Here is a 65527-nt window from a genome sequence, read left to right on the forward strand (position 1 = left end):
AGTTCACTACATCATTCTAGACCAAGAAATACTTATACTATCTGCAAGTAAAATTGCACTAATACTAGGTGGTGGAGAATCCATAATATGTAATCTTAAGAGAAGATTCTCATGGTGAGTGGCCATCCAATCCGCACATTGATTTGCTTCACGATGGATGTGAGTTAAGGTACAGTCCCAATACCGTTGAAATAGCTCCTTGATACACTTGAGTAGACCTGCATTCTGCTCCGGTTGCGAACTTTGTTTAGAAATTTTTTGGACAGCAAGCAGATAATCTGACTCCACTTGAACCTTTCTAAATCCTCTGTCCCAACATAAAGTTAATCCCCAGTATAAAGCCCATAACTCTGCCTGCAAGGAACAAGAAATACCAATTTTATAGTTGAACCCCAGGAGCCAGTTGCCAACTTCATCTCTGATAACTCCCCCTGCTGCCGCCATTCGGGGTTGACCTCTAGCACTTCCATCAACATTAAGCTTAACATATGAATGTTTAGGAAGTTCCCAAGATATTAATATGTCCTTCTTCACCGCGTCATGCTCTCTCTTCAAAAAATCCCAAGCTTCTTTAGATTTGGTCCATATTTGCTGCCAAGCATCACGTGGCCAGTTAAAAGAGTCATAAAAAACAAAAAGGTTCCTCCAATACCAGATTAACCATAAAGAATACATAAAAATAATGCTCCATGGTATTCCAGCAAGGATATCTACACTTCTCACATTGTCCATTATCCAACTTTTTAAGTCAAGGGAAAAAAAACTTCCATTTATTAATGTGGGGTCAATCTGTAGCCAAAGATTCCTACAAGGCCCACAATCCCTCAAAGCATGAAGCAGGGTCCCCATTTGACTGCAACACCGAAAACAAAAAGGGGAAACACTCACATTTCTATGCGATAGCCACACCAAAGTAGGTAGTGATTCATGGAGGATTCTCCATATGAAGACTTTAACCTTCCTGGTGCAAACAGTTTTCCATATGTAGCTCCAGTGAGTTTCTGCATCGAAAGAATCAACCCTTTGCAGATCATAAGTTGATTTAATTGAAAACCTTCCATCACTGGACAGAATCCAACAACTAGTATCTCCCTCTTCACTAGTAGGATCTAACTTTACTGCTAAAATCATCAGTATAATATTACGGGGAAGTTCTTGCTCCTATATTTGCATATCCCAGTTTCCTACTTCATCACAGAAGTTGGCTACAGGTAATTCGAGATCCATCTCTGATAATGGATTAATAGCATAACTGCAAAGAGGTCCACACCTTAGCCAGTTATCTGTCCAGAACTTTGCTTTTTGTCCATTAGTAATATTCATTCTTAATCCTTTCTCAAGAACTACTCTGCTTTTTAGTATACTTTTCCACAAATGCGAGTTAGTTGATTTGGCTGTTACTGACATGAAATCTTTAGTCCTTAGATATTTCTCTTTCAAGAGCTGCACCCAAAAACTTTCTTGCTGCTGCCATATACACCATGCCAATTTAGCCAATAATGCTAAGTTAAATTTTTTGGACTCACAGATCTGTAATCCACCTTCTTCTTTTCTTGCACAGAGCTTTTCCCAGCTCAAAGAATGGATTTTCCTAGAGCTGCTTCCATGTCCCCAGATGAAATTTCTATTAACTTATCAATTTCCTTAATAGTAGACTCAGGGAGAAAAGGTGTTTGCATTAAATATGAAGCCATCGTACTAGTTACTGCTTACACTAGTGAAATTCTTCCTTCCATTGAAAGATTTTTATTATTCTAGCTCTCTAGCCGAGCCTTGATCTTAGATACTAATTTTGAATATGTATCCCTCGAGATCCTTCTATGCAACATTGGCGTCCCAAGGTATTTTCCAAAATCCTTAGTCAAAGACATCCCAGCCACATTACTTAACAAAGTAGCTCTTGTGCTGCTAATGTTAGCAGAAACCAGCATTCGTGATTTTGAGAGGTTAACTTTTTGTCTTGATGCCTTACAAAATTGGTCAAAAGTCTTTTTCATTACTCGCACTTGCTTGATTGAGGCAACCCCAAACAGCATCAAGTCATCCGCAAAGTAAATATGTGAAATAGCAGAACCTCCTCTTGTCAATCGTAATGATTTTCAGTCTCCTATGTTCACAACGTTGTCGATTAGTTGTGATAATTTCTCCAAGCATAGTACAAAAAGATAAGGTGAGAGAGGGTCTCCTTGTCGAATTCCTCTAGTAGGTGAGAAGATATCAGAGATCCTTCCATTCCAAATAATGGAAAAAGATGGCGTTCTCACAACAAACATTATAAGATTTACCCATGAAGATGGCAGACCAATCTCTTCTAGAATTTCTTGTAAGTAGTCCCATTTTAGTCTTTCATAGGCTTTCTCAAGATCTATTTTTAGTGCAATTACTCCCTCTTTTCTTCTCATCGATCGCATTGTATGTATTGCTTCTTGAGCAATTATGATATTATCAGTGGCTTGTATCCCCGGGATAAAGCTGCTTTGAGTCTTACTTATGATATCACTTAGTAACGGCCTCAAGCGTTCAGCTAGAACCTTACTAATAGTTTTCATCATGACTGTGCATAGGCTTATTGGAAGGAGCTGCGTTATTTTTTCTGGGCTCTCCACCTTAGGAATGAGGGTTATCAACATGTAGTTCAGTTCAGTTGGGAAACAACCAGAATTATATGCAGACTGAACCATCTTATAAATATCTGACCCCAAGGTAGTCCAATTTTTTTGAAAGAAAGCTAGTGGGTAGCCATCAAATCCTGGACTCTTGTTTGGATTCATTTTAAACACAGCTCTTTGCACTTCTTCATAAGAGATGGGTTTAGAGATAGCTATTATTTCTTCTTCTTTTAACTTCCACTGTGTATTTCTGGGGAGAGAAAAATGCTCACCGTCATCCTTGTACAGATCACGATAGAACTCCATAGCCAATTTTTCCATTTCAGCTTGATCATAACACCATGTATCATCATCCTTTTTTAATGTCGAAATTTTATTCCTTCTATGTCTACTTTTTACCATGGTGTGATAAAATTTAGTGTTTGCATCTCCATGTTTCACCCAATCTAGTCTAGCCTTTTGCTTCCACATAGCTTCTTCTTGATATAAGATTAAATTGTACTCCTTCACTAGTGAAACTTCTAAATTCTGAAGAAAATCATTTAACTTATTATCTAGTCGGGACTGAATTCCCTTAAGTCTTGCAAGCACCCCTCTTTTTCTTTTATGGATGTTTCCAAATTCTTCATATTTCCACTTCTCTAGAGAAACTAACAAATCTTTAAGAGCTGCATAAATGTTTGTCCCTTCTGATTTCTAGTTTTCTCTAATAAAATCCTTAAACCCTGGGTGAGTCATCCATGATTGTTCAAAACGAAACCTTTTATGTGGCTGATTCTCTTGCAAGCTGTTATTACACTATACCATAATAGGGTGATGATCCGAATGGGTTCTTGGCAGAGACAATACTTGAGCACAAGGAAATAAATCACACCAAGCCTCATTTGCTATTGCTCTGTCCAGTCGAACTCTAGTATAATTGATCCCATCCCTTTTGTTGCACCAAGTAAATTTCGGTCCTGAAGCTCCCAAGTCTCTTAATTTGCAGTAAAACATGCAGTCACTCATTTGATTACAAAGGCTAAAGTTCACACTGTGTCTCCCTCGTTTCTCATCTGGTGATAAAACCTGATTGAAATCTCCCAAAACCATCCACGGCAAACCATGTGCTTTACTTGCCATACATAGTGATCTCCATAGTCATTTTCTTTCCTCCACAATAGGACTACCATATACTGCTGTTAACAACCATGTAGCTTCTTGTGACTTTACTAGAGCATGTATTAATTGAGATGAGAAAGCCAATATTTCAATATCAATTCTAATATCATCCCATAGGATCCAAATGCCCCTTAAAAATCCATTAGCTTCAACCCTGAAAAATTTTTTCATTCCGATTCTACGACAAATTCTATCAGCCTTGCCACCCAAAATCTTTGGCTCCAATAAAATGAGAACATGAAGCTTGTGCAGCTTAACTAGATTCTTGACATTCCGGATACATCTCTGAGAGGCAGCTCCCCTCACATTCCAACTCACTATGTTCTAACTCATAAAATAAAATTATCTACTTTCAAACCAACCTAACATACAAAGCAAAAAAGAAAGCTTGTAACATTAGCAAGATTAAACTTGCATAATGTCCTCTTCTCCTATCTCCAAGTCCATATCTACCGACGAGGAGAGATCCTCTGTTCTGATATGATTGCCTTCATCCTTCTTTAGGCATTCTCGTTCCCTGGCAACGCCATTTATACCAACTCCAATTTTTCCAACATTAGCTTTCTGTTGTGGTATTGGGAAAGATGCAGTAATTGGAATGGTTTCCATCCGAGTCTGACTAGCTAATGCTATCTCCACTAGTGCTTGAGAGTTTCTCAGTATAGCCATTCCACTTGACCCCATCAATGCAACATTATTCTCCCTTGCTTGTATCTTCTCATTGCTCCTAATATCTGTCTCTGATGAAACAATCTTAGGAACCAGTGATGTCACAAGTGTACCTTTTGATGCTAAAAGAGTAAGATTCCTGTTAGATACATTCGCTGCTTCGTGTAGAGATTCCTTCAAATTCTGCTTCTTCTGCACAGCCGTAACAATTTTTTCAGGCTTATTAAGTACTTTTTTCGTGTCCCCCCTTAGCATGGTCTCGGGAACAAATTCCTCATCATCTAGAGTATTTCCTTCCTCTACTAATATATAGAATCTTGAGCCCGGTTTAGCCACTTCTTTAGACGTCCCTATCTGTGGCAACATCCTTAGTTTAGATTTGGTCCCTCCCTCAGTCCTATTTCCACTGTTCCATCTATAGGTTTTCTTAGCCACCATCCACGGCCCATAGGGTGTAGATTCATGTTCCCTTACAAGATTTTTCTTTTCTGAAGCTAATTTGGTTGCTTGTTCCTCCGAAAAGCCCTCTGTTTCCTTTTGACGGACTGGACAAAGATCTGAACCATGCCCGAATTTCCCACAATGGAAGCATAACATGCGTAATCCTTCATACTCTACCCTTGCCATCGTCCTCCTATATAGATTTTGGGAACTAATGGTTTGGTTAGATCCAGTTCAACACACATCCTCGCAAACTTTCCCCCTATTGCATAGGAAGTGGTTCGATCTATCTTCAATGTTTTCCCAAATAGATTCCCAATTTTGGACATCACTTCTTTATCATAAAACTCCAATGGCATGCCTGGTAGTCTGATCCATGCTGCTACAGAATCAATGGAAGTTTCATCCGATCGAAATCTTGGAGACCATCTTCGAATAGTAAGATAATGATCCGCAATAATCCAAGGGCCTTCTGACAGAACATGCCTATAATCAGATTTATTAGAGAATTTGAAACAGTAATAACCATTGTCTAGATCCACTCTCCTTTTAAGGACCATAACTGTTTCACTCGGTTGCATAGGTAAGTATAGCTTATATCTCCCCCTAACAATTTTACAATTAGGGTTTTCCTCCACGGTTTCCTGATCCTTTCTTTATCTGCTCTAGTCAGACTAATATATGGACTTTCTATGTCAGATCTAAACTCGTCTTCATCAGACTCAAAATCTTCCAAAAGACGATCCTCGTCCTCCGAATCTTCTGAAACCGGCATTGCCTCTGTATCGTCCGGCAGTAAGACATTCCTGTATGATGATCTTGGTTTTCCATCCTGCAATGATGCCTGTTGATCGATCAAGACCATTGAATCTGCGCCCTCCTCATTGCTTTCCAGCCTTACTCTTCCTCGTTTCGATCCCACTCTAACAGCTTCTCTCCCTTGGTTCCCGTCAGCATCCGTTGGTGGGGCTCCCGATGAGTCCGCCTCCATACAGGCGGTACTGGGTTTTCTGTTTTTCCCTCCCCTGCTTTCAGTCGCCGTCCGTACAAGAAAAGAAAAGTTCTTTCTCTCTCCTTACGGTTAACAATGTTAAACTAATAAAAAGAGACTTAAATGATTTTGTCTATTATGATCTCTAAGTTGATTAATTATTTTAATATTAACTAAGCTAAGCTCAGAATTTCCCTGCAAGGCAAAAAACATCCATGAGCTACTAGTAGGCCCGTTAGCCGTGTCTGCCTGCGAATGAAACATGTTTATGCACAAGATGCCTTATTTTCTGCAAACAATTACCCACCATTAATGCAATGGTGGAATCAATATTTCATATTTTGAAGATGAAAATAATATTTATAAAATATTTATATTAGAAATTTAATTTTATAGAAGTAAATTTATCAAATTTTGTAAATATAGTTTTGGTTTTTTTTTTAAGTTTCAACGTTGATCTTAATTATTTTAAATATTTGACTAAATAGAATTTTAATAATTATGTATTTGACAATTATTTTATTCATAGTTTTGAAAAGAATATATTTAATATTAATTAATAGTGATTCATAAACAAAAAGTAGTCAAATTTAGACATTAATTATGAAAGGAAAGATTGTTACTGTATTAAAAAAGATACTACTGGAGAAAAAAAATGAAAATCTTAGTCCGCCTCAGCCCACGAAAGAAATTCAACCCCCCATCATCAGGACAGCTCATTTCCATGCTAGCTATACAAAGCTCCTATGCCATCAATATCATCTTGGCCTAGATTCCTTTTGATGGTTCCGGGCATGTATAATGCAAACATAATCGCATTCGGATCCCGACTATGTCCAAGGCCTAGAAGATGTCCTATTTCATGCACTGCTACGGATTCCACATCAATTTGGTTCACTGTGGTGGGATTAGTGCTCCAATTCTCATCTGCATCGTAATGAAACCTGCCGTCTTGCGGCGCAAAAGCATGAGCCAAAACGTTTCCTGGGCCATCGAAAGGATAGTTATCCCAATGAAAGCGGCGGTGAAACCCGATCACGATATCGGCTTGGGTGAATGTCGGTGCCTGCCGGAAAGTGAATTGGGAAACAGCTGCCCATTTCTCGAATGCCCTAGCGATGATAGGCCTCAATTGTTGAACACTGATCACTATTGCACTGGAACGGAAAGTGTAGGTGAGTTGACGCTTGCTCCATTTAGGCATCCCATCGAAAAAGGTATAGTTAGCTACCATGTCAAGCTTGTCATACTCAAAATTTGACTCGTTAAAAATGTCAGCAACACCACATCTAGGGATCAACATTTCTTTGATGGTATCAGGATCGATTCTACCCGTTACCTTGAGACGATAGTTTTCTTGATATTTTTTTAGGGCGGATTCCAACGAGTCGTCATAATCATCAGTGAGATTGATGTGATTGGGGTAATAGCCAAAGGCCTTGAAGTATTGCTTGACGTGATTAAGCCCTTTAACTTTGTATCCTTTTTGAGCTCCCTGTAGAAATTGGAGGGAGTTGGAAAATTGGATTTCAGACTGAACCACCAAAGCTTGAACTACAAGGAAGAGAAAGAAAGCTCCGGAAATTAGATGATGAGAAAGCTTGGCAGCCATTGCTTTTGATAGAGGTAGTGGAAGATAATTCAATTATTTATACTCAAAAAGTTAAGTGCTTGCATGAGTTCTGCTACAACAACTCTCTTTGATAATTGTTTGGGCTACGTTCGGCGCAAAGTCTTCCTTCCTATTTATTTACCTACTTTATTCTACACAAATTGACCATAGAAGTAATTAAGTTAGGATTGCCTTCAATTTTAGATTTTCATGCAAGATAAACAAAAGAAAATTTAATGTCAAGTTCGGTAAGCACTAAAAGAGCTATGACCAGATATTAAATTCCAAAAAATACTGATGGTTCTAAATTTATATCTGAAATAATTTCTTTTTACTAGCAAAATAAACATGTGATCATAAAAACAAATATTTTCACTTAAAAATCTAACCCCATATTTCATTGTTCTTGTACCTTTATAATCTTGAAAAGAATTTTCTATTTACTTTTCTTCTTCACTCCTTTTCGTTTTGCGAAAATTTTCTAATTAATTTTTAACCATTCAATTTTTAGATTGACTTTATCTTCTCACTCACTTTTTAAATAGATTTTTAATAGACGGTGAAAATGGAAAAAAAAAAAAGGGGGTAATTTAGGGGAGTGAAGGCTACAAAAGTAACACTTTACTATGAATTAATGTCTTCAAAGCAGCTAGCCTGGCTACTCTCTTTTCAAAGGTTGGGAAACTAGCCATAAAAAACTTTACAAAATTGGTCCCATTTTGTTCTGTTTCTCCAAACGAGATGATGATGTTTTCTTTAACTAGGCTTTTATTACCAATTGATATCTCTCTTTAAGCAGATTGTGATTTAAGAGTACTATTGGAAAGATTTTTATCCCTTCACTATTAGGATTTTAAATTTCAAAGAGTTTGATCTTATCAATGGGAGCTGAACTAATCAATTGGTGTATAGTATTAAGAACTCATTACTTCTACTCTTATAATCTTTTATTGCTTTTAAAGATCTTACCTAGCCTGCTGATCCATTGAACTTTGAAACCTTCAAACTTTTGCTCCATTATTGCCTCGATGCCATTTACAAAAGGCCTAAGTCTCCAGTTCCCTTTAGTCCTATCCTGTTGGATATCTTCATGCACCAATACAGAATCAATTTTCAACAATAGATTTCTTCAGATTCAGAATGGAGCTAATTGAATTCCTTCCTTAAAAGCCACGGCCTCAGCTTCAAAGCTGGAGCTTACCAGAACCTTCATACCAATTCCTCCTATCAGCCGGACAGCCTTCCTCATTTCTTATTGGCACCCCCAATCCCTGCCTCTTGTGTATTATGACAAAAAGCACCATCGTACATCGCAGTTTACCTTGTTCCAGTCTTGATCAGGATTTTCCCAAGCATCAGAGTTTCTCTGCCTATGACCATGACTCTCTACCTTATTATCCTTTTCAAGTAAATGCGTTTGTTCTGAAATGGCACCATTTATATTCCTTAATTATAACTGCAACAGGAATCCGTATCACATTCTGCATAACTGCTGTTACGCTGTATATCTCTCTTTCCAAATATGCCAGTAAGCATAAGCAATAGAAATAAGTATACTTTTTTTAGGCTCTGGCTCTACGTTGCACCCATCAACAACTTTCCCAAACCACTCATCGAATGAAGTGATCTGATCTCTATTCACTTTATGACCAATATCCAAACCAAACCATACTGCCATATCCCAATGACAGAGCAACAAGTTATATATGTTCAATGGATTCTTCCTTTTTGCATATGGGGCAAAGGGGATTTTCTTTTTACCTTCTTTTTCACAAGTTCAAACGGTAGAAAAGTTAAGAATATAGTAAGTTAAGAGGAGGAGAAGAAGAAATTAAAGAAGAGACAGAGAGAAGCTTTATATGTAACTTATTAATTTCTCATTCGAATGTATCGATACAAGTACATCATTGCGGTATATATAGGCTGTTTTACAAGACAGAAAGTGTAAGGAAACTCTCCAACGGTCATATACTTATAAGGTGATATGTGTTCTTGACAAAATCTAACTGACTTCTGTGCTGAGATTTTCCGCACATAGTAAAATTTGTTTGACTGTTGTTGTCTTCACATGCTGACTTGATTCATTTGACTGCTTCTGTCGCATTGATTCTGTATTCTGCTTCCTTATTGATGGCTGATGATCATTGGTCATTGTCTTGTTCGTACAGGTCAGTTGGGTAACATTGCTGTTGCTACTGAAGTTTATCTGCTGCTGCTGCTGCTGCTGTCTATCCTTCTGCTGAGGTTTTTGCTCAAGCTTTTGAAACACTCAAAAACAAGTATAAAACAATTATTTGTTCGTAAAAATAAAAATAACTCAAAATAAGTAGTAGGGTTCATAAATTACCTTTATATTTGAGATGTTTTAGAAATTTTAACTTGATGACTCAGATATGGAGATAATTAAGAAAATTTTCCTCTTAACTTTTTCTTGAAGTACATGTATTTTACCTTTTTTTTTTTTCTTAAGAATACACATAGCACACTATTAAGTGTCATTATTCTATTACCCAAAACTTATCACCATTACTCAACTACATCACCATTTTCTTAATATCCTATAAACTGTTCTTAATGTTTTTCCATGGTAAGCATTTCTCTCAACTACTTTTAATAAGGTGCTTCTAATTAGTATAAATATGAGAGCCTTGAAGGTTGAGAAATAATAAAAAATTATTAAAAATCCGACAGAGATTATTCTAAAAGTTCCCTCGAGACTCCTTCAATATTCTTTTTATCCAATCTTTCCCATTCGTCGTAATCTGTCACTTCCTCCACCTTTTCTTATGCCTCATCATTTGCCATCAAAACACTTATATTTCAAAGACTGTTGTAATCATCCTCTTTGTCGCCTTTAGCATATTCTAATTCACTTATTCCTTCCTCTCTCTTTACTAAACGAACCCTTTACACAAACAAAATGTGAAGTGAAAGTTAAAGGTTGCATAATTTAGGTTCGAGCCGTTTAAGTCCAAAAGATTATTAAGTCAGTGATTCAAGTCATTATAGGCATCTTTTATATGAATTTGGAAACTGAATCCTCTATAATGTGAGAGGAAAAAGGGTTACTTTCAGGGGCGGAGCCTCCTTATGTGAAGGGGGGGCCATGACTTTTAAAATTCATTTCATATTATATAAATTTTTTTTAATATTTTTAATATTTTATTATTAATTCTTTCAAAATAATATTTTATTTAATAATTAATATAAATAAAAAATAATAAAATGATTTCTCTTATCTCACTCAACTTTATATTTTTTTAATTTATATTATTATTTTTGTTTATATTTATTTATTTTTTTATTTCTATTCTATTTGTTCATATATTAAAGTTTCTATAAATATTCTTTTCTAAATTTCTACAAACCATTAATCATATTTTTTTTCTTTTTTGTTATGTAATATGTGGTATCTACTTTCTACTTGTCATATTCTCCTCTTTTATGTTACATAAATTTTATTTTTTATAATTTTAATTTTTAAAATTAATAAATTATTATACAGTTCTCAAATATAAGTTGTAATGTTATATTGTTGCTTAAAATTTCATCAACGTATCATTTTTTTATTAATCCTTATTATGTAAAAAGAAATTAACTTGAGTATATTTTTTTTATATGTTTTACGTTTTATGTTTAGTTAAAATGAAATTATCTTGAATATATAATATTTAAATAATTCTGATTTTATAAGAAAAATTATTAATTTTATATATTATTTTTAACTATTTATATTTTACAAATTATAATTTTATATTTAATTTCATATTTCTATTACCAATATTTTTATTGTTAATTGAATTTCATAAATTAATTTTTTAAAATTTTTAATTTTATTTAACTTTATTTGACTCTCTCAATAAAATTGGGCTAGCTCAGCCCTGGTTACTTTGCCAACAACCTCTTTCGTCTAGGTCCTTAGTAATCGTTAGATGACACATACGCAGAACCTCCATATTTAAATCCCCTAACTTTGGCTCCTTGACTGATGACTTGTACCGATTTATGGCATGAGTGCGGCACACCTTAGAATGTTTGTTGTTAACTGGTTTCAAAAAGCACGTAGTAAGTCCACACATCCAACGACATTTAAGTGAGGCCATCAGATCCAACGGATCATATTAGTGGAGCTTAATTTGAGCGCACTCTAATAAAGCCTTTTGAAGTCTACGACCTTTTAATATGGGGCAGGCAAAATATCCAGCATTGATTCTGAGACAGTGAGGCAATCTTTGTTTCTCAGTTGACAAATTATTACCTGACAAGAAAACGAGTAGACTCACAACTCAAAAAGCAAGAAAAGACCTTTGCGAAAGAGAAAGGCAAAAGACTATCACGTGAAAACCACAGACAACAACTGAGAACGAGACCAACTAAACAATTGCCACGCTGTCCTTTCCCGTAGCCAATCTCAACTCTCTCTTTTTTTTTTCGTTGCTTTTTTTTTTTAAATTGGAACACCGAAAATAAGCATGGTTTCTCCAATAGACAACGCCCGTAATGTCCAAAAATATTTATTAAATATACTTATTTCAACAACAATAAAACTATTAAACTTTTTTTTGCTAAAACTACTCCTGCTTATCACAAAGACATGGATATTCAAGAAATTAAAAAAGAAAAATGCAAAATGAGTCGACTCAGTGAGCCAGCAACGACGGGAAGTCTAAGATGAGGTGCAGCCATGACGAGAAAAACCGAGCCGCGACTTGTCCCTATCGAACTCAAACAAAAACCCTTGTTGCATCAGATTCCCTATCACCGAAAACCCCATTCCGTTGCCAAACGGTTGGACGGCAAAGCACTTGATGTCTTCCTCCGTCTCGATGAAATAATTCCTCGGCGGCGGCTCTAACACCGACCCACCGGCTAGTTCGAAACTCAGCCTTGGTAGCTTCTGCCTTGACTCCCCTGTCACATTGAAACACAAGTCGAAACCCGGAGTTAACTCTGCCGGACTCGGCAGCCTTACTCTTCGTTTAATCGCTGTTAAAATCTTAACGTAGGCCGGCTCAGGTAAAAAAGTTAAAGTGGTTCCAGAGTCCATGATAGTGCCGCCATTGCCAAGTTCGTCGAGGGACCAAACAGAAGGATCAATCCGTAATTTGACGTTGTTAACTTTCACACTCTTGATCCCTATGTAGTAAAATGTGGGAGATAAAGGGTTGATAAGTAATGGGGTGTAGCTCATTTTGGGGTTTCTTGAAATGGCGTTTTGTTTGTCTCCGTCGTCGCCACCTTCGCCGATGATGAGATAACTGGTTGGAGGTGGCGACAAGGTGTAATCCATGAGGCAATAGGAGAATTTGTTGCCGAAATGGCGGCCAAGCTGAGAGGCAAAGGAAATAGGGCCACGACCTAAGCCCATTACCCCTTGAGCACCATTGAAGCTGGCACCGGAGACGCTTGGACCCAAGATCTGAAACCCGCACCCGAAAGAGAGTTTCTCAAGCTTGGCTTCCCTCCCGGAGCTAATGTTCAATGTAGTTGTGTCTTTGGAGAAGAAACCTCTGGTTGTGGAGCCATCGGAGTACAGATATTGGTAACGGCAAGGACTGTGGAGTCGGGTTCTGTTGCAAGGGTTCGGGTCGGGATGGGGGACGAGGCGACATGTTGGGTCGAAGCAGTGGTGGGGGGCAAAGGAAGAGGACTGGCGAGCTAAGAATGTGGAGCCTGGAGAGTGGAAGAAGGAGCAATTGTGACGGCATGCGGAGCACGTGACCCAGAGCAGGTCACTGCCGGTGTCAACGACGAGGAGAAGGGGTTGAGGAGGGGAGCCTAGGCGGAGCTCCACGAAGTACTGGCTGGACCCTGATGGAGCTCCGGATACAACGGGTGACTTAATGCTACCCTTTGGGTTTTTGTGGTGTTGGTGGCGGTGGAGATAAGAGATGCGGTGAATGTCGAAGAGAATGGTTTGGGTCGGGGATGGAAATGGGGTTTTGTGGAGTAGTGGGAGCTTCAGGTACTCTTTTGAGGAGGTCGCGGTGGCTGCTGGGGTATTGCTGAGATCTGAGGGGAGAAGCAGAAGAAAAATGATTAAAGAGATGGGAGAGCGTGCCACCATTTTCAGAGGCATTGGAGAGAAAGAGAGACGTTGTTTGGCATTCAGGTTGAATAGGGCTATTGGGTTTCAAAAGTTAGCTTTGAATGCCAAACAGTAATAGCCATTCACATTAAACGCAACCACTCTTTTTTACGGTGATTTCAGCTACCTGTCTCCGCCGGTTCCTCGCGGTTTCAATTCAAAAAAGACAAAGTACCCCGAATGTATTTTCTTAAATGATAAAAGTTTGACCTTTTTAAGTTATTATTATTATTATGTGATATTTCTTTGAATTTATTGAAGAATTGTTTTTCCAGTTAATTTGTGATAAATATTTATAAGCACGAGTTGATCAAATTAAAATGCCAATTAAAAAAAAAAAGGTGAAAGATAAGGTATTGGTATCATTGAATGAAATGAAATCCTCTTCTATAATTCAAAAGAAATTGGGTGAGGGCAGATTGTGCACGTGGGATGTTGGCTCAAATGCCTTTTAGAAAACCACTCGTGGGAACTTCTCGGAAGTTGATTATTTGTTCAGTAGGTTAATTAATTAATCGTTTTAACTCTCATCCACCTTCTCTGTACTATTCCAAAGCTTTGCTATTTTGGTGGTGAGAAAATTGTCAGTTTGTTTGCTCTGATTTTTCTTAATGACATAATTATGAGTTACGGCCAACTTTTCGACCCTTGTCTTTGTTTTGGTTTTGGGAGATTTGTTAATGCATTGCATGTACATTCAGGGATAAAATTAGTCAAATTTTATTGAGAGGGTCAAACACAATTAAATAAAAGTTAAAAATTTTAAAAAGTAAATATATTAAATTCAATCAATAATAAAAATATTGATAATAGAAATATGAAACTAAATATAAAATTATAATTTATAAAATATAGATAGTTAAAAACGATATATAAGATTAATAATTTTTTCTTATATAATCAGAATTATTTAAATACTATATATTCAAGAGAATTTCATTTTAACTAAACATAAAATGTAAAACATATAAAAAAATATACTCAAGTTAATTTCTCCTTACATAATCAAGATTGATAAAAAAATGATACGTTGATGAAATTTTAAGTAACAATGTAATATTATAACTTATATTTGAGAACTATATAATAATTTATTAATTTTTAAATATAAAAATCATAAAAAAATAAAATTTATGTAACATAAAAAAGAATAATATGGCAAGTAGAAAGTAGTTACCACATATTATATAACAAAAAAGAAAGAAAAAAAACATGGTTAATGATTTGTAGAAATTTAAGAAAGAATGTTTATAGAAACTTATAACATATGAATAAATAAAATAAAAATAAATAAATAAACAAATATAAATAAATATAATAATATAAATTAAAAAAATTTAAAATTAAGTGAGATAAGTGAAATCATTTTATTATTTTTTATTTATATTAATCATTAAATAAAAAATTATTTTGAGGGAGCAAGTAATAGAATATATAAAAAATTTAAAAAAAATTTATATATTATGAAAAAAATTTTAAAAGTTTTGGGGGCTATAGCTCCGCCCCTATGTGCATCTTGCATGGTTTGGCGGAATTGAAGTTGTTGCTGTCTGTTTTGTTAATACTAAAAATAAAAAAAAATTAAAACTAGAGACTTGAAACAAGTTTTATAGGATTCCAATCCAACGATGTCTGAGGCCATTCTGCTGTCCAATGAGAATCCGCCACGTATGCTGTCCAGCTGGCCTTGTTGGCATACTGCAAGGTCGTTTGACTTGTTCGACCCTACCGTTTCAGACAATGAGCCGTTGTAACCTGGATTCACAAAGCATTGCTTCCCGTGAAGGGAATTGCAGTCCCCATGCCCTCATATTTGACAGTAACGCTTCTGGGATGGAGTATGCGTACAATATCAACAACTTCCAGCTCCAGAGCAGAATAATGATGTGGAAATAATGAAGATGGAGACTCTATCCGGATCCTGGAGGACATCCCTCTATGCTGGAAAACCGCAGAGAAATCACAAATTGCCATGCCCTCGGCCTCACAGCTCAAGTCCTATTAGCTGTCCAGCTTGAGAAGTGACGGAAGCACAACAACTAGGTAATAAGATTCAACAATTGAAGGCTCAGAAAAGAAAAAACATGAGAGAGCTAGTGCTTTCAATTCTGGAAAGCCATTTTTTCTACTTGTCAATGCAACCATTGACAAGTATACATACATACATTTATGTTGGTCTTAGTCATGGGTTTAGATTGGTAAGCAATCATTTGCTTCCTGGTACATGTTATCACTTTTGTTCAGTCCAATTTGAAATATTTTAACTACAATAACAAAGTAGACAGAGATCAGCACATTATAATTAATATTTTTAATTATAGACACTTCATTTTATCCTAATGATTTTATTATCATTTTTATTTTTTTTAACATTATTTTCAGTGTCTTAATGATTTGGACCATTTTGGACCCTAGTACATTTCCATTTTGAGCCTTCCTATCTTTGTCTTAATTATAGGGGATGGCTTTGTGAATTGGGTTTTGAGATCTAATTGATTTCTTTTCTTTAGATTGGACTCAGTCCCACATTTTTTTCTTAGAGCCCATGAAGCCCAATGAAAACTTATTTTTATTTTATCTTATTTTTTATGTGTTTATAAATTTCTTTTTCCATAGTATATTAAATTTTAAATATATATATATTAAAATTATTAAACTTATATAAAATCATTATCACGTAATTTTTTTTCTTTTTTTTTATTAAAGTTGATATTATTTTTAAGGAGATTATTTCATAATTCATTTATAAAAAGAAACAAAAAGATTTAATTGCCTTTATTAATATATGTAAGCCCATTAAATGCTTTAATGACAATAATTTTTCAATAAATCATCTCATTTAACGTTGTGATTTTGAGTACTTAGCATTTATAAAAAGGGAAAATTTAAGTGATAATGATTTTAATCATGATATTTATAAAAATAACTTTATAAAATATTGAAATTTTTTTATGGAAGTAGAATTCAAACTTAATTTTGAAAAATAAGATAAATTAATATACTTATTACGAAATCAAATGATTAAGAAAATATTTATATTTATCTCTTAATACCATAAATCTTTTACATTTAAACATTTGGTTTATTAATAAGTACATGTATTATCTAGTCAAAATTTTGTATTTTTTAAATATATTTTTTTGTTCAATTTAGTTCCTAAACATCTCAATTTTGTTCAATTTAATCTTTTTACTATACATTTTTATTCAATGTAGTCCCTATGATGTGGCTCAAATTTTTTAAAATTTTTTTTTCTCGATTTACCACATCAACATCATCACATCATTTTATCAATGTCATGCTAATATTGCTATATCATCGTATTAGTGCCCATGCAATTGGCACGTTATCATGTTAGTGTCACGCGACATTGAATGTTATCATGTTAGTGCCATGTGGCATGGTCACATCAACATGTCAAAGTACCGTCACACTACCACATCAGCAAAACCACCATGTTAACAGTGACGTCATCATTTTTAACTGCAAAATTGAACAGCGTAAAGGAAAGGGATTAGATTGTTCTTTACCAGATTTTGAGTATAAGACGAAATTAACGAAAACACATTAGTACAAGGACTATTTAGATACTTTAACCAAACACCTACAACCACCATTACCACAACCACCTACAAGAGAAATCATCCTCTCCTCATAAGAACCCAAGCCTTTTGCAGCTCCTAAAAGCTAAAATTCCACTTAAACTACCATCCGTTTCACAAAGTCAACCTTAATCCTTTCCATCAATCAACCAAAATTGATGAAAATTTCAAAAAAAAAAAAGCTAAAAAATTTTACAAGTAAAAGCCAAAAAATTCAATGCTAAACCACCACTAGCACCACCAACTTAACCATCACCACCACCATAAAATCCAACAAATAAACACTAAAACCTACCATTGTCTAACCTTAAACTCATCAGTGAGACATAACAATCAATCTGAAAAAAAATAACATACATACTCAAAATCACAATTACATCATAAGCCAACAACAATCACAACCAAGCCAAAAACATAAAACAAAACAAATACGGGTATGAAATTAAGTTTGGGAATTTTATATAGGGTTTAGGAAGAGAAAAGTGAGAAGAAAGGGAAAGGAACCACCATTGATGATGTCGTCAGTAGTGACGAACCTAAGTTAAGGTTTTCTAGTCTGAAGATTTTTAATGGGTTTTTAGGGATTTTCATTGATGGAAAAGAAGAAGAGGCTGAGAGAGGGAAGAAAATGGGTTTCTCGATGGAGATTGATTGCCAAATATAGTAGATCTATAATTTTAGATTTCAATATCCTTGAGTTTTTTTAAGGAAAAAAGAAAGAGATAACCTATAGTTTTAACTATAATTCACTTTTGCTCCATCAGTATTTGAAAATGTACCATCCATTCCAAAATAATATGTCGCTGGTTAATCTACTATTTAAGTTTCTGTTACGTGACGTTAATTTATGTCTATTTTACCTTTCTACATCTATTATATGTTGGTTTTTAAACTATTTTTAAAATTCCTTTTTTTCCTTCTCTTTACTTCACTATGCCTTGCTCTTTTTCCCTCTAATTCTTTCTTCTATAAACCCACACTTCTTTCTTTCTCCATTCCTCGAATTCCTTCCTTTCTTATGTCTCCTTCTTCAAACAAAACAAAAAGAAAATTCAAACAAAATTCTCTCTCACTCTTTCTAATAGAAATCCAGATGTGTTCTTCAAAGGTTCAAGTAAATGTGTAGTCACCTTACTCAAATTTTTTGCTCTCCAAAAGCTTTTTCAAGCTTTAGTACTTTCATTCGCAAATGCAAAACGACAAGTTGGGCTTGTTAAGCTTTATACAGGAATTTATGCAATGCCAAAACTTAACTTCAAGTCAAAAGTTATTTGTGTATCAACTATGGCATTGAATGTTGACCAATCTAACACCTTAGTTCTTAATGTTGACTAGATAAATGAAGCAAATGGTGATGCATTATTGTTGCTATGCCCACTAGCCTTGTCTATAGCCACGAACTAGAGAACTCAGAGCAAGACATTGATTTCACAAAGACACCAAAATTTCCTCATTTCAAGTTTTTCAAATGGAAAGCTCTTATTTAAAATGCAGAAGTTTGCTATTGAGGTTCAAATAATGATTTCGATGATTGGTTGTTGCTTTTATTCAGCTAAGCGATAGGCGCCCGTGCTTCCCTCTAGATTGTCTTAGGGAAACTACGACTTGACTTTTATAACAATGAGTTGATGAAGAAAAAGATTGATGGGTAGCAATCCATGGTTACTTTTCCTTGTAGCTTTGGGTTTTAATCTAAGTTCACGATTAAATTGATGGGCAATGATGCCTAATCGAATTGAACTTTCTATAGCATCCTTCAATGTTGACTTTAATATCCTGCTAGTTAAAGTAAACCAAATGTGGAGGAAAACCTTGCAAAATTTTCTTCATATGTTCATCTCTAATGTTCTTTTGTGATGGGTTACCTTCCAAGCTAATGGCTTGCAAGGAATTATAGTCTGCTGTAGGTTGGTTGAGACATTTGAAGTAGAGATTTTGTTAAAATGCAAATCCAACACAGTTAATTTTAACCAATAAAAACCTTTTACCTCATTTTTCTTGTTTCCAACCAAGTATAACTTTTTAAGAGAGGGAGAAAAAACACCAAATTTTATACCCATAGCTAAGCTTCATTATCGAGTATGTATACTACACCTTTACCTTTTTTTTGAAAAGTATTTATTTATTTATCCATTACTAGTTATGTCATGATAAGTCTTTGGCCTATTGGTAGAAGACTTTTGGTGGCATGAAATGACCGGTGCGGATAAAAGAACTAAACACTTACAAAAGATTTTGCTGCACTATAAGCCATTGACAGCATGCTATCATTTCCCTACCTTAGATAAAAACAAACTAGCAACAAAAACAGAGGCCTTAACTTGAAAGACTTGACATCAACAAAGTCCTTAACCAATCAACAGTCCTATAAAACACAAAAACTTACCATTATAAGTTCTCAAAATCAAGTTCACTTCAAACAACATCAGTACAACAATAAAAACATATCAACAGAGTCATTGCATTGCTCAAAATTTCAACAAAAATTAAGGCATCACATAACATTCCAAACTTGGTCGTCACAACCTCTTGCATATTAAGCAGAGCCCCACATTCCTGAAATTGCTTTACTCGACAAGCCCAGTTTGAATGAATAGAAAACCAACAGTTGAAGCATGAATTAGAAAAAATAACATCAAAGTAGCCCCTACTGTCCCTTACCATAAATCCATCTCTCATAATCAACAGAACCAAAGATCAAAAATCAAAACCACAACCAATTTAAAATAGAACAATCCCATAAAGCCCCAAGAACTACTTGCTTGAAAGAATCTCGCTACATCCACCAAACAACCTAGTTTTTCCCTTGTATAGTTCCAGCTTCACCCTTCAACAACAAAAACGATTCTCATGAAGAAACAAGTAATTTCTCATGTTCTTCGATTACTAAGATTACTGCCCATTTTCTCTTAGTGAGCCTTCTACCATTTTGTCTGCAACTTAAAGCTCCACAATTCTTTGAATTACATTTTCTTTATCTTCTAAGAAGTTCAACCTCAGCTTTCTACTTAACTCTTAAATCTCTACTATCTTTTGTCATTGAATTGCTTCTCCTAAAATCTACATCAGAAACTAACCTTTACTCCACATCTATTTTCTTGATACTATCTTGCCATTTTTGTTCTCTCCATTCTCTTATTTGTTTATAGCTTGACCTAGTCCCTAGTGTTGCAAAATTGAGTTTTCCTTTCCCACTTCCACTCTTCACACCATTTTTCCCCCTTACATTTGTTACTTTGACATTTCTTCACATTTAGAGAAATTTCTTGGTATTATTTCTCCCTTTTTTACTCTTTTTTAAATTATTCATCTTTCATTCTTTTTCAACCCTCACACCCAACTTGTTTTCTTTTTCCTCCACTTGAAAACCACTATTAATATGTTGTTTCACTTCAGTGTTATCCCCAATTTCTTCAAACATGCACCTTTTACCCACATCTTGGCCAGTTTCAATTGTTTTACCTTTTATTTTTTTTTTATTTTGAACCTCACATTTGTTCATTTGCACTTGGTTTTCCTTTCTTTTGTTGACCTTGCTTTACCCACTTTTTGATCGAAGTTCCTCTACATCACTATGAGCTTTCTCCTTTGATTTATCTTGGTCTTCATCAACTTTTCTCACTTGTTTCTTTCCTTGAAAAAGTATCCCTTATCATAACTTTTTTATGGTCCATATTCGTTTCTTTATAACCCACCTCTAGCCCACTATAATCATTCAACATATACGAGCTTAATGAGTACTTGGCTAATCCACTAAAGCCCAATGGAGAAAGGCCTTTTGTTTTGAATTGTTGGGTTATCTCCCAAGCTTTGCAAACTTTTTACTTTACACATCAGCCCATCTCTACTTACATGCTTACTACATCTTTGTTTTTTTGAGCTTTGGTCCATTCTAAATGGATTAACTTTCAACGGGTTCACTTCATCAACTTTTTCTCTATTATTTTTTCTTCTGACTCTTGAAACCTCATCTTTCTCCATTTGACTTTTAGTTTGATTTGTTCCCTATTCTTTATCCTTGGAAATCTCTTCTCTATGTTTTATCACTATCATAATTCTTCCTAATTAACGTCTCGATCTCCCTCTCTCTTTCCTCGTCATCATCGCCACATTTGCCCTTCACCATAGACTTTATCTTCATCACATGGACAACCTTTTTCCCTTTGGCATACACTTCCAAATCGCAATAGCCATCTATGCCCACAATATTGATGATAATGTTGATTTTTCGCCCTTCTGTTTCAAAATGTACCATGTTGAGAGTAATAGCTTTGCTTTTAATTATAACAAGCATAAAAGCTTGATCAAGCCATCCTTCATGAAGGTGCAATGATCAACCCCATTGAATCTCCTCAAGCATTGCCCAATGGCTTTAAAAGTACTGTTGTGCCATGCCTAAATTAGAATTTCAGTTAGTCTAAGCCATAAATTAGCTTCTTTATCCTGTTATGCATAAGTCGTTAGGGCTAATGAAGAAAATCATGTCTCCATCAACTTCATCTAGCACTATAATATGTCTGCACCATCCTCTACTCTGAAGTTTTCAATACAATCATTCCCTTTAATATTCTTATAACAACTTCTATACCTTTACTAGCCAACTCTTGTTGTATAACTCTGCATGCCAATTTTTTCTTTAGCTTACCCATTGCACTCTGCTTTACCCATTCCATTTCCTTGTTCGATATCATTGTGTTGATAGTGACTATCTTATTCTTCTGTTTATGACTCTCACCTTCATGCTTTGTTTTCCTTTTAGTCATTTTATCTTTGTTTCCTTTCACTACCATCATTTGTTTTTCCTCACCTTTCACTGTTTCTTTATCTACGATTTTCCTTCCTCGTCTTTTGTTATCTTATTGTACCTTATTCTCTCCCATCACAACTTCCTTGTATGATCGATTGCTTGTCTCATGGTTGATCAGTTTATGCTTTAGTACTTTTTCTAAGCTTAACCTCTTACTTGCACCATTTTTCTTAATTGATTCAGCTCTCCTCACAATGATTCTTTTTCCATCTATCCACTAGTAATTGCCTATTTGATCATTCTCTCCATTTTGTGTTTTTCTTTATACCTCACAAACACTAAGTTAGCAAGTTTTCCTTTATCTTGCAAGCTTTGTTTAGGGATAATCACATTAACAACTATACCATACTCCTTAAAGGCTCATTTGATTACTAATTGTGGGACTTTTCTTACTGATGTTATCTAAGAAGATTGAGTAAAGACTATCTAGGCACTTTCGATCACCAGTCCTCTTTCTATCCATTTTCACGGATCACCATTAAATTCCTACTTCCACTTGTTTACATATTAAAAAACTTTATGCACAATTAATACACAAATCCTAAAGCAAATGTGGCAATATTTTTTCAAAGAGTAGTTGATCTATAGGGAGGATGCAAGCCAAAACAAACATTGCGGAGAAAGTTTGGAGATATGTAGGTACCTTAATTGACGGTGCAAAGAAGCTTTTTCATATTTTTATTTATTTTTTAAACCTAACATGCTTTTATTGAGTAAGAATACATTGCTTGATCAGGACAGGTGACAGGAAGAAGTTATATTAAATTTGGAGAAATGGAAATACAAAAAGAATCTTTCAAAATTTAACAAACAACAAAATCACCAGATAAGTTTTTGGAAATGTTTGGCCAAAACGATGATTTCAACTTTTTACTGCACCTTTACCCTTACCCTGCACGTAATAACCATCTGTGCTTTTTAACCTATCCCCACTAACCCATGCGTCCATCACACATTCGACCTTGATGCACAACCCCGTTACCTTCCTTGCATCTGATGCCATAACCATTGCCAATCTATTTTCCCAACAACACCCAAAAAAAGCTCACTTTTTGGATTCTTTATCAATGATCGTGTCTTCCTTCGCTTCTTTTAATCTTTTAAAAAAAAGTAGATTTCTCAAACCCATAATTGGAAGAAAAAGAAGAAAGTGCACCATTTTGTTAATTGGGTAAGCCCCAAAGAAAGCTCTTGTGCTTAAAAGAGCTTTGGCAAAGAGTGTCAAGTCATTGATGAAGAAAGCTATGTCGAACAGAGGAAAGAAATGAGAGAACAAGAAAAAAAACCTAGTAAATGTAAAGGTAGTTTCATAAATTTGAGAAAAAAGAAATGATACATCAAGATATGAGCATTTTAGTCATTTAACAAAATTTTTTATCGATTTTTATTAGCATTCAGAGTCTTGGAGAGAATTGTCTATTTTCAATACTAATCGATCAAGAATGAATTATAGTCAAAACCTAGGGGTAAGGATATAATTTTTTTTGGCATAATGTTCAAAAAAAGTTCTTAAACTATTTAGGAAAATCAAATAAACTTTTATATCTCTATTGCGTTTAATTAAAACTCTATACTTTTATTTCTAGTTGAATATATAAGTCTTTATAACTAATGATTGAATAATTGTCATTAGTCAAAATATCATTTGTTATCTTTTATCTATGTGACATTGATGTAGAGAGTGAACAATTTCACATGATCATATCATCATTTCACATCAATATGTCACGTCATCATCCATTATGACATATAACGTACTACGTCATACCATGTGATGTCGAATGATAAAAGGTATTTTGACTACGTTAATAATTAGTTATAAGGATTTATTTAGTGCATGTTTAGTTTAATTTTTTTTTAATTTAACTACCTCTTAAAAGCAAAAGTTAGGCCAAACATGATCTTTTGAGAAGCTCTTAAAAAAAGTAAGTTTTTTTTTAAGAACAAAATTTAAAAAAAAAGGCTTAAAAAAAAGCTCTTTTTCTTCTCTTCTTTTAAAAACACATTAATTTTCAGGAAATACTCATCTCTCAATTAATCTTCCTCTCATCTCTTTCCTTCTACAAATTACCATTCTTCAATGTAAATCACGATTTCCCTATTCTTTATCTCTCTCTACAAAAACTAATAAAATAAACAGAAGACCCAACAACAGAATATCAAAATCTACAATTTTTTTATTCTTACAAAGATTGAGAGAAAAAAAATCTAAAATTCAAAACTGCATTCAGATAATATTTAAAGATTTTCTCTCTTTTTCACTAAAAAAGATTTTAATATTAAATACATCGTTTCCTCTTTTCTCTTCTTTTTTGAGAATTGAAACATCATGGTCTGATTACTTGTTAGATCAACAAAAATCTAATACTATTGCTACTATACAAGTTTGAAAGTTATTCTTTTTTTTATTGATTTTTTCGATTTTAACATTTGAAATTATATATAAACTTGAAGCATTACATTATAGCTTATTAGGTGATTGAAGATAGCATCGATACCCTTTATGGTAATTTTAATCGAAATTAGAGCTTACATAATTTATTTTGTTAAACAGTTTATCAAACAATTTTAGCTTAATTCTAAAAGTTATTATTTTTCATAAGAGCTTAATAATAACTTTTAAGTTAAAAAAAAGTTAGACCAAATAGGCTCTTAGTTCAAAATAAAAGTATAAAAATTTATTAGACTCAAAACAAAAATATAAAGATTTAATTGAACATAATAAAAAAATAAAAATTTATTTAAATGTTTTAAAATAATTAAAAATTTTTATAAAATGTGATATATATATTTTAAAAAAACAATCGTTAAAGGAAACATGAGGATGACATGGAGGAAAAGAGAGGAATTTTTTTAGATTTTGTTGTCAATGAGCGGAATCAATTGGAACAAAAAAATTTAAAACTGTAACAAATTAAAATGTTAGTAAGATAAAATTTTGATTTATTTAATTCAAAATTCAACAAGATATTATCTTCAAGGAAAATGACAGCCATAGGAAATCACACCAAAGAGATTTAAAGCAGCTTACACTTTCTAGCCTTGCAAGACTTTTTCTACTACATTGCCCTCTACCAAGCTCTGAATATTGTGATGGACCCCCTCCTTCAGTACCTGTTTACTGTAGTCTGCAGCCTTGTTGCCCTCTGGAGTTGTATTTACTTTTATCAGTCAAAGAATCCAAGCACTCAGAGGAACAGAACCTGCAGTGCACCTCAAGCTGGTGGTGCTTTGCCTATCATTGGTCACATGCACTACTTCGGTGGCCAGCAACTCACCCACAAAATACTAGGTGCCATGGCTGACAAATATGGACCTGTTTTCGCCTTAAGGCTAGGATCACACAAAGTCTTGGTTTTAAATAGTTGGGAAGCGGCCAAAGAGTCTTTCACTGTCCATGATAAAGTTTTCTCCAGTAGACCGAGCTTTACTGCCTCAGAGCTTCTGGGCTATAATTATGCTATGTTCGGATTGGCTCCTTATGGGTCTTATTGGCGTGAGATGCGCAAAATTGCTACAATTGAGCTTCTTTCAACCCATCGGATTGATATGCTCAAGCATATTCGAGCTTCTGAGGTAAACACCGCAGTAAGAGACTTGTACAAATCATGGCTTAGCGAAGGTAGTGCAGAAAGTGGGGTATTAGTGGATATGAAACAGTGGTTTGGAGACTTAACTGGTAATATTGCTCTGAGAATGGTGGGAGGCAAGAGGTACTTTGGGCCAAATGCTGATTGTGAGGAAGCGGAAGCTCGAAGATGTCGAAAGGTGATGAGAGAATTTTTTAATCTATTTGGGGTGTTTGTCTTGTCTGATGCAATACCATTTCTTGGGTGGCTGGATTTTCAAGGATATAAAAAAGCCATGAGAAGAACTGCAAAAGAGCTGGACTTTGTTGTAGGAGGGTGGCTTGAAGAGCATAAACAGAAGAGACAACTAGGTGGAGGGTCGAAAGAAGAGCAAGATTTCATGGATGTTCTGCTGAACATCCTGGAGAATGCCAAGATTACTGGTTTCGATGCTGACACCATCAACAAAGCGACTTGTTTGGTAAGAACCGAATCTAACTCCACAATCTGTCCTGTTAGGCTGATTCTAACTTTTTTATGGTATTTATTTGTGAAAATGAGGCCTTAAGAAAAACCTATACTAGTAAATAATGCTACTATTCTATACTGCTGTTGAAAATATCAGATCCTGGTAAACTGGAGAGGTAGGAATGTAGGGATTACAGTATCTGGATTTCTTGGTCTTTGTGATAGGAAATAGGATGTCTCATATTCGTAGCGTTAAAAGGAGTTAGGTTATTTGAAGAAGGAAAAGGATACCCAGTTTCATGTTTGTGACATAGGCCAATGAGGTTAATACAAAATTGAAAATCTCGTCAAATCAACTATATATAAAAACATGGTGGGCCTAAATTGTCTCCTTCTAATATGTCTAATCTTTTGGATAAAAATTGGCAAGTTTAGTGGGACCACAACCTTTAATTAGTCCAAATAATCATAAATAATGAAACAAGACAATAGAAGAATTTGAAAGTTTCATGGAAAATGCAAGTAAGGCCATAAAGCTTTATTAGGCTCAAAATATCTCTTTGGGATTGTCGTCGTTATAGGGCCAAGAAAATCTTCGCCTCGTTCAGTCTTGATCCCTAAAATCACCAATCTTATTCATCTCTCTCTATATATCGTATAGCTAAATAGGTGACCCTCTTAAACCAAGAAAGTGCCTCTTATGATTAGATTTTGGCAGAATCTAATCCTAGCAGGAAGTGACACGACCATGGTCACTCTCATATGGGCTCTATCTTTGCTACTTAAAAATCCTCGCGTGCTACAGAAGGCCCAATGTGAGCTAGACATGCACGTTGGCAACGATAGACGAGTGGAAGAATCTGACATTACAAAGCTGGTCTACCTTCAAGCTATTGTCAAGGAAACATTGCGCTTATACCCACCTGGTCCAATTATTTTCCGGGCTGCAATGGAAGACTGCACCCTCTCAACAGGCTACCATGTTCCAGCAGGTACACGAGTAATGATTAATGCCTGGAAGATTCAGCGTGACGAGCGTGTGTGGGCAGACCCCCATGCTTTTCAGCCTGAGAGATTTTTGACTAGTCATAAGGATATGGATTTTCGAGGCCATACTTTTGAACTAATCCCTTTTGGCTTTGGGAGAAGATTATGCCCTGCGGTCTCGCTAGCCATCAAAATGCTTCATCTTACGTTAGCTACTTTCTTGCACAGTTTTGAAGTTGCTAAACCATCGAACCTTGAAGATGTAGATATGACAGAGAGCATTGGCTTGACAAATCTGAAAGCAAGGCCACTGGAAATCCTAGTTAGCCCACGCCTTGAGTTTAAGCTCTATGATATGGACACAGAATTCGTGTAATTCTATATCAGGAAAAGAAAGAGACAGATGTGTACCATCCTGCAAAAGCTGTTAGTTATGGCTTTGTTTATTGAAGCATTGCTATGTGATTGTTGCTTTCCTAGTTGTTTATGAAGTACATAGGATAGCATTCTCTTTCATGCCTGATAAACTGGCTTTCCTACTTTTCATCTGCTGGCATCACCTATAGCTGATCTTGATCGAGAACTGACTGCTTGAATTTGACTATGTTTTCCTAAAGCCTTGAGTTTGACTATTTACCAAAGTGTTTTTTTAATTAAGGACATGAGAAGCCTATCAAGGAGATGCATAACTCAAAATATGATAAAATAAAAATTACGAACATTACTTATAATTCTTTTTTTAAAAAATTATCTAAATATATAGCATTTATTTTCTTACTTTTTAAAAAAAAAAAGAGTTAACAAAAACATCAACCAATTTGACAAAAAAAAAATGAATGCCTTTTAATGCACATTACTCTTTTTCATTCCTAAATAATACAAAACATTTGCTATCCAAAAACATTTGAGAGTTTACTTAAATAAGGCCCTCCAATCCGTTTATGACTTCATTGCTATTTCAATGGTGCATCAAGCTCATTTTTACAATATATATATATATATATACACACACAGATAATATTATTATACATATTTTAATATATTATAGTAATTGGGTATAGGTACATTTCTTATGCACTTTTTACACTTGAGTTATACTAGTCTTAGACAGACTTAGTATGTAGGTGAAATAGATGAATAATTTAATTTTTTTGATAAATATTAGAAGCAGAAGGGGAATACAAATAAAAGAATTTAAGTTATCTTAAAATGTAAAAGGGTTAAGAAGTTGTAATAATTGCATGTACATTTTACAAAATATAAAAAGGCATGCACAAAAATCGATTGGAAAATATGGTATATGGACTCGAATCCTCCTTTCAAAAGAAAATCAATTACTAATATGCTCTTATTAATGCATGTTTTTTATTTTATAATTTAAATTTTTTATCAATTCACTTACTAAGTTGGTGTTTCGATTGAATTTGATCTGCCAAAATAAAATTTAAATAATTAATAACATTTTGAAACTTCTATTATAATGCAAATTACATATTAAACTTTCAAAATTTGTTTAATTAAGAAAATCAAACATTTTGTGACTAAAAATTTTGACATGAGAAAATATAGAAATAAAAAATTAAAACACAGGGAAGTATGAAAATAGAAAATTGTAACGTAATATAATGTGAGAAAAAATTTTGCAACATAATTTATTGATATTATTCAATATTCTCGTTTTTTTATGAAAATAAAAAGTCCATGATTTAATTTGATAAATAAAAATTTAACGATTAAAAATAATAAATTGAAAACAAAATTATAATCAAAATGTGCGCTATTCCTTAATCCTTTCAGGTGCTAAAAACCTATTTCTTTATTTTTAAATCAAAAGTATTAGCCGCAAGTGGTAAAATCAAGTGTTACACACTGTCTCTTTAGCCATCACACTGTCTCTTTAGCCATCATTCTGGTAAAGTACGCTACAAACCCTTTGTGGGCCCTCCTACACTCAATTCCATGTGCCACACGACATGCTGAATGTGTCATTCACCGCCTATTTGCCCCTCTCTCAGGACTCATCGTCCAAACTCCACATCCAACATTCTTTTCCTACTTTTTTTTAATTAATTAACAAGTGTAAAATATTTATTTAATATTATTATTTTGATCAAAATTAAAAAAAGAGCTTTATTACATGTATATTTTTTTTAATAAAATATCATTTTAATTAGTTTCATTAGACTTTAATTAAGGTTTAAATGCTTTAAGAGTATTTTTAAGGTTATTATATGTACATTAATAATTCACCTAATGCTTTTATAAAATTAAAAAAGGTCTATAATGATAGCGATTTAAGTCATTAGCCCATCATTTAAAAATTCAATTTCCAAAACCAATACAAATTTTCCACTTTTTCCTCTAAATTTTGTTGCTTTTCTAATAATACTATAATTAATAAAAAAAAAAAGGGAAAAGAGAGTGTGAGAGTCTATAATGATGGCCATGAATCCACATGGGGACAAAGGAGATGCTTATCTTGAAGCCCACAAACCTAACAGCTCCTCGACACCGTGGCATTTCCATACAAAAGTATATTCTTATATTCCATTATTGCCTCAAAAAACAATCATTTTCATTTCTCCAAAACACCCTTCCTTCACTCCCTTATTTACCCCCTACCCACCTCTAAACCGTCACTTACCTACCATGGGCATTTCCGTCCTTACAAAAAAAACTCGCACAACGCACGTGGGAAACAGCCAGGAAATCCCCAACATACCCAAATAAAAAACATAATCCAAAGGGTAAAATGGGTATCTAGTTTTGTACAAGAGGCTGGCCCATAAATAAAAAAAAAAAAAAAGGAAAGAACGGGAGCGATCCGCGCAAAGAAAAGGTGGGCTGAAAGTAGAGAGAGAAAAAAAAGTTCTCTGTTTCGAGACGTTAACGGATTTCAAACTCTACTCCTCGCCGGAATTTAGGATTCCATTTCAAGTCCGGCGTTAGGTTTTCTATTTTCTGTTGTTCAAATTCTCGAACAGAGAGAAACAAGAAACGGAAGAACAAGTTAGGGTTTTATTAAAAAGAATTTCCATAAAATTTGGGAATTCTGGAAGTAGAGGTTTTCTTGTTTCTGGTTATGTAGTTGAATTCAAGATCATTTAAGGACAAACTGGGGTATATACAAAATGTTTACGCCGCAGAGGAAGGTTTGGTCGGGTTGGTCGTTGACTCCTGGGAAGAAAGTGGACGGGTCGGGCTCGGATCCGAACTCCAACGGGGTTGCTGTAGGGAAAGGAAAAGGAGCGGCTTTTGTGGAGCCGGTGACTCCTAATGGAAACGGCCTCGGGTCGGAGGACCACGAAGGGGTGCCCGAGAAAGTTTTAAGACTAGAAAATGAGGTATTTGTTGAAAATGTTTTTTTAAATTTGTTATTTTGGGTACTTTAAATTTGCTTATATTGTTGTAAATTTTGATTTTTTTTTGCTATAAGAAAATTACCATTAATTTACTTGTCTAAAGTTGAAATGAGTGAGTTAGTGTATTTGGGTTAAGCAAACACTTAAATATGGTTTCTTAGTTATTTCTTTTTTTTTTTTTATGAGTTCGAGGGAGAAACTAAAATTATATTGCAGCATGAGGAAATTTATCTGTTGAGTGAGTTTGTCTTTTCCTGATGGTAACAAATTTGTTATTTCGAAGTTACAGCTTGACTTGGTTAATTGGGTATTTATGTTGATAATGAGTTTTTAACCTTTGGTTTAGATAAAAACCATGATATGGAATTATGATTTAGTGATTTCTGAGTGTACTGGATTGTGGGTTAATGTTAAATAACTATAATCATTGAATTTGAGACTCAGGGTAGCTAGGTTAGTTAGTCCCTTAGGCTAGTGCAAGATGTGCCATACCCTCCATTGGTTGTGCATTCAAGAACACCAGAGAAAGAAAATCCCTGAATTTGTTGGACTAGTTAATTTAACTAGAAAAGAGTAGAGTGTTGATGTTTTATAGTTGAGTTTTTGGTATCAGCATTTTGTTTTCACCTTTTTGAATATGGGTTAAGGGATCCGAATGAATTACTTAAGCTTGTCTGTACTGTGCCATCTTTATAAACGAGTGGCATACCTCTTAGCTGTTAGTACCTCCTCTGTAACCTTTCTGTAGAGCAGAAGTGCTAAATTGCTCATTGGTCTGTTGTGAAAAATTTTTCACTCGTGCAAACTTAATATTTTAGAAATAATTGGTTCATAGTTTGATTGATTAAACTGTGGATTCTAAAGCTCACTGTTTTGTGGACATTGACATCTCAAGATATCTGCAACCAGTGATTGTCCAATGAACATGAAGAATAAAATGCAGTAACAATAAGGAAAAAGGCAATTCAGGAAAGAATTGTGGTAAACATTGGCCACATATTGTATACTTATGACTGATCAAAACATGAATGTGCTTATTTAAACTAAAATACAGACCTAGTTAACTTTATTCACTTTTATAGGTACCAACAGCATCTTGCTAAATTTCTTTTGTCATTTACAACTAAATGAAAATTGGGTTCAGAACTGTCTCCAATTTGTTAAGCGTAACTGTTGACAGGCTTGGACTGCCAAAGACTAGAACAGGAAAATTGAATGATTAAATATTGTTGGCTAAGCTGTGCATGTATATAGAATGGCTTGCTCGAGCATTCTTCATTTGTGTTCATGTGAAAATTTTGAATTTTTATGTGTTTTTAGGTTTATAATTTGATAATCTATTGTGCTGATGTATTTACAGCTATCTGCTCAGTTTGATGGGTTTATACTTGTTCATAGTTTGTATGCTTTGTAAGTATGTTGCACTATCTCATTGGAATGATCTGTGTCTTGTCCCAGCTTTTTGATTACCAATACAATATGGGGCTTCTCTTGATTGAGAAAAAGGAGTGGACATCTAAGTATGAAGAACTCAGTCAGGCACTGATAGAAGCAAAGGATGCTCTCAAACGGGAACAAGCAGCACATTTAATTGCAATAGCTGATGTTGAGAAGCGTGAAGAGAATCTAAGGAAGGCCCTTGGTGTTGAGAAGCAGTGTGTGCTTGATGTAGGGGTCTTATATACTGTTTTAATCTTTCCCCTCCAATGTTGAAAGATTTCAATATGATTTCCTTGCATTGTTTTGCTTTTATTATAACAGCATCCAAGTAATTAGGCTTTCGCTTCGAAATTCTAGTTATGTCACTAAGTAGAGGCAAGAATTATGTTTGGCTTCTTCTAATGGGATATTTTTCTGCTAGTCTTTGAGTATGATTCTGAATAAATTAAAGGATAATTATATATGTAATTCTTTATTTTTACAATTAAAAGCTTGCGTACTTTTTTATTTCTTTTTGGTATTATACATGGGGTGATATTTTGTAATCTTTTGGATAACCTTTTTTTGCTACAGCTAGAGAAAGCTTTACGAGACATGCGTTCAGAAAATGCAGAAATCAAGTTTACTGCAGATTCAAAGCTTTCTGAAGCAAATGCTTTGATTGCTAGTGTTGAAGAGAAATCTTTGGAGGTGGAGGCAAAATTGCGTGCAGCTGATGCTAAGCTTGCTGAGGTGAGTAGAAAGAATTCAGAGATTGCAAGGAAGTCACAAGAGGTGGAATCTCGTGAAAATGCACTTAGAAGGGAACGACTATCCTTTATTTCAGAGTATGCTCTAACCTTGCTTACTTTCTTTGTTTTTTTCTCCTTGTGGGGGGTTGTTTGGCAGGTGCAGTGGATATTGTGTTTATACCTTGCTCATTGAATTTATATACTCTTATGAAATTCTGTGTTTTTTGCTTAATTCAAGAGTTTTCATTTTGCTTTACAGTTAAAGTTTATAATTTCTTTTTCTGTTTTCAGGCAAGAAGCAAATGAGACTACTTTGTCCAAACAGAGGGAAGACTTGCGGGAATGGGAAAAAAAATTGCAAGACACAGAAGAGAGGCTTGCCAAAAGCCAAAGATATGTCAACCAAAGAGAGGAGAGAGCAAATGAGAATGATAGGCTTTTTAAGCTTAAGGAGAAGGACCTTGAAGAGACGCAAAAGAAGATTGATGCAGCTAACCAAACTTTGAAGGAGAAAGAAGAGGATATAAACAGCAGGCTAGCACATCTAACTTTGAAAGTAAAGGTAAGTTATTTTCATGTGGAACAGTTGTTTCATATGAAATTAATAGTTTTTATTTATCCTTATCATTTGGATGCAGGAATGGGATGCTGTGAGAGAGAAGTTAGAGATGAAAGAGAAGGAGTTACTCATTATCGAAGAAAAGCTTAATGCAAGAGAGAAGGTAAGGTTTTGCAAATGTTTGTGACACACATGCACTCATCAGGAGTTCATTTTGTGTTTACATAAAATTTAGGGTGTTGTAGCTCTATTGCTGTAGTATATGTTTTTAAGTATGTTTTAATTTTGTTCTCTTACTTATACCTTATTCAGAGTTATATCTATGTCTCTTGGGGGGCCAGGTATTATTATCTATCATTTAAGATCATGTTTTTGTTGCTTTTCTTTTGCATATATTGGCAGGTTGAGATTCAGAAGCTCCTGGATGAACATAATGCCATTCTGGATGGGAGGAAGCACGAATTTGAGTTGGAAATTGCTGAAAAGAGAAAATCCTTAGATGCAGATCTGAAAAGCAAGGTAATTGAAGTGGAGAAGAAGGAAGCTGAGGTCAAACACTTGGAAGAGAAGGTTTCTAAGCGAGAGCAGGCATTAGATAAGAAATTGGAGAAACTCAAAGAGAAAGAAAAGGAATTTGAATTACAAGTGAAAAACCATAAGGAAAGGGAGAAGGCCATCAGATCTGAGGGGAAGAATTTAGAGATTGAGAAGAAGCAGATGCTTGCTGACAAAGAAGATCTCTTGAGCCTGAAGGCTGAAGTTGAGAAGATAAGGGTTGAAAATGAAGAAAAGCTATTAAAGATGCATGAGGAGAACGATAGGCTTAGGGTAACTGAAGAAGAGAGGTCTGAGTATCTTCGCTTGCAACTGGAATTAAAGGAAGAAATAGAGAAATGCAGGCTTCGTGAAGAACTGCTTTTGAAGGAAGCTGAAGATTTGAAACGGCAAAAGGAGAATTTTGAAAGAGAGTGGGAAGAGCTAGATGAGAAAAGATTAGAGATTGAGAAAGAGTTGAAGAATATCAGCCAACAGACGGAGAAATTTGAAAAGCAGAAACTTGCTGAAGAGGAAAGGTTAAAGAATGAGAAGCAAGTGGCCGAGGACTACATAAAAAGGGAGCTGGACGCTCTTGAAGTTGCCAAAGAAACATTTGCTGCCACAATGGAACATGAGCAATCAGTGATGGCTGAGAAAGCTGAAAGTGAGAGAAGCCAAAGGCTTCATGACCTTGAGCTGCAGAAAAGAAAACTTGAGAGTGATATGCAGAATAGATTTGAGGAGATGGAAAAGGAATTGGGAGAGAGTTTGAAGTCATTTGAGGAAGAAAAAGAGAGAGAATTAGACAAAATTAACCATTTAAGAGAGGTAGCTAGGAGAGAAATGGAAGAGTTGAAACAGGAAAGACTTAAGATAGAAAAAGAAGAGCAAGAAGTTAATGCTAGCAAGATGCATCTTGAAGGACAACAAATTGAAATACGAAAAGACATTGATGACCTTGTGGACATCAGCAAGAAGTTGAAGGGCCAGCGAGAACATTTTATCAACGAGAGAAACCGTTTTATTTCATTTGTTGAGAAACATAAGAGTTGCAAGAATTGTGGTGAGATGACCTCTGAGTTTATGCTATCTGATTTACAATCCCTACAGAAAATAGAGGATGAGGAAGTCCTTCCTCTTCCTAGTTTGGCAGATGATTATATCAGTGGAAATGCTTTCAGAAATTTGGCTGTATCTAAGAGGCAGAAGGATGAGATATCTCCACCAGTTGGTTCAGGATCTCCAGTTTCTGGTGGAACCATGTCATGGCTTCGTAAATGCACCTCGAAGATATTCAAACTCTCTCCAGGTAAAAATATTGAGCCTCATGCTGTAACAAAATTGAATGTGGAGGCCCCCCTCTCTGGTGGGCAAGTTAATATGGAAGGCATGTCGAATGTTGAACATGAGCCGGAGCTCTCTATTGCTGCTGCAACTGAATCTTTGGACGTTCATAGGGTCCAATCTGACACCAGCACAAGAGATGTCGATGCTGGTCAGGACCTATCAATTGATAATCAGAGCAACATTGATAGTAAGGAACTGGAAGTGCTGGGAGATTCTCAGAATTCTGATTTTAATCGTGGAAATCAGCTTCGCAAGAGAGGCAGGCCGAGAGTTAAAAGAACACGCAGTGTGAAGGCAGTTGTCAAAGATGCTGAGGCTATTATTGGGAAAGCTTTAGAATCAAATGAGCTTGAGCATCCAAATGGGAATTTGGATTCTGGTCATGCCAATGCTGAAAGCAGGGATGAATCTGGTCTTTTTGATGGAGGAACATCTAGAAATGCACGGAAGCGGAACCGTGCTCAAACATCTCAAAAAACAGAGAGTGAGCAAGATGGTGTTGATAGTGGACATTCTGATAGTATTGTGGCAGGCCAGCAAAGGAAGAGGCGTCAAAAAGTTGTTTTGGCTATGCCTACTCCTGGCGAGACAAGATATAATCTTCGACGGCCCAAAACGTAAGTTGCTAGAGTCTGTAGCTTGCACAGATGGTAGATTTTATCATCCCTTGCACCATATATTCATTGGACAAATTATGATGTGTTATTATTTATTTGTTGTTTGTTCATGTAAGCTTATCATAACTCAATTAATCATTTGTATCCTTGTGGGTCCACTTAATAAGAGAGGGACTAGCAAATGTATTTCAGACGTGATAAAATGTGGTATGTAAGGGGATATCAGTTAGTGAGTGGCGTCTTTTTCTGGCGACTGTAAATTAACTTTATGTTAAATTCCTTAAATCATTTTACTTCAAATAGGTGCTGTTTGCTACAAATTGGATTAGATTGCAATCTAATTAACCGTGTGAAACCCTTGGACAATGTGATTTTGTCAGAAACGAATGTCCAGTATAAAAACGTTCAGAGGCAGCTCAGAAATGCTGTGTCATTTTTTGTGAAGCAACTAACATGGGAATTCTGTTTAATGCAGTGGGGTCACAGTTGCTAAAACCACATCTGACGTGAATAGAGAGAATGAAGGTGCTAAAGATGCAGGTGATCAAGTTAACTATTCAAAAGCTCCCATGCCTGTTAGTGAAAATGGAGATGCAAGTGAGAATGGTGGTTCTGCACACTTTCTGCAGCAGGTAAGGGTCTTGGAAAACTAATTTTCTTTACTCTCTGCATATTTGATGTGGATGGTTATATATATTTTGATGATCTCTGCTATGAATCAACATCTATGTCAATTGAAGTAAACAATTTTTGCTACTTAAGATGTCAATTGTGACTTGACAGAAAGTTTTGACACATTATGGTAATACTTCGCATAGTCGAGTAAATTATATACGCGTAGCAGTAGTGCTGTTGGTTTTTCTCTTTTCTGTACAGTGCATAGCATGATATTTTAATATTTATGTGGCAGTGTGAGACAGCTCGGGACACTAACGATGGTGATGCTGGTGCAACCAAAAAATTGGCTGCAGATGCAGCATTAAGTGAGGAGGTGAATACCACCCCTGAAGGGGTTGGTGAGTATGGTGATGGAAATGACTACAGGAGTGATTCGCGCAGTGAAGGGCTGAAAGATGAGGATGAGGATGAGGATGATGAAGAGCATCCTGGTGAAGTCTCGATGGGAAAGAAGCTTTGGAATTTTTTCACCACATAATAATGGCAAAACTCATTCCTAGTTTGGCAAATTTCAGTGAGATCTTTGATTGTATCAGCTTTTTTAGGTTTGCTGGTAGGAATGCCTTGATCTAGTAGTGTGTATTAACAATTTTAATGTAGTTATAACCACAATCTTAATTCAGGTGGGAGATTGGGTTTTCTGCCCCCTTCTTTTTCTTTTGTTAGGGTTTAGGATCTTGGGGCTTTTTATATTCTTTTGTACTACAGTCCTAGATGATTTGATGTAACAATGACCAGTGCATATTTAATGCTGGACTGGCTTCCTCAACCAAATTGTTTGTATCAAATAGTACTTGTATTTTTCATTGTTGCAGGAATTATTGTTTGACTTATGTGATCTCAACCAATCCAGCTTTTTCCTGTCAAGTTTTCAGACCTTCATTCCTGAACTATGGAATTATTGATGCACGACTAAGTACAAAGCAATTTTTTAAGGGGTGGTGGCATAAGTTGCAATGCTGCCATCAATGCGACTAAAAGGTTCTGGGAGAACTTCGGACAGCTTAAATGGAAGAATGCATTGTTTGCTTGGTGCCGTCTAGGTAGGGGGTGAGACCTTCCAGTTCAGCATTGCTCATTACTCTTACTTACAGCTGGTAAAGCTGATATCAATCGGATCAACTTGAAAGACTTACCCACCCCACTTGTCTAAGTGGGAATCTGATCCACCCGACCAGCCCCGCCAAATTGCCACCTCTAAATTCCCGAAGTCCAATCAAAGGTTCCAACCCTGGCCACAACCTGACGGCTGAACCCATTGCTAAAACTGGAGGTTTTTCCTGAATGGTAACTGGTTTCTATAGTAATTTGCAAACAAAACCGCTTAACAAATTTGTTTGTATCCCCCATCTTTGCATTACTGGTTAAAAATAAAATGAATATTCCTCGCTTCCACTTCCCTATCTCATTAAACAAAAGGATAAATTCTAAATTGGCAAAGAAAAATTCTACATCTCCCAGTAACACACTGAATATCATAAAAAATATAATTACCAAACAGTTTATTTTTATTTTTATTATTACTATTATTATTTACATTACTTGCACATCCACGAAATGTTCACTACGCCTCAAAGCTGCCTCCTAAATGGGGTGTCCACTCTCTATTCATACCAAAATTGATGCTAAGAAGCTATACAACAGTGCGAGGTAGAAAGCAAAGATTTCATGACCTCCGCTAGGTAACTCTCAAACTGTTCTCTATGACATGCTATATACTTGTATCCATCGTGACATTCCTACTCTAACTGTACAACTGAGATGTTAAATTCTCTGACCCATCTGATCAGGTACGATCGGTGGTTCTTCATGTGCAGCCTCTTCCAATTGTTGCAGACGGCTGTTGACATGTTGCTTTAAATCCCTATGAATTTAAAGCAAATAAGTTATTTAAGGGGAAAAAAACTTTTAGATTTATTTAGGTGAGAAGAGCTTTTTGAATGCTAGTAGTATCATTACCTGCAGCGTGGTACGTCACAATCAGAGTCTTTGCAATTTCTGGAGTGCAGTCTCAATATGAGCCACATCTTCTTACAATGCTCACAACCCCCAGAAATCCTGACAGTGCACTTTTTTGCATGGAAGAATAGCTTTTTGATGAGAAGACAATTAGGGTAGGAGCAGGGGGAGCGACATTGACAGGCATGCAGCAAAACATCCAGCAGTCGCATTTTCTACACCATCAAATAACATTCTAATTAAATCTAAGTGCCAAGTTATAATGAAAAAGGTTACCGAGCAAGAATAGCCTACTAGTATCAGGTCTGAAAGTAATGGCACGAAGAAACATTGTATTAAACACCTTGAGAAGCTCACATGCATGATTTTCAAAAATAAATTATTAGATTGTAGACATCTTGCAAAGAATAAAAACTTAGAAACTAGCAGTTGCTAACGTTCATGTTTTCCAATGCTTTAAAATTGGCAAGATCTTCATACCAGTAATTCCTTCTTCTTGGCCTCTCTATTTTTGGTCGCAGAATCAACTGCAGAACAATGCAGAATCAACTTATGAATATGCAAAGAACAACCATCTCTTCGGTAACATGCAGCACAAACAGCAACATTGGGGCAGATCTCACATAGCCAGGACTGGTCCATTGGTGTGTCCTTGTAACAAATAATACAGGTGGTCTCAGCAGTCAGCAAGGTTGAATTGTGAAGGTAATGTAGGATCATCATTGAGGAATGCTTGGCCCGACGAAGTGTGTCAAACTGATGACTGTTCTTCTGACAGAAGCTCAAAAAACTATGCCTATTTCCAAATAAACCATTATCCATACTGGCATCTGTATCATCAGTATCAGAAGGCACATCATCCACCATAATCTGCAAAAGAGTAAGAGATACAGTTGACTTAATTTAGATATTCATAAATATTCCAACCTCGTAGATATGAAGGCAAAGACAACAGGAGCTAGTTATTCACCTTACACAGTGCGTGTTTTTCCCCATTACATAAAGTGTGAGAGCAATCCTTGTAGACATTTTGCTCTGCATCATGGCACCTGCAAAATGATGTGTAGAGTAAAGAGCAATGAGCAATTTGTACAACACTAGAAGCAGTGCATAAGGCAAGCTTGGTAATATTTCTATCATTTTATAGCTTTATGTCTCAAATTTAATTCTGGACAGGACATGTGTCTAAGAGTTAAGAATCCAAAAAGTCAAGGCTACTCAGCTTGATGCCTCAATGGAGTTTCAAGAATTGGAATATAGTGCTAACCAGAAGTAAATAAGAAAAAAAAAAAAAGCACAAAAACTGCCAAAGAGCATCTTCTAATAAATAAGAGGATAAAGAATGATGACCTTTCACATAGCTGAAAGCCTTTACACAGGCTGCAAAACCATCGCCATCCAGATAGTATAGCTCTATGACAATGTATGCACACAAACTGCAAGTGGGCAATGATAAAGTCCTCCTTAATAGGTAAAATAGTTTGCCCCAGCTATCAAAGAAGAGAACAATGAAATCAATTATTTAGTCACTAGCATAATTACACAGAATTTTAAAAAAAAGGATTCCGTACAAAGATATCAAATTGCTATTATTAAAATTTTGCTTCATGTACTTCCAGTATGCTCAAAGAAATAGTGAAAACTAAAGCTCCTTTCATAGCATGAGGGGAATTGGCCAAAAATATGTGTCAAGATGAGCTATCAAAATATCAGCTAATTGGTTTATGATGCTGTCAGTTAAGGGGCAAAAAACCATCTTAAAAGAGTGTAAAATCTGGCTTGTCTCCTTCTGAATGGGTATCTAATTTGAGATATTTGTAGAATTTTTGAATTAAAAAATTGTACAAGAAAAACCTTGTACACACTAACAAAATCTTAGTTTAAATTCTCTAATTGAGCTTCTTTATGAGCCCTATAAATCAAAACTAAAAAAACCATTCAGGCTTGGCTTGGTTTCTCTAAAAACCAAGATGGAAAACTTAAACTTGAGCTTGGTTCATTAATTGAATAGGCAAACTGACTCGGCTGTTCAACAACTAAGATTTGCAATTTTAAAAGGGTAACTGTTTTCAAGTAAAATTAACACTATTTAACTAATACTTGTTTTAGACAAAACTAAAGAATGGTAGTTCGCAATTTTTACCTTTTGCATCAGCAGAATATCCTTAGTGGCATCACCAGAAGGATTTGTGTGTCCCATAGCTTTCAATGTTCTCTTTGACATTATTCTTTTGCCCATCTTTTTTGGGTCTTCTGAACTTGCTTTCTCAATATTATTTATCACATCCTCAGCAGCACCAGACCAGTAGTCACCATCAAAATATGGCAAATGAGCTGCTGTCACCTTGGAGTTGTATTTCCCAGTGGAAACAAAAAAGTGATCATACAAGTTTGTCAAACCAACCACCACTTTCTCTTTAGCAGCCTTTTGTAGCATGAACTGATACCTACACTTGCATATAGTTATTAGTCAAGACACGTATGCAAACAATGATACACATGCATGCACAAACACACCTACACACATCTATGTGTGTGTGTGTGAGAGAGAGAGAGATACCACTGCCGCAGCTTATCGGTCTTTGGCGTTTTCTGAATCTCTGGGTGGCAGTTTAAGATATAATCTTCTCCTTTCAAAGGTGGACAGGCCCATAAATAGCAGGTTGCAAACCCTCGTTTCTTGCAGTATTCAAGGTATCCAATCTAATGATTGAAACAGAACAGAAGCAAGAAACAATATCAGTGATTCAACCATAACAACCAATGCGCTTTGAAAAGCCTTAATAAGTGGAGCAGAAAATGATGTACTATACCAATATTTCATGGTAAACAACAGTTCGAAGAGCTTCTCCAGCTGCAGTTTTTGTCTCAGGCCTAAAGTACTTCACAGAATCAAGATATGCAATATAAACACAGCGTTGATTTGGGTGACCACATTCTGAGCCAAACTCCTGGACATACATGCTAAAAAGGCATACATCTACCCCGTCAATCTTCTGAAACAAAAGAATAACCTGAAATCGGAAAACAAAAGTTCATGGTTACATGGTTCTAATTAAGACAGTCTGGCAGAAATCACTCTGTTGATAACCTCAAGGTCAGGGCTACATGTTAAACTTTGGGAATACCAAACTTATCTTCCAAAAACTTTAGGGTTCTTGTAACTTCAAAAGATATCTTACCTTTGACTTGTACGGAAACTCAGCAGGGTAGTTCTCATTCTGAACTATTTCTAAAAGCTGCTTCTTCACTTTTACATGTTTGTCAACAGATACGACCACTCTAACAACAAGACCTTCTGCTTCAGGAACCTAGTGAACAATAGAACATTATACACCATCAATGAAGCAGCTAAACAAAGTACTAACATTGTTAAGGATAAAAAAGATGCAATGGTCAAACATGAAAAAAACTCACTCTGGTCAAAATGAGAACAAAAAAATGCTTAATAAAAGAAACACAAACAAAAGGGTGAGGGAAGAAGACAAATCAACAGAAAAACTAAATGCATTTTTGAACGAAAACATATATTTCACCCTCCAATATTTAACAATTACCGTCATGTCTAACCTTAAATATTTTAACTTTTCAAGATTCATTCCTTTGTCTATTATTAGTTGAATATATTAAATAATATAGGCTAGCTAATCTTTCATTCATGATCTTTCCAGTCATTATTCCATTTCACTAATAAAATATTCTACTCATCTGCATTTCACTTTAAGTTATGATCAGTAACAAAGCACAAAAAAAAAGAAGCTGTATATACACAACTATACCAACAATGTTGCTACAAAGCATAACACATGAGTTGTCATCTTACCTCATCAATGCGCTTTCCTGTAACCCTTGCTTTCTCTTCTCTTTCTTTTTGAAGACGCCTAAAGAGTCTTTGCTCTATGTGGTCACTAAGCATGGTACACGGGAGATCTTTTGCACCAAAAACAGTACTCATCAGTGGGGGCATACGTTCTCCACTTTGAATTTCTTTTAGGCAGCATATTGGGCAGATGAACTGAGCTTTTCCTTCCATATCATTTTTATCATTAAAGAGGGCACATATCTGGTGTTGCCAGCCTTCACATTTATCACACTGAACCCACTGCAGGAACACAACAACCATAGGAAGTGAGTCTTTCATCAGTTTAAACTTTTAGGACTGTGAAAGCTAATAAATACTGTGGATTAGCCTACCGATTCTTCAGCTTCCTCCTCGTTCTTAATTTTATCCAGCTTTGCCTTGGAAAGAGCAATCCCAGAAAACACGATGCTCCTCCCCCGAGATACCTTATAGCATGAGGTACAAAGACAAATTCTGATGTCCTTTTCTTCAGGTGTGATATAATAGTTTGCACTGCGCCTGATACGATTACCACATGATGAACAATATATTGGTGCTGGGGCAAGTGAAAGCTTATCTGCTCCACACAACTGGCATGAGTTCTCACTGTAGACATTGCTTATTCTCTTTCCCCTTTCTTTCTTTGGTATATCCTATTTGAATAAGTGAAGACATGTTAATGCTCCTTCACAAACATATGCAAAGTTTATGCTTTATAAAAAGGGTATCAGTAGCAATTACAATATAGACAATAACTTCAGGATAACAAAAAACCTCAAAGAATATTAATACAACATAAATCACCAACTGCCTAAATGATTCAAAAGATTGGCATTACTCTTATGCAGCTTTGACTCAGTAAATTACTACGTTCAAAAATTTCCTGCTTCCATGCTAACAATACATGTAGTGAGATGATATGAAAATTATGGACACAGCCATAACAGCAAGAAGAGCAAAGTTCAAGTTCCAGTGAGATGTCAAGAAAAAAAAGTTCGATATAACAACACCCTTAAGGCAGCTAAATAGCTGAAAATGGCTGCTAAAGATTCCCCTGCCCCCCTGCTCCCCTGGCCCGTCCTTTTCAAACTGTAGGAAATGAAAACTTTTAATATTTCAAGGGGTTCAACAGTGTATTTGGACTACATTGGCATGATGTTAAATGCATGGTGACAGACAGGCTAAAAGTGCACTTAAGGTGAGATATGCATGCATATCTAGAAAGTTATTTGTGCTCCTATGACTGTCATATTATTCACTCCAATGAGAAGTTTGAATGTGTGCAAGCATGCATATCCTTCAGTTGCATGACGTCTACTCTATCTAGATTTAGTCAAGTTAAAGCATCTAACAGCATTTTTCATTTGATGATTAAGTAGAAATATCCATGCACTCAATCAAGGCAGCACAAAAAGCAATAAAAGCAATAAAAGCAATAAACAGCAGTGAAGCACAAACCTGATCTATGCACTGCCTGAGACTTGATATATGTTCCTTTATTTGCTGGGCTGTGAAATTTTCAATTAAGGACAAACCCCTTATTGTTTGACTCTCCAACTCTATTTCCTTTCCACAATTCAATTCCGGTGCAATGAGCTTATTCTCCATTGCTAGCTCTGCCAGGTTGGAATTAGTCTTGGCTTCTGTTTCTCCATCTTCACAACCAGCATCAAGTTCCTTTCCACAATTTGATTCCTGTGCAATGAGCTCATCCTCTATTGCTAGAGCTGCCTGGTTGGAATTAGTTGTGGCTTCTGTTTCTCCCTCTTCACAACCAGCAGAAAGTTCCTTTCCGCAATTTGATTCTTGTGTAATGAGCTCATTCTCTATTGCTAGCTCTGCCTGGTTGGAATTAGTCCTGGCTTCTGTTTCTTCCTCTTCATAACCAGCAGCAAGTCCTTCAGAGAAGCTGGGCAAAGTATTGGATTCCAAAATGTTGGAGTGATCTATTACATTGTCTGCAATATCGGTATCACTTCTGAAGTCCATACCCCCTTCTTTTTCACTGCCAACAGCATCTGTTTCCTCCAATTTATAACTGCAGACAACCACTTCTGAAGCACCCGGCAAATTCTCAGTAGGCAATATAGGAAAATTATCTGCAACATTATAACTAATATCTTTAGTGCTCATAGAAGCTTCTATAAGCTTTGGTAGCAATTCCATGTTCACCTCCATAACCTCAGAATTATTAGATACAGGAGATTCTGGCAACTGCCGCAAGGGTGGAAGCTTGGCATAACATGGTTGAACCTTCAGTGGAGCCTTTGCACAACATATACCATTCTCAGTCAAGCTAGGACAAAGAGGATTTTCTACCTTCAAACGCTTCAAAGAAGGTTGCATGGTTTCTGAACTACCACAGCTGGGCTGGTCAGAATCTCCATCCCTTAAAAGACCTCTTTTTACACGTTCAAACTTAGGGTGAGGTTTATTGGTGACACAACTATACCAAACAGGACTGCATATATTACAATCAGCATCATGACAGCCATCAAAATGTGATACAAGTGAGAAAAATTGTTCACATTTACATGCATGTTTGTTGCAGGTTGCAGAATGCATATGGTTCACGAAAGAAACTTGAGAATTGCCTATAATCACCATTGATTTCTTGTACTGGATATAAGCAAGTAAAACCCTATGCTGGATAGCCCATGTCAATTGATTCCTTGAATCTGCTGGTGCATTTTCTAAAGGGAGCTGAGGAAAATGACCTGCAGTTTTTGCCTCTACTGGACAGTAAGATTGATTTTTTCCAGTGAAAGAACATTTTGCTTCAGCCTCAGATGGTCTAGAAGACTGCATGTACGGAATAATAGTTGAACTAGCCATGGCTGAGTTCAGACCAGGCAATATATCAGGCACTTCAGAAAGTTCCTGTAAAATTTCCTGCGAGGTCTGTGTATTTGCTTCAGAAAATGCCAAGGATCCTCCTAGTATATGTGGGAAAACCATGGAATCAGAGCTCTGATTATTCCCCAACCAACCTATGTGATCCATCATATTTATTTTGCCTGATACAATTCAAATGGGCAAAAACCATACATAAGTTAAAAGGAAGAGAGAACAAAAGAAGCATAGGGAAAAATGTCCAAAGAATGAACAAATACAGAGTGAATATTCAAACTTTGAGACGATGATTAAGAAAAATAGCACATTGTAGCCAAATATTGAATGACCAATATTTTATGGACAGAAATAGAAAGTAGAAACAGGTCAAGTCTGCCTAAACAAAAACATAAAGATGTGGAGATCTTAGTCATAGCTGTCAAGAAACATACCATCATAAAGATGTAGTAATTTTCCCTTTGAAAAGGGTGGCCTACTTTCAAGAGATCCGACATCAGAAAAGCCATCCCCACCATAACAACTAGTGATGGTTGAGGCCTGTCCGGAGGAAAGGACCATCTCACCCTCAACCGGCAGCATACCCAAGGCTGGCGCAATATTCCAATCCATAGTGGTGTATCCAGCAGTTTGTGCCTTGTGTCTATCACCAAAGAATTCTGGAGAAGAATATTTTCTAAGTATCAGATATTCAGTTTATAAATGGAAATCATTAGTTATTCAACAAAATTATAATTTGTCAGAGCTGACAGTCAACCTTTTAAGAAGCCAAATTGATTAGGGTCATCAACAATCTCTTTGTAATCCATTGTCACATCATTTAACTGATTTTGATTAAAAAGTCCACCAGGAATGGCTAAATTGCCATCTTGTACCAAACCTGAAGTTGGCATCATCATACTGTTCGACATGAATGAGGGAGTAGGATTTACATTAAGAACTTTTAAAGCATCAGGAATGGCTAAGTTGCCATCTTGCACCAAGCCCGAAGTTGGCATCACCATTCTGTTGGGCATGAACGAGGGAGTAGGATTTACATTAAGAACTTTGAAAGGGTACTCCAAAGTCTGCTGGTTCATGTACTCCCCCTAGAAGCATTAAACAATAAAATTCAAGCAACCTTAGTTCTGCAAACATCTAAGTAACTTGACCAAGAAAACTCCAAGCAGAATGATTTTCTCTGAGTAAATAACTACTACTATCATTTGTCAAAGTTAAACAGGCCTTTGAGAAGAGAAAAAAAAGAAAAAGAAGTCCTAAATAGGATCAATCAATTCATATTCAACAACCCGTTTTCCCTGTTCTAACACAAACTACTCTCGTACTAAAAACAATTTCATTACAAAGCTTTATCTTCTGCTTCTAATATCAACTCAATCACAAATTAAACTATAAACTGTTATACCTGACACAAATGCAAAATAAACCTCCAGATTACAATTCAAATTCTCAATTACCGTTAAACTTTCTACTACCCAATCACACCCCCCCCCCACAAAAAAAAAAAAAAAGAAAACTCTCTTGTATAATTAATTCATGAGGAAATTCAATTTACCAGCTTGACATGCAAGGTTTTTTCAATAAAGTAGTCCAACATTATCTCAAAATTGCTCTTAACATAACTTAAATGGTCCAAAGAAATCTGAATAACTCAATTTACAAAACATCAAACCAGATCGAGTTTTTTTTTAATTTTTTTTTCCTCTTGAAAAAGAAGCTTATTTACATACAAAACCCTAGAGAATTTATTAATCAACACTAAATTCGATTCGTCTAGATTCCAATTGCGAGTTAGGGCTTTTTAGCTTCGATTTCCTTCGTCTTCGTCTTCTTCTTTTTGTTATTATTATTATTATTATTATTTAATAGTACTTTTTAAGCCGGGGTTTCACATAGAGACAATGCGACAGCGTCTCGCAGTTTCAAGAACCCCCGAAAGAAAACAAACAGTAACCAAACCCAAAAAACAAAAAACCAAACAGAAAACACAGATTAACGACGAAACACACACACAAAAAAAAAAAAAACATGACAATATAAAAACATAAACACAGTACTTCCAAAATCAAAAGCTTGTTTTTTCTTTTTATTTAGAAACTGATTGGATAATAAATTAATCGTACGATTATTTTGGCGGGGGAAGCAAAAAATTCTAAAACCCTAACCCTAAAGACTAAAAAATAATTAAAAAAAAAGGAAAGAGAGAGAGAAAAGAGGTTGACCTGTTTATTTGTTGAGTTTAGTTTTTCTTTTTTTTTTTTTTTCAGTTGTTTTTTGGGTGGTTCTCTCGCTTTCCTCGACTTTCGCAATCCAAGGTTGGAGTGGGGCCACAGAGAGAGAAAAAATTTGCTTTGGTGGGTAATGTGAATTTTTGACTGAGGTAAAGTTTATATATAGGAGCAGAGAACATCTTCCAATCTGGCGACGCCGCCCAAATATGGGCTTTCCGTTTCGGTATTAGTCAAAATTGGGCCTGGATTATTACTATTATTATTTCGTTAATAAAAGTTTTTTTTATGGACTGTACAAATTTAATATAAAATTTTTAAGTTTTCAAATTTTTTCTCTTAAAATAATAAATTATAACATGAAAAAAATAACTTAATATTTGAATATTAATTACTTAAAATTTTAATTATGTGAAGTTACTAAATTTTTATTTTTTTGTAGTAATGTCTAAAACTATCAAAAAATAATTATTTTTATTAATAATGCTTAGAATTATTACAAGAATAATAAAACACATTATCCAAAGAGCTTTCTGATTTTTTTTTTGTCATTGAACTGCTTTGGTTAATGAGTTTTGGCTTTTATTTTTAAAAAATAAATAGCAAATGCTTTTATTAATATTAGTAGTAGTATTTTATTTGTTTGTAAACAATTTCTTCTTAACTAGTAGTGGTGATAATTCTGTATGCAAATAATGAAAAAGAAAAAAAAAAGTATATATGAATGGTGGGAGTAGGGCTAAATTAAGAAGAAAAATAATTGTAACTTTCTCTGATCAATGGGAAAGTTATATTCTTTCTACTTATAATAGGAATCACATTTGCATTGATTATGGGACGGTCATTTTCATGAAAAGGATATTTTTATGATAATATTCTAAATCAAATATGAAAATGTGATACTAGTCTATTAAAACGTTTGAGGACCCTCTGAAGAATATTATTTTAATTTTGTTAAGTGATTCTCACGTGTTGTTTGGATGCAAATGTATTATTTTTAATTTTTTCTAAAACAAAATCCTGGGAACTCGACTTAGGTTGCCAACAGATGATAGGTACATGTTTCTTATAAGGAAAAAACAGTAGTTATTCTAGATATGGTCGACTAATAGCAGATCTAAAATAACGGTTTCCTTGCATGTAACTTGTATTATAAATTCATTTCCTTTGTTCCCTCCAATTTTCACCATAGTTATACAACTATAATAAAAGCCTTACAACTTCAATTGAAGAATGGAATTAAACCCCAAACTCCAACTAGTCTGAATGGTTCCTTGGTTCACTTCATGGCACTTCTTTTTCATATTCATCTCCTCACGTTACTGCTATATCTTCACTTGGCTTGTGAATTCATAGAATTGAACCAGCTCCAGAATACACCACAAAATTTGTTTGTTCATCAACAAGAACATCAACTTGGCCGAACGCTTACCTTGTTTCCCAGAGGAATCAAAACTCCCCCAAAATGCGCTGTTTTGCACCAGGTCTTGCCCCTCATGAATAAATAAGAAATCTCTAAATAACATATCAGCAACTGAACCTTAAAAGACAAGGAAAACCAGGGATAAAAGATAACTGCAGACTGACATTGAATACATCTAAGCAAAAGAAATCCTTTAAATTCATCTGAGGCCTATCTAACTTATTGTACAATGACCCCACCCCATCTGGTGCCATGAAATCACATGTATACATCATCTGTTCAGAAATCTTTACAAGTTACGCTACAACCAACAGTAGCAGTAGCGCACCGTCCTAAAGAAGGGAGTTATGGCCTCATGGGGTAAGTAAATACTAAGCAATGATAAAATCTGGTGACAAAAACAAAAGTTACAACAATGCCATTCACCACCTGCTGCGATATCGGTGACTGTTTGACCGAGATGAATAATCAGGGTAGCTGTTCTCCCATCTTTCATCAATCTCACTTTCAAATCTGGCTGAGCCATGAATTCTCGGTGATGTTCGCCTATCTGACAATGAGTGGTGTGTGGAACTATAGGAACCATGACTTGCAAAATCTTCATATACCAAAGGACTCCTACCCCTGTCAGAATTGGACCTCCCCAAGGTTGGGCTTCGTGGCCTTGGAATAGGATCTCTTGGACTGTGAAAACTGTGAGGAGAATCATAATTACCATACCTTGGGGGATAAGATGAGCTAAATCTAGTATCAACCCCTGGAGGCCCTTCATCTTCAAAATCCCCCAAATACCTTCTCTCATGATGATGCCCTCTGCTGCCAGGTTCAGAAGAATGGTGTAATCTACGGTGTGACCTACTCCTAGATGATTCAGAACTTGAAGAACCAGGTGCCCAAAGTTTTTCATCTGCCTCTACAGGGATTGGTGCATTTATTCCTGGAAATTCAACAGTCATTTTCTTCTCTGGTTCAGCATGCACAACCTCAGTAATTTCCCCATCTTCCTGTTCTTCATTGGTTTCTCCATCAGCATAAATTGTGATTCCTGATGGCTGATCCTCATCATCGGGAGCTGAACATGTTTGCAAATAGTCAATTTGTAAAATAGCATGACAGAATAACAAATGACAAGTCAAATTTCGGCAATGTTTAAGCTGCTAACACAAACAATTAGGACTGACTCGCATCCACTAATTCTATCTAAATACAGTGGTTTGAGATTAGAAAATAGTCAAAAATTTAAAGCTACAAAGATAAGCCATTTTTAATTGGCCTGGAAGTCAATAGGATTTGTTTCCTTCGTGTCTTTTTTACATCAACAGAATACTTTGCTTCTATTTTTTACTTTGTTGATGCATAAGATGTGGAGCCCTTAGGATTTACTGTTCCAATTATTTGCTGCAATTAACCCGTAAAAATTTATTAGTCAAAACCCTCACATATATTCATGAATTGGTAGGCCACACCATGGATGTGTCCAATAGCTATTCCGACATCAGATGGTGCAAATAGTTGGGGCAAATTAGGTGGGACAATTGGCAAGGCCCTTCACCAGACAGCAGATTCAAATTTCTTCAGATTATTGAATATTTACCAACAACGCTTCAACACTCTTAACCATAAATAAAGATTATGTCTATAGATGTGATGTATCTAGTTACCTAGATATCCTGTTGGGTATCCAATTTCTCGCATTCTGTTAAGCCAAGGTGGTGGATCAAACTCCTGTGAAAGCATATAAACAAAAATTTTAAGGGCAAAACAGATAACAACTTAAAAAGAGTCACTAATACTGAATTAAATATATAGATGTGTAGAAAAGTTAATTTCCTCCATGTTTAGCCAGAAAGACATCTGCTTTCCATTAAAATCAACAAAAGAGATAGGAAAGGAAAGAAGTGAGAAGATATGTCCCTAAAATACCTGAAAATTGAGAAGCTGACTTCTTGTTGACAAATGTATGGGAGAAAATTAAACAAAAAAAAAAATCCCGAACAATTCATTTGAAAACTTAGTAACTACCATACGAATACCACAACCTTTAAATGAATCAACACTCAAGCAGACATATTTTGTAGAAGAGGAAAAATTGAAAAAATTTGCAAATTCAAGCTTATGCAACTTTTTTATGGTTATGCCCGAATAACTCTGCATTTCATTAAGCCTTGTGATGATTTTAATGATTAGAATAAATGACATAAAATTTCACAATTTTATTTTTCTATGCATTGAATTAGTGTGTTCAAAACACAAACTTTCAGTTTGGAGAGGAAAACAGAATCAAAAGGTTGATCAAAATGATCCACAGTCCACACCACTGTTGGGCAGAATTTTTACAAAAGACTGGTTCTATATCAGTTCAATTTGATATCTATTAAAGGCCAAACCAAACTTCAAACACTTAAACATGACTAAAATTCCTACAGCTTCTGAAGGTGAATAAGTCAATTGTCCATGCCAATTAACTAAGACAAGTAAAGGTGAATGTGATCCTTAGCTATCTATTTAGCATCTAGTAGTGAAGTAGACATGCTTGTTATTAATGCTAATAGCACAATGAGGGGTTTTTCAGAAAAAAAAAAAAAACCCTGAAGTGCCTTGATAAGCCCCCGTTTTTAGCATATAAAAAGATGTTGGAAAAATCCCCAACAGAAATGATGAAACAGAAAACATCAAGAACTTTGGGAACTGGATGCTGGTTATTTGAAGGCCTCAACTTATCAAATGTATGATGACTGGGAACTTTAGCATTGTACACAAAATCTTTGCCATTTTCCTTGTAATATTTGGTTGTATTATCACAAAATACCACAAAAAAGACAGGGGCAGGCACGTGGTTATCATGGAATTGAGGGAGAATATTACCCCAAGGCCCAATAATTGTCGTGTATCAGCACTAAGAACACCTGGCTTTAGATCATCATACTTTCCACCTTGAGAGCTCTGGTAATATCGAATTGCATTGCGAGAACCAGTATTCTGATTTCGTTTAGATTTGTAGTGCTGCTTTCGAGCAGCATTGACAGCAAGATTGTCACGAGGCTTCGGGCATTGCTTCAGGGAATGACTATAAGAACCACAGTTGAAACAACGGGAAGCATCATCTTTTATCTCCAAGCCTCTACAAGATGCAAGACACATAGTTAAGAAAACATAGAACATTTAAGATGTCTGGGGTAAACATTACATATACATAAATCTACAGAAAACCAAGTCTCCATTTTTTTTTCTTAATGAATTGTCATGCCATTAAGATCCCCAAAAGAAAACACAAACAAAGGATCAAAGAGTTGAGCATGACAATATTGCAATAACTCAACAAAGACAAAATTCCTAATAAAAAACAGAGACACTTGCTAAAAAGGTTAATATTCAAAAACCTATATCCAATATATCAGAGCAAATAAACCGTCACATAATTGACAAATGCAGAGGCACTCACAGATCATAATACACCTGCAGCCCTACACTGCTAAATAAGTCAGTATTGACCATGCAATTAAGCAACAATGAGATTTAACAAGAGCATAGTAAGTCAAATAATGAAAAAAATATTAATTAGTATGCATTCCTTTTTTTTTTCTCCGCTGAGAATTTGTAGGCATTAATTGTAAGCACACAATTAATCCTAAATTGTAAAAGCTATTATGAGCTACAAAGCAGTCATGAAAGTGCAAGCGCATACAATGGAGTCCTCAATGCATATAACAAATTTGCATATCATTTTCCTTTTACATGGCAAACATTATTTGCATATCAAAGCCCAGATGAGCATTTACCCTTCTAAATTACTTGAACCATCTGCTGAAGTCAAACACATTGCATATCCACGATCATAAAGAGGCACAATGTTACTATCCAATGTGATGATCTCTGTATCACGTGGATTCCTTGTTTGGTTGTCTATCCAGAATGACTACAAACCCCGAAAAAGAAATTAAAATCAAACCAAAACATAGAAAAAATTCAACAAACACTCATACAATGCATCAGCCCTTCTTGGAACAGAAAATGCAGACCTTAAGCAGCAGCAATGTGCACAATTTTTGGACTACAAATATTAATGGAGGAATGGTAACGGTTGCAATGTCAAAATCGCTGACTATATAATCAAACACACTACCTTCTTCAAGAAAAATGAAAACATTTTACTCATAACTAAGAATGTAGATAATTAAGAAGATATTACATAAAACTAGTTAGTAAATGACATTAAAGAAAGAAAACTAAAAGGTCAAAAAATATATATAATAAAAACTATTCCAATTACAAAAATCTAAATACAAACATTGGTCCACAAAACTGAAAATCTAGAAAACCAGAGACAAGCTTACCACAGTGGAGGGCTTCTCTGCACCAACACGTAAAGCAGGAAAGTACGTCTCTTCTCCTGATTCTATAAGTTCGTTTTCATCCTGAACAGATAGAATTACATTCAGTTGCACTCAAGTCAAGGATAAAATGGCTGCACTATATTAACAATGTAAATGCTGAATGCATGCACATGTGCACTTGTGTGTTAACATGCGCATACGTCAATCCATCTGTGCATAGTCACTTGCATGCATACATTAATGGCACACACACCCATCCATCAAAACACACACATGCACATATCAAACAATTATGCACACATCCATCCATCTTTCAACACAGACAGACAGCACATTGGTGTTTATGTATCTGTTTGAGTGAAATAATGCGATTCGTTTTTCCTTCTTGTGAATATTTTGACTCCAAACTTGTCATAAAATTTATGTAAGAAAAGATAATGAGGCAAGAGCAAAGGAAAAGTGGTAACCAGCAGATATTTATAGGAAACACTGGTTCACATATTCCATCTCTTTGAAAGACATGAATATGATTAAATTCAGAAGTTCTATCTAAAAATTGAACGCCCTTACACTTAGAGGGGCAAGATACCCTGAATGAACTCCACAAGGTCATATCAATACCTAATTCAGTCTAAAATGTAGGTGTAGTAAAACATAAAAATTTGCCAACAGGTTCTCAAGCATTCATTGACAGAATACCTCAAAAAAAAAAAAAAATGCAATCTGGTGAAAGGGCATCATAAACCAAGGCAAGGTAATCTAATTGAATTTAAGAAAGAAAGGTGAATCCATGTTCTACCCTCAGTTCTACAGTAGACAGACGTTTTAACTATTGAGAGAAATGGAGGCAAAAAAACATAAAAAACCAAAAATTTAACCAGACTTACTGGGGATAAAGTGCCATGTTCAGCTTGCCACTCTGACCACTTCTGCAAAAGTTCCTCAAGCTTCTGTTTACTAGCTCTGGAAAAGGGTGAAAGGAGATAGCAATAAGAACATAACTAATAAGAATGCAAAATAGTTCCCAAACATTCTATATTTTAGGAAGTCCTATGCTTGTCTGTTAAACATAACTCCAAGGAAAAAAAAATGTGAAGCTTTAAGTCTTTGGTTTTCAGAAGTAATAACCCTTACTCCAGCCCTAACCTTGTTAAGAAATTATACACAATATGAACAGAAGGTTGCTGGTCATCAAATGTCATCCGGGGTCTCTTAACACCGGATATAGCTGGCACATTGAATTATGAAAAACAAAATCATCATACCATAGGCTGCAGAGAAAAATTTATTTCTGTTCATATAGAATTGAGTTTATGGAACATACTACTACAGAAGCACAGCTCTTGCATTAGATTTGGCGAATACAAAAAAAAATGAAAAGCTCAGGATAACAATTGAGAAGCAGGATACGAATACCATCCATCATGTCGTTCTGGATGGGACTTCCATTTTGGGCATCAAGACGGCGCTTTTTAGTAGGCACTGAAGAGCTTAAGCCATCCATTTTCTCATCAGCTGTAAAATATGCAGAATGCGCTCCAAAGCTTAAGCCCTCCAATGTCTCTTTAACTCTCACAGTTTCAGTTATTTCATCACTTATTTGCATGTCAGATGAATCATCAACAAGAGTGTTGTCGACCTCCGTTTCCACAATTAAATCGCTCTGAGGATTTTTTATAACACCTTCATTCACCTCCAGGCTCTCCACTTTTCCTTCACCATCTTTAGTCTCAGCATTATTCGGTTGAGAACCCACTTGACAAGGTCCATCATCCAAATCACGAAGTTCACCACTCTCACTTCCAGATGAATTGCTAGAAGCAGGAAGGTTAATTATATCCTGACCTTCCATACTTACTGCATGAGACAAAACCCCCCCATCAGCATACTACAAATTAATCACCACATTACCAATTACCATCACAAACAGAGAGATTAAATCTTAGAGCATCAACATTATTTACATTAGGCTCCGATTTTGATTGTTGCTTCTACTACTTGGTTTTTGCATCCTAAAAAGTTACTAGAAATCAAAAGCATAATTGATAAAAGATGAACAAATGACTAGAACACAACACCCAATTCTAACTTAATTGTTGCACACCAAAGTAAAAAAAAAAAATGCATCCTCTAATATAATTCTTGGAAGAACATCATTTATTTTTGATCCAGCAAGTAGAAAAAAACAACAATTAAACGGTGCCTTACCTAATTAACTAACAGAAATAAGACAAGAGACCTGTATTAGGCAAATTTACTCAATAGAAAATCAAGACACAACTAAAAGCTTGATCCTGGGCGCAGGCAAAGGCATTCAACTAATTTAAACAAAGAAGCATATTTCAAAAATGAAAGACTTTCTGCGACAGTTCAAAGATCAAAGGCATTAAACCATAACTAATCTTAACTAATCTAAACCTCTTTAAGTTTCCTTAACATCAAGTGTGAATATGTTTTGTTTCTTTTAGTTCTAAAATTTGAGTAGTGAGGAAATAAGAATGAAATTCCTTATAGACCCAAAGTTACTTAAAGGTTAATATTCTAAATCTTTTTCTAAGTTAGAAAAAGAAGAGAAAATTGAAGGAACGAATCTTAATCGAATTTTCCCAAAGGAAAAGAGAAAGAGAGAGGAACGAATCTTAATCTAAATTCGCCAAAGGAAAGAGAAAGAGAAGGAAAACTACGCAATAAATGAGGTGTTTAGGGTTTTTTTTTTACCTTTGAGAATGAGGAAGAAGGTGAATCAGTGACTGGCGAATCTTCTAAGATTGTCAACGGGAAAAAGAATAGAAAAAAATTGAAGGCGCTCGCTTCCTTTAGTTGTAGGATTTTCCAATCATCTCAATCTTTAATCTTACAAATATGGAGGTGACAGCTGTCCTTTTCTATTCATGGTCTTGGGCTTTTTGTGGGTTTCCAAGGGTTGCGGCTTGGGCTGGGTCTAATTCACTGTTGGTGAAGCTGCAAGGCATGACATCAGTGAGTTTGTTCCATGGATTCCGGATGCGGGTGACGGTCGCGGAGAAAGTATTGCGGCTGATTTGGATTGGTGATACACGCACGGCATCAAAATGTTACTTCCTGCAACCGATGATCTCATTTCAACTCTCTGTTGAGCTATTTATTCAGACTTTAGTGCTAATTTCAGAGAAACAGAATCCTCACAACAAAGAGCTATAGTCACTCCCTTCAATGATTCCATGACTCGACTCTAATTCATGTTTTCGTGCCGTTCGATGATTTCAAAACGTACTTAAGCTGTGATTCCTTGTTTGAATCTTCACCGGGCATCAGAGATGAAGACTTCAGGTATCCTACTGAGTTTCTGAAGGTCCTTACCATTTAATGGCATCCTAGAGTATAAACTTGAACTTATTGAAAGAGAGTGAGGTCGGCGATGATTTATGCATTTTCATTTTTCTATACACAAAAATATCTCAAAGTTTTTTATTACCAAATATATATGTACCTCAAAGTTATAATAATAAATAATATTAGTAAAATTACATAAAATTTTAATAAGATAATTAAATGGCATATAAAAATAAAATTGTATTAGTTATTTTACTTTAAAAATTACTAAATATCTAGTTTTTAGTTAGATGAAGACAAGGTCCTTCTCCTCTTTAACCAAATGCTTCTGCTACTGCTTTTCATGGATTCCACCATCACTCCCTCATCATGCAACTTTTCGTCCCCTGATTCTTGCTCCACAGAAAGCGGATGCATATACCCTTTAGAGCTGGAAGCTGGCTCTGCTGGACTTCGTTCATATTTTCCTCCCAGGTGCTCGTCTTCACTTGAACTTTCAGGTTCGATGGGTGCCTTTGCCTTGGCCGTGAAAACTGGCTCCTCCTCTTCTTCAGAATCTGAACTAATTTCCCTCTCAGTGCTGCTTCCTTCAGAAGATGTATTGCTTAGAGTGTGGAAAATTGTAACACCTTCTTTCTCTGCCCTTTGGAAAGAATAGCTTCTTGTTCTTCCACCATATAATGGGAGGAGAGATTTTGGTTTGGACCCTTCTCCATCCCTGCCCAAGCTGTAAGTTGTTGATAGCTTTCTCTCAATGCCTTGCCTTCCTCGAACCAAATCGCTAAGTTTTTCTATTGCTTCATTGGCCACTGCTTTATTTGCAGCCTTCTGCTTAAACTCTGTAATTGTCCTATCAATTGCTTTCTTCTTAAGTTGGAGAGATCTCTGAAAGGCCAAATTGGCTAGTCATGAAGGCAAGCCTTGGAGGCAAAACATTTGGTATAAATATCAATAAGTTCATATTTTGTCAATTAAAGGGCGAATATGTGAAAGTCCAATGGAGAATGAAAAACCTGCTCCACTTTTCTTTTTGATTGGGATTCTTCTTTTACATGCTACTTATAAGTTTTAACCAAGGGGATGGTTATTTTTGGCATAATCAATAACCTTGTCAACCTGTATAGCTTTATCTTTTCTATTCTATTCAGTAAACATATCACTCTGTAATTTTCAGGCAATCTATCCAATTTTCCTACTCCCCCTTCTTGTGTAAAATGACTGACAAGAACAAGGAACGAAACTTAGAACTTACTCGCTTTTCTAGAAAGCGTCCAAGGTCTTGATCTTGAAGCTTCTTTTTCCTCCAAAAGACACAACAGAACCGCACGACTGCAGCTAAAGCTACTAAGAGTAGGGACTCGAATAAAAGGAAGATTAGTACAGCCCTTTTATTACCTGGAAGAGAAGTGACAATTTGGCCATTCTTAACCCTTCAGTGCATTTGATTCTAGAAGTAATTTCAGTTGTTGGTTACCTGTATAGATATTGAGATGCTTGCTTGTTCCTTGGGAGCAGCTAGATGCAAGCTTTAGACCTGGTGACAATTTAAGAGTATGTGTCCATGTACTAATTAAAGAAGCAAGAAAACTTGACAAGGTGTTAAATAAGAACAGTTACCCTTGCTGCGACAAGGTAGCGGGTTGCCCGTCTCTACATCAACCACAAAAACAGCATGTAAATTTATTGACATCACAGCTTAATTACAGTACTAGAGTGTTTTTATTTAAAGTAATTTTATTCATAGGCTTGTGTTTATACAGTAAAGAGGTATTGACTTCAAACTTTCTTGGAAGATTATGGTCAATCTATGAGACTCTAAACGTATTCCATGTAGATTGCAGAATAGTACTGGGACGTTACAGAAAACTTAATGCCTACATGCCGATAATATATATGGCAACAGAGTTTTGTACAATAGAAAATTTTCTTGCTTTTCAACACAGATTTTCTAGAGAAAACGGTAGTGGTTTGATCAAACGATTCAAGTTTCCCTATATTGAAATGGAAGATAATGTATTCACATGGCAATATTGATTCTATATATCATGGAAGTAGGATAAGACTAGATTGAAGTATCTCACGCGAAGCAGTGACAAAAGCAAGAAGCATGCCCTCATCCACTACAAAGTTCTGCAGATCACTCGTAGACAATGAGGATAAAAGCTGGCCTGATAGAATCAACCACAGAAAGCACTGAGAATATGTATGCCAGAACTTGCGTATGAGCATGGAGAAATCAATTACATAATCCACATAATGATGATAAAGGAAAAAAGTAAATCACCATGATGGCTTTCAGACCAATAGATTTTGCCAGTAGCTGGAACCATCAGGGTAAAGACTGAACGTTTGGGTTTCATTGCTGAGACGTGAGTGTATTGATCATTCGTGTGGATAACTTTTCCCTCCATTTCTGTATGACAAAAATATACTGCATAGCCAGAGCAATCAAGGGAAGGACTATATTGGATCACATACTCTAATGCAGCTGCTTTTGGAAATTTCTTCAGAGTCCCAGTAGGTGAAAATGAGTACAGGAATCCATCCAATGAACCGATTGTCACCCAACCTGCTGTTTTCAACGAGCAAGTTAAAAACAATAAGATGATGAGAAAAAACAGAATTCTGAAGTAAGGCCACAGCAGGTATATAATGATAATCAGGACTAAACAGAACAGTGATACCATAAAAACAATGGGCAGGAGATGTTGATCGCCCAGTAATATGCAAAGGGTGATGCTAGTGAATTTTGCAAAGAAAGAATGTCTAACAAGTGAAACAGATCTTGGAAGATGGTATCAGTCCTGCTACGTATCAGTGCTGTGTTGTGTTACTAGAAAAGATAAGAATGAGAAATTAAAAGTAGAAAACTTCACAAGAAGCTAAATTTGGAAGCAAGGATGGAAAAACTTGACCATAAGAATCAACCAATAGTGAAGATTCCGCAGTGCTTAACGGCCCAACACTTTTCTGCCAGAGGACATTTCCCGAAGACACGTCTAGAGCCAGGATAAGAGACTTAACCGGTACAGTAACATACAAGCGGCCATTATTTCCAGGTGTAACAGTATAAACCTTATCAAATGAGCTTAAGTCCTGAATCCATTTAAAGTAAGGACTACGAACCGACAGAGAGTAAAGTTCCCCTTTAGTATTAGAGATCTGCAGACGCAAAAACATGAAAACATCATCCCAGGAGGCATGTACAACCTTAAGAGATGCCCCCCTTCCTCATAGAAATTACCACCGAAAATATTGGGGTTATTTATTGTAGATTCTTAATGGGGCAATGAAAGGAAGCAGACCTTACATAGATACTAGCCTCACATTGAGCAATCACAGGGACCGAAGCAAAATAACAATCTGAAACATCTTTCCTGCAACCTTGCTTGTAGCCATACTGATCTAGCACAGGTCCAGCACTCCAAAGTAGGTGTCCCCGCATCATGTACGCAAACAAACCCCGATTTTTAACATTGATAAACACAGATGAACTCAACGTGCTTACAGCAAGCCCAACAATTTCATCTCCTCCTTGCTGACCAGGTCCAGGACCAAAGAAAACTTGGATCGCGGGTTCTGAAGTTCCTATTTTCATAATATTAATTTTGAGTACTCTGTTTTCTGCAATCAAATATATCTGCTGGCAAAATCAACAATAACCACATTCAGAAATTTCTTTTTTTTTTTAAAAAAAAAAGAAACCATTTAAAGTAGCAATATGACATTGCTCAGTCCTGACCTTTCCTGTACCCCCATGAACTGGGGCTTTAGACATGTTGCATTTGAAACTCAAAGGCAACAACCAAGCAATGGAACCATTATTTTCAAATGCTAATAACATCTTCTCGGAACAAGCATAAATTCTTCCACCGTCTCCGATTAAAGGTTTTGAAAGCCTATTAGGACTTCTGAAACGTGCTTCACCTGACACACACAGAGACACACAAAAGACAATAGCATCGATTAGCTTATTAGCATGGTTACTCATTAGAGCTCAATAGAAGAGAAACAGATTGGAAAATATTATGAAAAAAGTGGTGTGCAGTTAACATTAGATTACAAAGAGAGAAGCAATGAGGGAGAAAGAACCTGAAAACAAGTGCGGATAATGTGGGTAATTCTGGGACCATGTGGACTGAGCAATCCCGAAATCAAAAGCGACCATGAAGAGGAAGGAGAGAAGGAAATGGATTGCAGGCATTAAGAGACTTTTGAGGGAATGCAAGTTGTTGATTTTGACAGTGAGGTTCACCAGGTTCTGCACTTCATATTGGAAAAAAGGAAAAGGGTAAAACGGTTTCTTAACTGCCCTGGGTTTTGGCGGGTAAAAAGAAGTATCTTGAATCAATAATTCACCGCCTTGGAGTTGCATCTACATGTTACAAACGGTTTAAGGCTCTCTTTCCGGCTTACCGCACATGGGTGAAGTTTGCTAAATCTGTTCAAAAAGCTTTGCAATCTTAATCTGATCAAATTACAGCATTGAAAGAACTAGTAATTGAAGATTAAAGTGCTAGAAACTATTTTCTGGAACCCTTCCTTTGTCTTCAGAATTTGTATTTATTCTTGGTTGTAAGTTTCCTTTATATGCCACATCATCCTCGTAACCAGAGCACGTCCTCGGTTTCCTAAAATTGCTGATATTGGATAACATAACTGCTGTCCTTTTAACCGTTCTTTAAGCCACCCCTTTCCTAACAGATGTGCAACTCCTCTAGGCTTTCAGGCTGGAAACTAAAGTTTTAGCGTTGCTTGTTAATTTTCAACACCATTAGTTATTATACACGAGAATATTATTAAACAAATCAATCTCGTTTATTGTGCATATGATATGTTTAATTTATTTAATATTTGTGTTATTGTGTCAATTCATATTATATGATTTGTTTAATCCTTTTATAATACTCATTTATTCATATTAATCCAATTTAAATGAATTTGTTATGTAAAAAAAATTAACTCTGACTTGTTTAAACATTAATCATGCCGTGTTTGTATAATATGTGAATAGACATATCCGTACACATATTTAGAATGTTAACCAATTTAATTAATCGAGTTGTATTTGTATTTATATTTATTTATATGATTGTTAACATTTTATATTGTTTTTTTTAAATTACCTTACCCAATTCAGCTTTTTAAATATAAAATTTGGTAGGAACACACATTTTAATCATGAAGATCCTTTCATTTTAAATTTTAATTCCACTTATTCTACTTTGGGTTACTTTACTGCTGAAAACATATCTCGACATTTGAATACTACGAAAAAAAACCAGGTGGGAAGTATTGTCCGCCTTATCCATGTTAGGGTCCCTACGGCGACCCAAGTGAAGGGAGTAAGTTTAGCCCATCAAGTGTTCATGCTTCATGGCACGTCTCGAATCTGAAAACTAAGGCTTCCGTGGTAATTAAAGGGCACTTTGAAATGATCGCCATGAGACTATCGTACGTTCAACAACCTAAGAAGTTAAAGTCAACTTACCCTTATTTTCACACAAGTGATGTAACATAGGATGTTAACGGGTTGGGTATTTTATAATTTTAAGGTACTTGAACTCTAACCGTATAAAAAATCAACTACTCTAATCCTATTAACTATCTGAATAGTTTTAAAATTACTATCCTAACCCTAATCCTATTACATTTTTACTACCCTATAATTATCCTAATTAGTTTAAAAATCCGATTAGATTAAAAAATTATTAAAATCTTCTTCATAGGTATCCAATTATTCCGAACTTGTATACATATATAATAATATTTCTCTACGTATTTCATAAAATTAACTACTAATTAAATTAATAAAAATAAAAATAATAAAATTTAAATTTAAATAATCAAACATAAGAATTTTAAACATTTATACAGCATGGCATGGCAGGCTAGCAGCTAGGGAAGAACAAGGGCAAAAGGGCGTGGGACTTGGGGAGACACTGTGGCAGCCGGTAAGGAGTGGTTGTGGTTGGGTGGCTGGGGAGAAAAGAAAGATGAAAGAGCCGAGCATGGCATGGTAGGCCGACAGCTGGGGTCTTGGGGAAGAACAACTGAACAAGGACTGATTCCACTGAAGGAGTGGCTACCGATTAGAAGAGAAAAAAGAAAGAAAAAAAAAGTGGCTAGGGTTTTTATTTCTTAATCTTTTTGTCTTTTTTTTTAACATCAATTACATAAACATTTCACATTTGGATTAAGAAATTGTGAAGTAAGTTAACAGTCTTTTTCTAATAAGCACAAAAAAAAAATTGCTATATGAATTTTATAATTTTATAAATTATAATTGTAACGACCCCTTCTTGGTCGCTATCGACATCCGAGACTTTCGAAAAATCCTGCCAAGTCCCGAACAAGCCTAAAAGAAATTTCTCAATAACTCATTGTAAGTGTACCTTTACTAAACCGTATTAATGTTTGAACCATATATATATATTTATAACTTAAATTTTCACAATGAGTATAGCCATTAAATTTTGACTTTAAGTCATGACATCACAATTAAATACATTGAGTTCAAAAATCTCAAATTTTTGTTTATATCAAACTAATATTTGTTTACATAGTAAAACCAAAATAATACAACTCAATCTCTAACAGCGGAGCGACTTGGGATAAAAGGCTATGAGATGTCTTTACCTATTTGCGGTGGACCGAACGCGCTGATGATTACACGCTAGGCTGATCCTTGTTTGCAAAAAGGGGAAAAAAGATGAGTGTGGGTCTCACAGACTCAGTGATCATTGACTCCGTGAGTAGGGCGTAGATGGGAAACAAGTAATAAGGTAGAGATTTTGAATAATAAAAATTGCAAGAGTAGATAAAAATATTTAATTCAAACGGATATTTGTGCCATATATATATATATATATATATATATATATATATAAAAAAATATANTAAGGTAGAGATTTTGAATAATAAAAATTGTAAGAGTAGATAAAAATATTTAATTCAAATGGAGATTTGTGCCATATATATATATAAGAAAATATCGAGAATCTCTTGTAAGTCGTAATCAACCATAATGTATATCAAACCAAGTAAACTTTTGTGCAGCGAGAAAGTTAACAACCATTTTCAAATTAAATCAGTAAAATATCATTTTAAACCTCATGCTCATAAAAGATCTCTACAGTCAAAATTATCTCATGTAATACTCAAATTAAATCAATAAAGTTGGGCAAGCTCCCACGAAACCAAATAGTAATCAAAGTATACACAGTTCGCAAATCACCTCACACGCGAGGGTAAAATTCATATAACAGTAAAACCAAAGAGAGTTGTAGAAAATCGTATAATTTTGTTTTCACCATGTAAGAAATAAGAGTCTGAAAATCCAAAGAGATTTTTGTCTCGAGTAGGAAATCAAATAAAATCCGTGGTCCTACTACCACATAATAACCTCTGGGAGCCTCGCTCCACCGAATCCCACATACCATGGCAGTCTCACGATGTTGGCCGACATCGGAGAATCAAACGGTCGCAACCGCGTAACCATCTGGTGGCCTAGCCACCCATACATATATCATAGGCCGTGGCCCCAACCACGCCTAACCGCCTGTCCGCGACCCAATGGTTCTCTAGCTAAAGCTCACTCGTGCACGAGGGTCACATTTAACCGATGTGACATCCGGCCTACTCTCGACGCTCTCAGTTTGTCCAAAACGTTTTAAAAAAAATTTACATTCCGTCCTTGAAAATTCGTGCCGAATTATTTTCGAAGCGTCAAATATTGGGTATTATAAAATCTATCATTTTCTCAAAATAAAATATATGCATGAATTTCAAATAGTGATTTACATGGTGAGTAAGCAATAAAATCATGAATGCACACTGCACAAATATATAAGGCACATTTTGATGTAAAACAGTGTGAAGGGCTTGCTTCTCGATTTTTAAAACACTTTACATATAGTTTATACATATATATTCAAAATAATTTTTGAAATCATTTGCATTCACAATTCCCTAAAATGTCTATCAGCACATGCTATCTATAATTTTCGCGTTTAAAATAAATCATACTTATAGGTATATATTTACGAAAATTTTAAAATTGACACTCCCTACTCACCTCACAATAGCGGGATGTTACGTCGCTATTAATTCAAAGATGTATCTAGCTACTCCTTCTTACCAGTCGTTCGTTATTTCCTTCAACCTTTTACCACAGTGCACCACCTATTTATTTTTCTTAAATATTGAAACCCACTTAATTAATATATCTATATATCTTACTTTATTCTAGCATCATTATTATCTATTTTTATTATTTTCTTACCTTTCTTTCCCTGTTTCTTTCTCTCTCTTCTACTCGTTTTTCTCTTCCTTTCTTCTCCCTCTTTTCACGCACTAATCGACTACACTTTCTTCCTCTCTTTCTCTCACTGTCGGCAGCACCCCAATACTCAGCTTCCTCTCTTTTCTTTCCTCAAAATCCAGCAGCAACCGAGCTTTCTTTTCCCCTTAAAATTTGCAGCAAAACTTTCCTCTTTTGACTCCTCTAAGTGGCAGCACACAATCTCTCTTTCCCAACTCTCTCTTTCTCTCTTTTTCCTTCCTCCTTTTCTTTCTCTGCTTCTCCTGTTTTTGGCCGACCTTCTCTCCCTTTTTATTTCTCTCTATAAGCTGCTGGTTAGGAAGAAAAAAAAGATATGAATTTCACGTGGAAGGGAGAAAAGAACGGACATGACCACTTGTCCTTATCTCCCTATCATTCATTCATCTATTTCTCCTCTTTTACTTCCTGTCGACCCCTACCATCTTTCATCATAAAAAGAGATATTTTTATTATTTTATTATTATTTTGACTCCTTAATAATTCACATGGGCAGCTGCCATCTATTCTTATCTTCTCTCTTTTGAAATGGCTGGCCCCCACTCTCTCGTGTCTTCCATTACTTGACCAATCACCTCACACTAATAAATTTACTTAACTTTCCTTTTTACTTAGTTGACCGACCTTTTTAATATTTGTCTTCATCATGTCTCTAATTTCACTCCCAACTCCTTTTTGTTCCTCAAATGGTCGGCTTGTACTAACTCAATTCATTACTTAAAAAAAAAATATATATAATATATATATATATATAATTTATTGATTAATGTACAATTCTTTACTTAAAAAATAAGATTTCAAATTCAAAAAATATTAAACAAGAACAACGTCAAAATACTTCATATTTGATCAAAGTGATATCAATTTTATTTTTCAAATGATGCATTCTTCTGCGATTGCCGCGTTTGTTTTGGTGTTAAAAACAATTTAGTCCATCAGAAATTAATGGCATGGACCTACTGCT

The 65527-nt window shown here is 35.4% G+C and overlaps 7 protein-coding genes across 9 annotated transcripts; 2 read left to right on the forward strand and 5 right to left on the reverse strand.

The window, feature by feature from the left end:
• On the reverse strand, positions 6442-7484 carry LOC18602109 (metalloendoproteinase 1). The gene has a single exon (XM_018119249.1). It carries the CDS (start codon positions 7481-7483, stop codon positions 6599-6601), a length of 885 nt encoding a protein of 294 aa, XP_017974738.1. The 5' UTR covers position 7484; the 3' UTR covers positions 6442-6598.
• On the reverse strand, positions 11960-13735 carry LOC18602110 (aspartyl protease family protein 2). The gene has a single exon (XM_018118662.1). It carries the CDS (start codon positions 13560-13562, stop codon positions 12150-12152), a length of 1413 nt encoding a protein of 470 aa, XP_017974151.1. The 5' UTR covers positions 13563-13735; the 3' UTR covers positions 11960-12149.
• On the forward strand, positions 24941-27483 carry LOC18602112 (cytochrome P450 CYP82D47). The gene is made up of 2 exons (XM_018118790.1): positions 24941-26030; positions 26736-27483. Exons 1-2 carry the CDS (start codon positions 25074-25076, stop codon positions 27378-27380), a joined length of 1602 nt encoding a protein of 533 aa, XP_017974279.1. The 5' UTR covers positions 24941-25073; the 3' UTR covers positions 27381-27483.
• On the forward strand, positions 29819-37119 carry LOC18602113 (protein CROWDED NUCLEI 1). Its single transcript, XM_007033298.2, has 8 exons — positions 29819-30348; positions 31825-32034; positions 32380-32633; positions 32829-33099; positions 33176-33259; positions 33499-35597; positions 36073-36229; positions 36508-37119. The coding sequence occupies exons 1-8, from the start codon at positions 30136-30138 to the stop codon at positions 36751-36753; spliced, it is 3534 nt and encodes a 1177-aa protein (XP_007033360.2). The 5' UTR covers positions 29819-30135; the 3' UTR covers positions 36754-37119.
• On the reverse strand, positions 37751-47268 carry LOC18602114 (histone acetyltransferase HAC12). The gene is made up of 15 exons (XM_007033300.2): positions 47148-47268; positions 45683-46013; positions 45360-45584; positions 43534-45092; positions 42429-42728; positions 42058-42336; positions 41417-41545; positions 41048-41248; positions 40795-40937; positions 40378-40681; positions 39585-39724; positions 39205-39283; positions 38715-39104; positions 38235-38449; positions 37751-38139 (listed from the first exon to the last, which is right to left on the reverse strand). The coding sequence occupies exons 2-15, from the start codon at positions 46002-46004 to the stop codon at positions 38040-38042; spliced, it is 4386 nt and encodes a 1461-aa protein (XP_007033362.2). The 5' UTR covers positions 46005-46013; positions 47148-47268; the 3' UTR covers positions 37751-38039.
• LOC18602115 (zinc finger CCHC domain-containing protein 8) lies at positions 48719-55732 on the reverse strand. Of its 3 annotated transcripts, none has more exons than XM_018119892.1 (9): positions 55629-55732; positions 54327-54767; positions 54057-54138; positions 53798-53873; positions 52911-52991; positions 52356-52492; positions 51442-51697; positions 50238-50301; positions 48719-49648 (listed from the first exon to the last, which is right to left on the reverse strand). In XM_018119892.1, the coding sequence occupies exons 2-9, from the start codon at positions 54760-54762 to the stop codon at positions 48999-49001; spliced, it is 1782 nt and encodes a 593-aa protein (XP_017975381.1). In that variant the 5' UTR covers positions 54763-54767; positions 55629-55732; the 3' UTR covers positions 48719-48998. The 3 variants fall into 3 exon arrangements, with proteins under 3 accessions (XP_017975381.1, XP_007033364.1, XP_017975382.1); XM_007033302.2 differs by having other exon boundaries at positions 54321-54767; XM_018119893.1 differs by lacking the exon at positions 55629-55732 and having other exon boundaries at positions 54235-54763.
• Positions 56462-60430, reverse strand: LOC18602116 (protein GAMETE EXPRESSED 3). The gene is made up of 10 exons (XM_018119891.1): positions 60315-60430; positions 59965-60149; positions 59533-59865; positions 59138-59384; positions 58507-58791; positions 58304-58390; positions 57840-57872; positions 57697-57756; positions 57475-57617; positions 56462-57107 (listed from the first exon to the last, which is right to left on the reverse strand). Exons 1-10 carry the CDS (start codon positions 60424-60426, stop codon positions 56505-56507), a joined length of 2088 nt encoding a protein of 695 aa, XP_017975380.1. The 5' UTR covers positions 60427-60430; the 3' UTR covers positions 56462-56504.

The sequence above is a fragment of the Theobroma cacao genome, chromosome 4, assembly GCF_000208745.1.
Source record: "Theobroma cacao cultivar B97-61/B2 chromosome 4, Criollo_cocoa_genome_V2, whole genome shotgun sequence".
NCBI lineage: Eukaryota > Viridiplantae > Streptophyta > Magnoliopsida > Malvales > Malvaceae > Theobroma > Theobroma cacao.

Coding starts and splice junctions, on each gene's coding strand:
- LOC18602109 (XM_018119249.1), bottom strand. CDS start 7,483: ATGGCTGCCAAGCTTTCTCATCATCTAATTTCCGGAGCTTTCTTTCTC.
- LOC18602110 (XM_018118662.1), bottom strand. CDS start 13,562: ATGCCTCTGAAAATGGTGGCACGCTCTCCCATCTCTTTAATCATTTTT.
- LOC18602112 (XM_018118790.1), top strand. CDS start 25,074: ATGGACCCCCTCCTTCAGTACCTGTTTACTGTAGTCTGCAGCCTTGTT. Junction 26,031..26,735: donor TCAACAAAGCGACTTGTTTG/GTAAGAACCGAA, acceptor AGATTTTGGCAG/AATCTAATCCTAGCAGGAAG.
- LOC18602113 (XM_007033298.2), top strand. CDS start 30,136: ATGTTTACGCCGCAGAGGAAGGTTTGGTCGGGTTGGTCGTTGACTCCT. Junction 33,100..33,175: donor ATCTAACTTTGAAAGTAAAG/GTAAGTTATTTT, acceptor ATTTGGATGCAG/GAATGGGATGCTGTGAGAGA. Junction 33,260..33,498: donor AGCTTAATGCAAGAGAGAAG/GTAAGGTTTTGC, acceptor ATATATTGGCAG/GTTGAGATTCAGAAGCTCCT.
- LOC18602114 (XM_007033300.2), bottom strand. CDS start 46,004: ATGAACCAGCAGACTTTGGAGTACCCTTTCAAAGTTCTTAATGTAAAT. Junction 45,585..45,682: donor TCAATTTGGCTTCTTAAAAG/GTTGACTGTCAG, acceptor ATTCTTCTCCAG/AATTCTTTGGTGATAGACAC. Junction 42,337..42,428: donor AGGAGGAAGCTGAAGAATCG/GTAGGCTAATCC, acceptor GTGTTCCTGCAG/TGGGTTCAGTGTGATAAATG.
- LOC18602115 (XM_007033302.2), bottom strand. CDS start 54,762: ATGGAAGGTCAGGATATAATTAACCTTCCTGCTTCTAGCAATTCATCT. Junction 53,874..54,056: donor GTGTATAATTTCTTAACAAG/GTTAGGGCTGGA, acceptor ACCCTTTTCCAG/AGCTAGTAAACAGAAGCTTG. Junction 52,493..52,910: donor CAGAGAAGCCCTCCACTGTG/GTAAGCTTGTCT, acceptor CGGGGTTTGTAG/TCATTCTGGATAGACAACCA.
- LOC18602116 (XM_018119891.1), bottom strand. CDS start 60,426: ATGCCTGCAATCCATTTCCTTCTCTCCTTCCTCTTCATGGTCGCTTTT. Junction 59,866..59,964: donor TTCATGGGGGTACAGGAAAG/GTCAGGACTGAG, acceptor TGATTTTGCCAG/CAGATATATTTGATTGCAGA. Junction 58,792..59,137: donor ACTATTGGTTGATTCTTATG/GTCAAGTTTTTC, acceptor TGAAAACAGCAG/GTTGGGTGACAATCGGTTCA.